Source organism: Mirounga leonina, unplaced genomic scaffold, assembly GCF_011800145.1.
Source record: "Mirounga leonina isolate KUSES-001 unplaced genomic scaffold, KU_Mleo_1.0 Mir_91, whole genome shotgun sequence".
Lineage (NCBI taxonomy): Eukaryota > Metazoa > Chordata > Mammalia > Carnivora > Phocidae > Mirounga > Mirounga leonina.
In genome coordinates this window covers 22,141,689-22,213,777 of record NW_023270839.1, presented here as the reverse complement: position 1 = coordinate 22,213,777, position 72,089 = coordinate 22,141,689, and the positions used below count along the sequence as shown (strand labels likewise).

At 39.0% G+C, this 72,089-nt stretch overlaps 1 long non-coding RNA gene across 1 annotated transcript; it reads right to left on the bottom strand.

Moving 5' to 3' along the window:
• Window positions 1–45,203: 45,203 nt before the first annotated feature.
• On the bottom strand, window positions 45,204–48,198 carry LOC118003284. Its single transcript, XR_004677301.1, has 2 exons — window positions 47,550–48,198; window positions 45,204–45,254 (listed from the first exon to the last, which is right to left on the bottom strand). It is a non-coding gene; the product is annotated as an uncharacterized LOC118003284 (long non-coding RNA).
• Between the last annotated feature and the right edge of the window lie 23,891 nt (window positions 48,199–72,089).

Here is a 72,089-nt window from a genome sequence, read left to right as displayed (position 1 = left end):
TGTATCCCTCTGAAAAGATACATCCTCTTTTAAGTCACTCTCCAGGACTTCTCAAACCTCTAGCTTGCATCAAAGTCACCTGGGGGACTTCAGAAAACACAGATTGCTGGGCTCCATCCCCACAGTTTCAGATCAGGTGGGTCTGGAGTGGGGCCCAAGAATTTGCATTTCTAACACATTCCCCAGTGATGCTGAGGCTGCTGTCTAGACACCACACTTGGAGAACCAGGAGTCTAAACCAACATCCAGCTCCTTTGAATGTAGGAGCTGAGTGAAATATCACAGTGAGCTTGCAAATTCATCAAAGAGCCTCCACAAGGCAGAATTGGGTATACCTGTTCCCCCCAGAAAGGGTCTCACTGGAGCTAGATTGTGTATGTCCTGGCTTTGGTAATGAGAATTGGAATAGGCTGTTTCTATACACTTTTCAGGCACTCACCAAGTTACCATGCCTCTCCATCTGTTGAACCAGTGGCTTGAAAAATCTTTAATATTAAGCTTTATTGCTGTTTCCAACTAGCTTTATAAAATATAAAATGGGAGATTGCAAGAGCAGCCAGGCTAGTAGCCTTAGGTTCCCCATGTGCCTCCAAGGTCAAAATGCCTAACTGCACCACCATAATTACAGTCACCCTTGAGTTCTCCTCACACATGAGGGGTTACACAGAGAGAGTCATTAAAAAATTACTTGTAAAAACACACTATGAATTCAAACTTAGCCTCCATCAGCCCATCCTAGCAATTATGCCTTTTAAAATAAATATAAAAACTCTATTTAGTCTCTGGGCAATTGTAAGGATCAGTTAAAATAGACATTAAGAAAATACTAAAAGTGTTTGTTTTCCATGCAGCAGACATTTATGTTTTGCTCTAGTCCAATTAAAGCAAAGTTTTAATGATGTTAAATGTAATCATTCAGTGGGCTGGGACCAAGACGCAATGGAGGAACAATTACAAACTGCTTTGTTGTTGAAAACCCATGTTCTAACTCACCTGGAGAACAGTCTTCGTGCTTGAACCACAGGAATCTAGACTTTCCACCCTCCCGCATCAGGAGAAGGTAATAATTCAGAGTTGAGAAATGCTGGCATGGGATGAAGTCAAGTATTTAGAAAGCCTCATATAGGCTGGGAAAAAACCAGACCTGAATATGAAGGAACATCCTACAAGCCCTTTACCTGTAGTAGCCATCCTCACTGGACAGGTCTGACATGTTGCAGATGCTTTTGCACATGTTGGTTTGAGATTTTCCAAAAGATCTTTTAGCATCTTCTCTAAAACTGTAGCTGAATCAAAGACTAATGGTTTGTTCAATATTCAAAAAAAAATTTAGCTCATAATATGTGCCAGATACTTCATAATACACATGTTAACACTTAATTCAAACATGTATTTTAAAATTTCCTCTATTCTCCTTAGATTTTAGTGCTAGAAAAGGCATTCTGGGCAAATCTAGAACAAGAGCTAGACTCCACAAAAGCTGTTACCTGGGGAAAACCAACCAGCCTCCAGCCTCGAGTTTTCTCATCTGAAGAGAGACCATCTGGTACCATAGTTCTCAAACTATAGGATGCATCAAAATTGCCTGGAGGACTTGTTTAAACACAGATTGCTGAGCTCCACCCTCAAGTTTCTGACTCAGTAGGTCTGGGATGGGGCTCAGGAATTCGCTTTTTTTTTTAAGGGGGTGGGGGACAGAGGAAGAGAGAGAATCTTAAGCAGGCTCCATGCCCAGCATGGAGCCCGATGTAGGGCTCAATCTCACAAACCTGAAATAATGACCTTAGCCAAAACCAAGAGTCAGAAGCTTCACTGAATGAACCCCACTCAGGCACCCCAGGGAATTTGCATTTTTAATAAGTTCCCAGGTGATGCTGATGGGGCTGGTCCAGGGGTCATATTTGACTAGAGTATAATGATTATTGTCTAGAAGTTTTCTCTTGCCAGTTTGTTCCTTTCCAGGTTCAAGAACAGGCTTTTTGTGGAACATTTTTTTGTTTGGTTTTTTCTGTGGTTATTGGTGTTCCTGGGTTGCCAGTGTCTTCAGCTAAAAGTCTGTTTTGTGAAACTAAAAGAAAACCCAGGGAACTCATCACTATGTCATTCCTTGGGTCCTGAGATCCTTAGCCAGTCTTTCTTTTTCCATCCTTTAGAGTCTTATGTTTGCTTTATATAAAGTGTTCAGGGCATTGTACTTACAAGGAGAAATAGAGAAAAGTGGGAGAAGTACTTCTCCACCCTTCCAGAATCAGAAGTCTCTGGACCCCATTTTGACAATCACTACCTTAGATGACCTGTCACATCCCTTCCAGCTCTACACTATGATTTTTAAAAAGCATCTCCATGAATTCATAAGACACATGGCAGGGCATACGCTGAGCAACATAGAGAAGGGATAGGGCTGGCTCTTTGGGCTTCTCTGTATCTTTTCTTTTGTTCTAATTACATGCCAATTAGCACTACCAGGTGTGAGGTCTGAGGCTCCACCAACTCCCAGCTGCCAAGGTTCACCTGCACTACCTGTCCAGATCACACCTAGTCTGTCAAACCTCTCTTGTGTGGTACATACTGGTGAGGGCTCCAGATCACATTTCTACAAGAATTTTATTTTTCCTTAACTTGGAAGACAGATTGATAGTGATTTCGTATATTTCAAATTGTCCTAGTCAAAGCTGGCATCACCTCTTTCCTGGTTTCCCACAATCGCTTCCCCACAACTCTTCTGTACACTCTTGCCCCCTTCTAACCTCCTTTCAATATGGAAGCCTGAGTGATCCTGAGCATGAGAATTAGATGCTCATGACTTGATTCAATCACTTCCTGCAGCTCCCAAAACAAAGAGTAAAATACTTGCTATGTCTGATGTGGCCCTGCATGGCCTGGGACACACCTGTCTTCTCTGCAACCTGCACTCGGTGACAATGACCTGCCTGGATTTCCTCAACTATCTTCTTTAGTTCCAGGCATCTTCCTGCCACAGGGCCTTAGCTCTTGCTGCTCATTCCCCCTGAAATGTTCTCCCTCTTCAGCCAGTTAACTCACCCTCCTTCAGATGCCAAATCAACACTTTCCCTGATCACTTAGACCTCATCACACCCAGCTGTTACTCATTTATAGCACTGTCCTTCGTAGCACCTATTGGTAAATAATCACAAAATCTCTTTTACTTTTATTGTTCTTGCACCATTTTATCACCAGGAACTACCACAATGCTTGGTAGATGAGATGTGTTTAATCAATCTCTCTTGAATGAAGTGTATTAAAAGAGGAAAAACCCCAAAATATCACAAATTAGTCATATTTGCTGCAAAAAAACCCCACATTTGTTTCATTTCAATCAATAGCGACTAGCACAGTGGCTTTTCATATATGTTGAAGAGAGAAAATTTTCATATTTATTTTCATATGTTAAAAAACTAACGTAATGCTCAATATTCAACATAGATTTTGCCATCCATAAGGGCACTGTCTGGAGACTTTGGCTAATCCCTCAATACGTGAACAACCCCCTCACATATTATTTAGTCCACAAAAGTGTGGTTCAGCAATGACAGATAAGCCTTTAACTCCTGGTGCTTCAGTAAGATAATTGTGCCACCTCCCTTGATATGAGTCGAAAATTTCTGCTGGAAAAGTAGATACAGTTGGATAAGTAATGCCAACTTTGCAAATGCCAAGAAAGGAGCCATTTAGAACTGAGCCTTGAAGGATTAAACAAATTTTGAAAGCAGGTTATTAGTAACAAAGAAAAGCATTTCAGACTGATCTGCCCTGGAGAAAATGTTTTTAACTAGTCCTGCTGCTTCCTCCAAAGATCCCATGGCTACTTTACCAATACTACTAAAATCTTGGTTTATACATTTTTTTAAGATTTTATTTATTTATTTATTTGAGGGAGAGAGAGAGAGAGAAACAGCATGAGAGGGGAGAGGGTCAGAGGGAGAAGCAGGCTCCCCGCTGAGCCGGGAGCCCGATGTGGGACTCGATCCCAGGACTCCGGGACCATGACCTGAGCCGAAGGCTGTCGCTTAACCAACTGAGCCACCCAGGCGCCCAAATCTTGGTTTATATTAACTCTCCACTCTTCTGCCCCTTGGCTGTGTGCATTAGTGGGTGTTATCCTAAGACATACCTACAAGAGAAAAAGAACTTCACAGAGCTGGAAAAGCACTGCTGTGGTCTACAAGCCTCTTTCTAATTTTTCTGGGCTGCCACAAACAGAAGCCATGAACAGGATATATAATACATTTTGTCTCCCAGTGTTCTCCCGTTGATGAAAAGGAATAGCAGAAATTCAATAGCTTGATGACAGGGCAGACACACTTTTGCTGCTTCAGAACCCAAGGTATTTCTTTGGTTGGGTCAGAACACAAATGGTTTCATGTGTTTTGTGCCACAGAGAAAGTTTTGAATGATCTGAACTCAGCAGCTACTTAGAAAGGCTCCCTGCCTAATCAGAGACACTTGCCCAGAGCAGCTCCTCCATGGATGACAAAAGGCCTCAAACCCACATGTGTGCATCTACTGTATGCTAAAACAAATCGCCTGTTTGTGACCAAGAAGAATGTAATGTGGTAAATTGCTTTAGTATGCTTCTCTGACCATAATCTGTAATTTCATCACTGAAAATCATACCTATAGAAAATTTTCTATAGAGAATATAAAATTCAGTGCAGCTTTTTGTGTTTCGCATTTATTTCTATTAAAAACTTGGCTAAGTGCACACCTTGGCATTAAATATTACTGTCTAAGTCAAATTCCATAGAAGCAGGGCCTGAGAGAGGGATTCTTGTTCAAATGATTTATGGGAAGGGTACTCTCAGGAACAGGGGCATGAGGGAATCAAGATACGGCAGGGAAACAAAGGGAAGCAAGAGAGTACTCTCAGCTGGAGAACAGCTTCAGTCTCATCCCTGGGGAAGCTCTGGGGTATGAATTGCACCACAGAGTTAGTCCACTTAGAGGAAAGAGGGCCAAACTTTGTATATACTTGCTGCAGTCATCATCCAAAGTCAGTTCTCAGAAGGGAACATCTGTCATGGTTATCAACACTCAAGTCCCTGGGAGATCTGGGTGGGGCACCATCAACACCCATTAAAGGCATTTTTATTGGTAAGTGGTCATCTATTCTATGATGGTTTCATTAACCAATTGATTTTTCCTACTTCACCTTCCTCCCTCTAGTCCAGGGGGGTTAGCAATCTTCTTGTTTGTTTTGTTATTGTTTTTTTGTTTGTAATTGTTTGTAAATTAAAAAAATTTTTTATTAACATATATTATTTGTTTCAGGGGTACAGGTCTGTGATCCATCAGTCTCACACAATTCACAGCACTCACCATAGCACATACCCTCCCCAGGGTCCATCACCCAGCCACCCCATCCCTCCCACACCACCTCCACTCCAGCAACCCTCAGTTTGTTTCCTGAGATTAAGGGTCTCTAATGGTTTGTCTACCTCTCCAGTTACATCTTGTTTCATTTTCCCCTCCCTTCCCCTATGATCCTCTGTCTTGTTTCTCAAACTCCTCATATCAGTGAGATCATATGATACTTGTCTTTCTCTGATTTACTTATTTCTCTTAGCATAATACCCTCTAGTTCCAGCCACGTCATTGCAAATGGCAAGATTTCATTTTTTTGATGACTGCATATTATTCCATTGTATATATATACCACATCTTCTTTATCCATTCATCTGTTGATGGACAGCTTGGCTCTTTCCATAGTTTGGCTATTGTAGACATTGCTGCTATAAACATTGGGGTGCACATACCGCTTCAGATCACTACATTTGTATCTTCAGGGTAAATACCCAGTAGTGCAATTGCTGGGTTGTACAGTAGCTCTATTTTCAACTTTTTGAGGAACCTCCATACTGTTTTCCAGAGTGGCTGCGCCAGCTTGCATTCCCACCAACAATGTAGGAGGGTTTTCCTTTCTCCACATCCTTGCCAACATCTGTCTTTTCCTAACTTGTTCATTTTAGCCATTCTGACTGATGTGAGTGAGGTGGTATCTCATTGAGGTTTTGATTTGGATTTCCCTGATGCCAAGCTATGTTGACCACTTTTTCATGTGTCTGTTGGACATTTGGATGTCTTCTTTGCAGAAATGTCTGTTCATGTCTTCTGCCCATTTCTTGATTAGATTCTTTGTTCTTTCAGTGTTGAGTTTGATAAGTTCTTTATAGATTTTGGATACTAGCCCTTTATCTGATATGTCATTTGCAAATATCTTCTCCCATTCTGTCGGTTGTCTTTTGGTTTTGTAGACTGTTTCCTTTGCTGTGCAAAAGCTTTTTATCTTGATTGAATCCCAGTGGTTCATTTTTGCACTTGCTTCCCTTGCCTTTGGTGATGTTTCTAGGAAGACGTTGCTGCGACTGAGGTCAATGAGGTTGCTGCCTTGTTCTCAAAGATTTTGATGGATTCCTATCTCACATTTAGGTCTTTCATCCATTTTGAGTCTATTTTTGTGTATGGTGTAAGGAAATGGTCCAGTTTCATTCTTCTGCATGTGGCTGTCCAATTTTCTCAACACCATTTGTTGAAGAGACTGTCTTTTTTCCATTAGACATTCTTTCCTGCTTTGTTGAAGATGAGTTGACCATAAAATTGAGGGTCCATTTCTGGGCTCTCTACTCTGTTCCATTGATCTATGTGTCTGTTTTTGTGCAAGTACCATACTGTCTTGATGATGACAGCTTTGTAATATAGCTTGAAGTCTGGAATTGTGATGCCACCGGCTTTGCTTTTCTTTTTCAACATTCCTGTGGCTATTCAGGGTCTTTTCTGGTTCGATACAAATTTTAGGATTATTTGTTCCATTTCTTTGAAAAAAGTGGATGGTATTTTGATGGGGATTGCATTGAATGTGTAGATTGCTCTAGGTAGCATTGACATCTTCACAATATTTGCTCTTCCAATCCATGAGCATGGAACATTTTTCCATTTCTTTGTGTCTTCCTCAATTTCTTTCATGAGTATTCTATAGTTTTCTGAGTATAGATCCTTTGCCTCTTTGGTTAAATTTATTCCTAGGTATCTTATGGTTTTGGGTGCAATTGTAAATGGGATTGACTCCTTAATTTCTCTTTCTTCTGTCTTGTTGCTGGTGCATAGAATTGCAACTGATTTCTGTGCATTGATTTTTTATCCTGCCACTTTACTGAATTCCTGTATGAGTTCTAGCAGTTTTGGGGTGGAGTCTTTTGGGTTTTCCACATAAAGTACCATATCATCTGCAAAAAGTGAGAGTTTTATTCTTTGCTGATTTGGATGCCTTTTATTTCTTTTTGTTGTCTGATTGCTGAGGTGAGGACTTCTAGTACTATGTTGAACAGCAGTGGTTATAGTGGAAATCCCTGCCGTGTTCCTGACCTTAAGTGAAAAGCTTTCAGTTTTTCCCCCTTGAGTATGATATTCGCTGTGGGTTTTTCATAGATGGCTTTTATGGTATTGAGGTATATTCTCTATCCCTATACTCTGAAGAGTTTTAATCAAGAAAGAATGCTGTACTTTGTCAAATGCTTTTTCTGCATCTGTTGAGAGGATCATATGGTTCTTGTTCTTTCTTTTATTAATGTATTGTATCACATTGATTGATTTGCAGATGTTGAACCAACCTTGCAGCCCAGGGATAAATCCCACTTGGTCATGGTGAATAATCCTTTTAATGTACTGTTGGATCCTATTGGCTAGTGTTTGGTGAGAATTTTTGCATCCATGTTCATCAGGGATATTGGGCTGTAGTTCTCCTCTTTGATGGGGTCTTTGTCTGGTTTTGGGATCAAGATAATGCTGGCCTCATAAAATGAGTTTGGAAGTTTTCCTTCCATTTCTATTCTTTGAAACAGCTTCAGAAGAATAGGTATTAATTCTTTTTTAAATGTTTGGTAGAATTCCCCTGGGAAGCCATCTGGCCCTGGGCTCTTGTTTGTTGGGAGATTTTTGATGACTGCTTCGATTTCCTTAGTGGTTATGGGTCTGTTCAGGTTTTCTATTTCTTCCTGGTTCAGTTTTGGTAGTTGATACATCTCTAGGAATGCATCCATTTCTTCCAGATCATCTAATTTGCTGGCATAGAGTTGCTCATAATATGTTCTTATAAATGTTTATATTTCTTTGGTGTTGGTTGTGATCTCTCCTCTTTCATTCATGATTTTATTTGGGTCATATTTCTTTTCTTTTTGATAAGTCTGGCCAGGAGTTTATCAATCTTATTAATTCTTCCAAAGAACCAGCTCCTAGTTTTGTTGATGTGTTCTATTGTTCTTTTGGTTTCTATCTCATTGATTTCTGCTCTGATCTTTCTTATTTCTCTTCTCCTGCTGGATTTAGGCTTTATTTGCTGTTCTTTCTCTAGCTCCTTTAGGTGTAGGGTTAGGTTGTGTATTTGAGACCTTTCTTGTTTTTAAGAAAGGCTTGTATTGCTATATACTTTCCTCTTAGGACTGCCTTTGCTGTATCCCAAAAATTTTGAACAGTTGAGATTTCATTTTCATTTGTTTCCATGAATTTTTTTAATTCTTCTTTAATTTCCTGGTTGACCCATTCATTCCTTAGTAGGATGCTTTTTAGCCTCAATGTATTTGAGTTCTTTTTGACCTTCCTCTTGTGATTGAGTTCTAGTTTCAAAGCATTGTGGTCTGAAAATATGCTGGGAATGATCCCAATCTTTTGGTACCAGTTGAGACCTCATTTGTGACCCAGGATGTGATCTCTTCTGGAGAATGTTTCATGGGCACTAAAAAAGAATATGTATTCTGCTGCTGTGGGATGAAGTGTTCTGAATATATCTGTGACATTCATCTGGTCTAGTATGTCATTTAAAGCCTTTATTTTCTTGTTGATCTTTTGTTTAGATGATCTGTCTATTTGAGTGAAGGGCGTGTTAAAGTCCCCTACTATTATTGTGTTGTTGTCAATGTGTTTCTTTGCTTTTGTTATTAACTGGCTTATATAGTTGGCTGCTCCCATGTTAGGGGCATAGATATTTACAATTGTTAGATCTTCTTGTTGGATAGATCCTTTAAGTAGGCTATAGTGTCCTTCCTCATCTCTTATTACAGTCTTTGGTTTAAAATCTAATTTGTCTGATATAAGGATTGCCACCCCAGCTTTCTTTTGATGTCCCTTAGCATGGTAAGTGGTTTACCACCCCCTCACTTTAAATCTGGAGGTGTCTTTGCATCTAAAATGAGTCTCTTGCAGACAGCATATCGATGGGTCTTGTTTTTTAATCCAATCTGATAGCCTGTGTCTTTTGATTGGGACATTTAGCCCATTCACATTCAGGGTAACTATTGAAAGATAGGAATTTAGTGCCATTGTATTGCCTGTAAGGTGACTGTTACTGTATATTGTCTGTGTTCCTTTCTGGTCTCTTACTTTTAGGCTCCCTCTTTGCTTAGAGGACCCGTTTCAATATTTCTTGTAGGGCTGGTTTCGTGTTTGCAAATGCCTTTAGTTTTTGTTTGTCCTGTAAGATTTTTATCTGTCCTTCTATTTTCAATGACAGCCTAGCTGGTTATAGTATTCTTGGCTGCATATTGTTCTCATTTAGTGCTCTGAATATATCATGCCAGTCCTTTCTGGCCTGCCAGGTCTCTGTGGATAGGTCTGCTGCCAGTCTAATGTTTCTGCCATTGTAGGTTACAGACCTCTTGTCCCAAGCGGCTTTCAGGATTTTCTCTTTGTCTCTGAGACTTGTAACTTTTACTATTAGATGTTGGGGTGTTGACCTATTTTTATTGATTTTTTTTTAAAGATTTTATTTATTTATTTGAGAGAGAGAACGAGAGACAGAGAGCTGGAGAGGGAGGAGGGTCAGAGGGAGGAGAAGCATACTCCCCGCCGAGCAGGGAGCCCGATGCAGGACTCGATCCCGGGACTCCAGGATCATGACCTGAGCTGAAGGCAGACACTTAACCATCTGAGCCACCCAGGCGCCCTATTTTTATTGATTTTGAGGGGGGTTCTCTGTGCCTCCTGGATTTTGATGCCTGTTTCCTTTCCCAAATTAGGGAAGTTCTCTGCTATAATTTGCTCCAATATACCGTCTGTCCCTCTCTCTCTTTCTTCTTCTTCTGGGATCCCAGTTATTCTAATGTTGTTTCATTTTATGGTATCACTTATCTCTTGAATTCTGCCCTCGTGATCCAGTAGTTTATCTCTTTTTCTCAGCTTCTTTATTCTCCATCATTTGGTCTTCTATATCACTGATTCTCTCTTCTGCCTCATTTATCCTAGCAGTTAGAGCCTCCATTTTTTATTGCACCTCATTAATAGCCTTTTTGATTTTGACTTGGTTAGATTTTAGTTCTTTTATTTTTCCAGAAAAGGATTCTCTAGTATCTTCTATACTTTTTTCAAGCCCAGCTAGTATCTTTATAATCGTCATTCTGAACTCTAGTTCCGACATCTTACTAATGTCTGTATTAATTAGGTCTTGGGCAATTGGTACTGCCTCTTGTTCTTTTTTTGGGGGGGGGGGTGATTTTTTCCATCTTGTCATTTTGTCCAGAGGAGAATAGATGAATGAGAGAACAAAATGCTAAAAAAAAAAAAAAATGCTAAAGGGTAACAATGACCCCAGAAAAATATACACTAAACAAATCAGAAGAGACCCAAAATGGGGCAGGGGGGCAGGGAGAAAGGGGAAAAAGAATATGATCAGGCTGGTGAATATAACAGAGCCACACACTAGATTTTGGGTGTATTTTGGTCTATTAGAAGAAATTGCCTCCCAAAATTCTAAAGAAAAAAAACTTATATATATACAAAAATAAGGGTAAATATGATGAAGGGATGGAATACGACTGTAAAGATGAAAATTAAAAAGGATTTTAAAAAAGAAATTGATGGGACGCCTGGATAGCTCAGGTCATGATCCTGGAGTCCTGGGATCGAGCCCCACATCAGGCTCCTTACTCAGCCAGGAGCCTACTTCTCCCTCTGCCTGCTGCTCTACCTGCTTGTGCACTCTGTGTGTGTGTGTGTGTCAAATAAATAAATAAAATCTTTTTAAAATAAATAAATAAATAAAGGAATTGATAAGAAGTTGGTTGAAAAAAGAATGAAAAAAAAATTAAAAAAAAAAAAGAATATGATCAGGCGGGAGACTAGGAAAATATCATATACTAGATTTAGGGTATATTTTGGTCTGTTAGAAGAAACTGTATCCCAGCATTTTGAAGAAAGAAAAACATATATATATATATATACACAAAAAATAAGGTTAAATACAATGAAGAGATATGATTGTGAAAATGAAAAATTAAAAAAGATTTTTAAAAAAGGAATTGATAAGCTGTTGGTTGAAAAAGGAAAGAAGAAAAATTCAACTAAAAAAGTAGAAAAAGAGAAAAATAAAGAAAATTTTAAAAATTAACTTTGAAAGACTAAAGAATCAGGGAAAAAAGCCATGAATTCTATGTGCTGTATTCCCCTAGTGCTGGTGTTCGGCCGTTCTCATTAATCGGTAAACTTGGTCTTGGAGGGCTGTTCTTGCTGATCTTCTGAGGAAGGGCCTGTTGCCATGGTTCCCAAATGTCTTTGCTGGAGGTGGAAGTGCCCCGCCCTTGCCGGGTTCGGGCTAAGTAATCTGCTAGGGTTTTCCCTCTTTCTCCTATATTCAGTGAGGATTGGAGACTAACATTGCTGGGAATGCAAAGCTGTGAATTTTACTTCTGGAGTCTCCTTTTATCTGTGAGGAGTTGCTTGCTTGTCAGAAAGTAGGAGTATCTTAATTTGGATTCTCTCAGAAACAGAATCTGAGACAAGGAATTGAGTATAAGTTGTTTATTTCAGAGGTTATCCAAGAAACACTTGTAGAGAAGTGGGAAATTTGACAGGAAAAAGAGGGTATCAAGCCAGCTACCACTGTGGGTCACTGGAACCTTATCCTGCTGGGAAACTCCAGGAATCAGTGTAGAACAGGCAATCCAGAGATATCCCACCCAAGTCATGGATTAAGGGCTAATTATGGGGCATTCATTCTGTGGCACTTCTAGCCTACCTTAGGTACAAGCAGTAGGTTCCAGCTACCTTAGTAGCTCCAGCAAATAGGTGCATATGCTGGCAGTTGGAAGTAAGACAGGGAATATACTACAAACATTAGTCCTAATGAGATATGGTTGGGGCATCAGTAGCATCTTTTACAAGGTATAAATCCTGAACTCATTTGACTATGAGCTCTGGAAAGAAGTAGAAAAATTCCAGGGTCCAAAAAAGGATAGAAGACACTCTTGGTGTTTCCTTTTTTTTTTTTTTTAATTCAAAGTATATGATCTGAACACTAAATGGAAAAAGGAGTCTTACAAATTACCTGGAGGAAAAGATCTTACCATTTCAAACTTAGAGATTTTATTAAAAGAGAGGAATGTTTCAGAGTTGTATGTATCTTCCTCTTCCCTTTCTTCTCCCCACCAAACATGACAATTACAGTGTAAGTCCTTTGTCAGAAGAACTATTACATTTGAGTTTTAAATTCAAGGTAAGCTAGACAATAGGTATCAATTAGCCTTGCCCTATGGAGAAACTAAAAGTCTCTCTCTCTCTTCCTAATCTTTTCTTGGTTTATATGATCTCCAAAATATGGTGCATCTTTGTGGTGGACCCTTACTGATAAAAGCAAATTGTGGTTAGATTCTAAGTTATGTGTTTGGTACTGGAAACACTGGATTGCTTGGAAAATACATGTGCATAAGGTGATTTGTACTTAGAATGTAAATATTTAGTTCAGTAGATCTGTGTCTAGACAGTTCCTTGGAACTTTGGAAATATGGAGATTTGAGACTGGGGTAATTTCTGAAGGTGCCAAAGAAACGGTGCCATTTCCTGTGGGAAATACTCCAAGTTGCAGCTGAGCAAGAGATCCAGGCACCAGACACGAGAGAGATACTACAGAGCTGAGACTGAGCTAAACAAGAATACAATGAGAGGGAAAGTATATACGTATATATATGTGTATGTGTATATGTATATATGTATATATATTCATATATAATACTTTTATATATTAATATACTATAGAGTATATATTATAGTATATAGTATATACTATAGAGTATATATTATAGTATATAGTATATACTATAGAGTATATATTATAGTATATAGCATATACTATAGAGTATATATTATAGTATATAGCATACACTATAGAGTATATATTATAGTATATAGTATATATTAGAGTATATATTATAGTATAGTATATATAGTATATAGTATAGTATATACTATATAGTATATATTATATATGTAATATGTATTATAGTATAATATATAATATATATACTATATACTATAATATATACTTATATAAACATATATGTTATTAGACCTCTAATCCTTCTAAGAACAAGAGGTTGACTTTTAAAAGCAAGATAATTTTTAGAATTAAATCAAATAAGGTTGTCAAGTAGAGTAATAGGAATTGGAGTTATCCCCCCAACTTAAATAACTAAAAACCTTGACAATATACATAAAATAACATTTTTCAGATACTGAGTGACAAAATAGCAGTACAGAAATTCCTGAGAGAAGGGAAACAAATAATATGAGCTCTACAACTTTACTGCTTTACTATTTAGAAGCAATTTTCTGGCCTTCATGCAGACGGAAAACCCAAACAGCCCAGCACTTCTTGAATTGAGAAGACAGGGGCTGGAATACAGAAAGCAGTTAGAATTTGTGGGGTAAAAGACCAAAAAGAAGAGCATTAGATTTCTACAGATGGGTCCCCTAGAGTCTTTGGCTATGTACAGAAGTGCATGTGTGACAGGAAATAATCAAAAGAAAAAAGTAGGAAGAACAATTCCTGAAGTCCATTCAAAATAGGAATAGTTATTGATCCTACCGACCAGAGTATAAAATATCACAACACCAGGTCCATCATGTAGGAGAATATAAGTGCCATAATGGAATTAAATTGATGTTAGAGTAAAGGATCATCCGGATCCACCCTAACAATTCTTGAAAGCAACATTCAAAGATTCAAATGAGTTCAAGTAATTTAACTACATATTAGAATAAAATCCAGCACTATTTAATAAAAGCAACAGCCAAAAATACACAAATGTCAAATCACAATGTCAGGCATGCAATAAAAAATTATAAAGTATGCAAAGCAGCAGAAAATTTTGACTTATGACCAGCCAAAGCAAAAACTAAAATATATATAAATCGATCAAGAAATGGCTGGGGCAATGGAGCCAGCAACAAAGGTATAGAAAAGGCTATAATGAATATATTCTATATGATCAAAATGCTAGAGAAAAATATGAGCATTATGGAGAAAGAAGTAAAAGATAATTTTAAAAGACACTAATAGGTTTAAAAGAAACAATATAGGGGTACCTGGGTGGCTCAGTCAGTTAAGCATCCAACTTTTGATTTCAGCTCAGGTCATGATCTCAGGATTGTGAGAACAAGCCTCATGTCAGGCTCTGCACTGGGTGTGGAAGCTGCTCAAGATTCTTTCCCTCTCCCTCTGCCCCTCCCCCTTCACTTGCCCCCCCTCTCCTTCTCTAAATATGTGTGTGTGTACAATAAAAACACTAATCAAAAGCAAGAAGGAATAGCTATACCAAGGCAAAGCAAATTTTAGATTGAGAAACACTGCCACAAAGAAAGAGGGATATTTTATAATGGCAAAGGGGTTGGTTCATCAAAAGTACATGAATTATTTTGCTAAGACTACTATAACAAAGTACTACAGGGACACCTGGGTGGTTCAGTCATTTAAGCGTCTGCCTTCAGCTCAGGTCATGATCCCAGGGTTTTGGGATCAAGTCCCGCATTGGGCTCCCCACTCAGCGGGGAGCCTGCTTCTCCCACTGCCTGCCGCTCCCCCTGCTTGTGCTCACGCGCTCTCTCTCTCTCTCTCTGGCAAATAAATAAATAAAATCTTAAAAAAAAAAAAAGTAGCACAGACTGGATGGCTTCAGCAACAGAAATTTATTTTCTTACAATCTGGGAGGCTAGAAGTCTAAGATCTGAATGTCAGCAGTGTTGGTTTCTTCTGAGACCTTTCTCCTTGGCTTGTAGATGACTATCTTCTCCCTGTGTCTTCACATAGTACTCGCTCTGAGTGTACCTATATCCTAATCTTCTCTTCTTATAAGGAAACCAACCATATTAGATTAGGGCCCACCTAATGAAATCATTTTAATTTAGTTACCTCTTTAAAAACCCTATCTGCAAATACAGTCACATTCTGAGGTACTGAAGAGTAGGAGGACTTCGACATATGAATTTTGGAGGGACACAAATCAGTTCACAACAGAACATAACAACCCTAAATGTATATGTACCCAACAACAGAGCTTCAAAATACATGAAACAAAAACTTATAGAACTGAAAAGAATAGACAAATCTATAATTACAGTTAGCTAATTCAACATTCCTTTCTCAGTAATTAATAGAACAAGCAGAGAGAAATGTCAATGAGGATAGAGAATGCTTGGACATCATTATCAACTAAACCAAATGGACATTTATTTCACAGGTCATCAATTGTAAAATACACATCTTTTCAACTGCACATGGGATGTGCACCAAAACAGACCATGTCCTAGACCATGAAACTAGTTTCAACAACTTTAAGAGAAGTTAAATGATGCAAAGCATGTTTTATGACAAAAAAAAAAAAAAAACTAGAAATACTAGCAGAAAGATATCTTAAAAATCTTTAATATTTTCAAATTAACTGACACACTTTTAAATAACTGCATGAGTTGAGAAGAAATCACAAAGGACATTTAAAAATATTTTGAACTGAATGAAAATGAACACAGCATCTCAAAATTTGTGTGATGGAACTTACAAGAAAATTTATAGCAATAAGCATACTTAGAAAAGAAGTAAAGTCCCAAAATAAGTTATGTATATTTCCACCCAAATAAACTAGAAAAAGAAGAGTAAATTTAACCCAGATAATAAGAAGAAAGTAAATAAGGATAAGAGCAGAAATCAATAAAACAGAAAAAAGGAAAATAATGCAGCTATTCAATGAATTTAAAAAAATTTTTAAATTGATGAACCTCTAGCCAGTCATACTAATTAAGAAAACAGAAGAGATGGCAGAAATTACCAATATCAGCAATTAAAGCAGGGTCATCACTAGAGAGCTTATAGGTTTAAAAGATAGTAAGGGAATATTTATACATTTATGTCAATACATTTGACAAATGAAAGGACATTTGTGACTTAAGAGTCATAAAGTGCCAAGGCTCACTCAAGGAGAAATAAATAACCTGAGTAGTCCTAAATCTTTTAAATAAATTTAATTCTTAGATAAAAACTATCTCAAAAGTGAAACTTCAGCCAGATAGCTTCAGTGGTGAATTCTACCAAATATTTAAAGAAGAAATAATATTAATCCTTCCCAGACTTCTTCAGGAAATAGAGGAGAAATACTTCCCAAAATTTTTTAATGAGACCAGCATTTCCCTGACGGAACACCAGATAAAGACATCACAAGAAATAAAAAACAAAGAAATAAAAATGAAAATTATAAGCATGGATGCTAATATTCTTAACAAAATAGTGGCAAATTAAATCCAATAATATATTAAAAAAAAATAATACATCATTACCAAGTAGAGTTCATCCTAGAAATGCAAGATTGGTTCCAAAAATCAATCAATATAATTTGCCAAATTAACAGATTGTAAAAAGCCATATGATCATCTTAATAGTTTTAAAAAGGCAGGGGAAAAAATTCAGCATCTACTTATGATAAAAAGCTCTCAGAAAACTAGGAATAGAAACAAATTTCCTGATAAAGAACATATATGATAAGCATATAACTAATATCCTACTCATGGTGAAAGACTGAATGCTTCCTCCTAAGATCAGAAGAGAGGCAGAGATGTCTGCTGTCACCAATTCTATTCAATGTGGTGATAGATATCCTGGCCAGAGCATTAAGACAAAAAGAAGGGGGAAAAAAAGTTTAAAAAAAGAGAAAAAGGCATACAGATTGGAAAAGAAGTAAAACTCTCATTTGGAGGTGACATGATCTATGGAGAATATCCTAAGAAACCTACAAAAAAGCTACTAAAACTACTGTATGATGAGGTTGTGGATACACGGCCAAGACGCAAAATCATATTTCTATATAATGGAAATCAACAATTGGAAATTGAAATATCATTAAAAAGTGTGAAATAGTGATAAATTTGACAAAAGACATTGAACATGTACATCAAAACTATAAAATATTGCTTAGAGAAATTAAGAAAATTTAAATAAGTGGAGTGAAATTTCTAATCCTAATGAATTGGAAGACTCAATAATGCTAAGATATTGACTCTCTCCCAAATTGACCTACAAATTCAACACAATCACCATAAAATCCCAACATGCATTTTTGTATTTTTAAAAAGATGCTTCCAAAATTTATATGGAAATACAAAAAAACCTAGGATAGCCATAATCACTTAGAAAAAGAAAAAATAAAGTTAGAATTTTCCTGATTTCAAGTACATTATAAAGCTAAAGCAATAAGAGACTAGAGTATTTATATAAAGAAATACACCCCATTACACAGAGCAGGAGCTTGGGAAGATGGCAGAGTAGGAAGACCCTGAGCTTACCCCATCCCACGTTTTCAACTAAATATCCACATCTAAGTCAACAAACCAGAGAGCATAATCCAAACACTGGCAGAAAAAAAACTATGCAACTAAATATAGAGAAGAAGCTGCATCTGAAAGGCTAGGAAGGTCAGAAAGGCAGAGAGAGGCTGCTTGCAGGAGGGAGGGAATTGCACATAGGACAGAGAAAGGGATCCTCACACCAGGGAGCTCATACGGGGAAAACTAATCCCCGTAACATTTGGCTTTAAAAACATTCAGGTGGGGGACACCTGGGTGGCTCAGTCTGCCTTCGGCTCAGGTCATGATCCCAGGGTCCTGGGTTTGAGCCCCACATGGGGTTCCTTGCTCAGTGGGAAGCCTGTTTCTCCCTCTGCCTGCTGCTCCTCCTGCTAGTGCGCCTGCGTTTTTTCTCTCTCTCTCTCTCTGACAAATAAATAAATAAAATCTTTTAAAAAAAAAAAACATTCAGAGGGGCTGAATTTCATGAGTTTTTAAAACAGGTGGGACTTGGAGCCTGGAACTTTAAAAGTCAGCTGACTCAGCACTGGGTGAGCTGGGAAAGGAAGTCATAGCTGGGTCACAGCCCTTAAAGAGACAGCAGCCTCTGCAGAGGGGCAACATAAAAACAGCAGTTTATATAACATAGGGGACAAACAGGAGGCAGATCTGTTCATGCTGATTTCTGAGTATGTTGGGGGACTTCTCTGAAAATGAGGGAGCTGGCACATGCCATTTTCCTTGCCCACCCCCAACATAAATACAGAGCCACCTGTGGGAGATGAGGTGCACAGACACTTGTAGCCGTGGCCCAGGGCTCAGGGTAAATTTTGTTAAGGCGCTTGGGTGCCCCTCTCTGCTGCTGAGAGTCTAGCCACCACTGTGCACCCCACGCAGCCACCACACAGCACCCAGCCGCCACTGTGCACCACACTCAGAAACCAGGTGCATAGCTGCCACTACACCACCCTCATCTGCCACACCACACACAGCCACATGCCCCAGCCACCATCACGTGCCAGGCCCACCATTGCTGCAGACCACACCCAGCTTTGTGCCCCCAGCACACAGCCCCCAACTGCCACAACACTTCAGAGGATCAGCATGGGCCCAGAGCAAATTTTGTTAACACTCCTGCCCACCCCCAAGTTCCCCCGCAGGCATGCCCCTCAGGGCTGGGCTGCCTGGGTCCCACTAACACCACAGAGAGCAAGCACAGCCCGCAACAGGCAGAGTCAGTACAGATGACTGCACTGAAAGGAACGGTGACTCAGACACAACAGCAGGGTGAAGCAACACACATAGGATACTCTCCCATAGTGCCAGATTCTGGTGAACAGGGAAGTCTATACTGCAGGCACTCTAGAACTTTTTCTTCATAAAGTCACTACTTTCAAGAGTAAAAGACACAGCTGACTTTCTTAACACAGAAAAGGAGACACAAAGAGGCAGACAAAATGTGGAAACAAAGAAATTTATCCCCAGTGGAAGTACAGAACAAGGCCAGAGCCAGAGATCTAAGCAAAACAGATATAAGTAACATGCCTGATGGAGTATTTAAAACAATGATCATAAGGATATTCACTGGACTTGGGAAAAGAGTGGAAGACATGAGTAAGGGCCTTAACACAGAGATAAGGAATAACATAGCAGAAATAAAGGGCTCAATAAATGAAATGAGAAACATGCTTGACAGAATAAACAGCAGGATGTAAGAAGCAGAAGAATGAATTATGACCTAGGAGAGAGTAATGGAAAGTAGTCAAGCTGAACAAAAGAGAAAAAAAGAATTAAGCAAAATGAGAATAGACTTAGGGATCTCAGAGATTCCATCAAATGTAATAACATTCATATTATAGGAGTCCGAGAAGAGGAAGAGAGAGAAAAGGGAGCAGAAAACTTATCTGAAGAAATGATAGTTGAAAACTTCCTTAATTTGGGGAAGGAAACAGATATCCAGATCCAGGAGGTACTAAGAACTCCCAGTAAAATCAATAAAAGCAGACCCACACCAAAACATACTGTAATTAAATTAGCAAAATATAGCAATAAAGAAAAAAATTTTAAAGCAGCAAGACAAAAGAAGTCAGTCACTTAAAAGGGAAAACCCATAAGGACAGCAGGAGGTTCTTCAACAGAAACTTTGCAAGCCAAAAGGGAGTCACATGATCTATTCAAATGCTGAAGGGAAAAAATCTGCGGCTGAGAATGCTCTATCCAGCAAGGCTACTACTCAGAATGGAAAGAGAGATAAAGAGATTCCCAGACAGGGGCGCCTGGGTGGCTCAGTCATTTGGGTGTCCGCCGTTGGCTGGGGTCATGATACCAGGCTCCTAGGATCAAGCCCCATGTCGGATTTCCTGCTCAGTGGGAACCTGCTTCTCCCTCTCCTCCCTGCTCGTGCTCTCTCGTTATCTCTGTAGCTATCTCACCGTCTCTCAAATAAATAAATAAAATCTTTAAATAAAGAGAGAAAGAGAGAGATTCCCAGACAAAAACTAAAGGAGTTCATGGCCACTAAACCAGCCCTGCAAGAAATATTAAAAAGGACTCTGAGTGGAAAGGAAAGACCAAAAAAATAGTACAAAGGTAGGAAAGACAAAAGCAGTAAAAATGAATATTTCTGTAAAAAAAAAAAATCAGTCAAGGAACTCACAAAAGAAAAAGGATATAAAAATATACTGACATATACCTAAAACATGGGGAGGAGAGGAAAAGAGAATGGGTTCACACTTAAAGGACTATCAACTTAATATAGGCTACTCTATGCAGAAGATGTTATATCAAACCTAATGGTAACCAGATATCAAAAACCACTAGTTAATATGCAAAGAATAAAGAATAAGAAATCCAAATATATCACTAAGGAAAATCAGCAAATCATGAAAGACAGAAAAACAAGAAAGGATCAGAGAAAATCTTCAAGAACCACCTTAAATAAGTAATAAAATGGCAATAAGTACATAACTATCAATAATTGTTTTAAATGTAAATGGAATATAAATGCTCCAATCAAAAGACATAGAGTGACAGAATGGATTAAAAAATAAGATCCATCTATATGCTGCCTATAAGAGACTCATTTTAGACCTAGGGACACATAAAAATTGAAAGTGAGGGGATAGAGAAACATCTATCATGGAAATGGATGTCAAAAGAAAGCCAGAGTAACAATTCTTATATCGGATAAAATAAACCTTAAAATAAAACCTGTAACAAGAGAACAAAGGACACAATAGAATACTAAAGGGGATAATCCAACAAGAAGACGTAAAAATTATAAATATTGGTGCACCCAACATAGGAGCACCCAAATTCATATGTTAACAAACATAAAGGAACTAATTGATAATAATAGAATAATAGTAGGGGACTTCAACACCCCACTTACATCAATGGAAACATCATGTAAACAATATCAACAAGAAAACAATGGCTTTGAATGACAACTGAAACAGATGGATTTAACAGATCTATTCAAAACATTCCATCTTAAAACAGCAGAATACATACTCTTTTCCAGTATACATGGGACATTCTCCAGAACAGATCCCATATTAGGCCACAAAACAAGCGTCAACAAATTCAAGGAGATCAAAGCCATGCCATGTATCTTTTCTGACCACAACACTATGAAACTAGATGTCAACTACAAGAAAAAAAATATGGAAAGACCACAAATTCATGGAGGATAAATAACATACTACTAGATAATGAAATAGTTAATCAGGAAGTAGAGAATAAATTAAAAAGTGCATGGAAACAAATAAAAATGAAGATACAATGGTCCAAAACCTTTGGGATGCAGCAAAAGCAGTTCTAAGAGGAAAGTTTATAGCAATACAGGCCTACCTCAAGAAACAAAAAAAAAAATCTCAAATAAATAACCTAACCTTACATCTAAGGTAGCTAGAAAAAGAACAAACAAAACCTAAAACCAGCAGAAGGAAGGAAATAATAAAGATTAGAGTGGAAATAAATGATACAGGATTAAAAAATAAAACAAAACAGATCAATGAAACCAGGAGCTGATTCTTTGAAAAAAATCAATATAATTGATAAACCCCTAGCCAGATTTCTCAAGAAAAAAAGGGACTCATGTAAATAAAATCACAAATGAGAGAGGAGAAATTACAACAAACATCACAGAAATACAATTATAAGAGAATATTTTGAAAAACTATATGCCAACAAGTTGGACAACCTGGAAGAAAGAGAGAAATTCCTAGAAACATATAAACTACCAAAACTGAAACAGGAAGAAATAAAAAATTTGCACAGACCCATAACCAGCAAAGAAATTGAATCAGCAGTCAAATAACTCCCAACAAAGTCCAGGACCAGATGGCCTCACAGGCGAATTCTACCGAACATTTAAAGAAGAGTTCATCAATCACAAGAAAAAATTTGGAAGAAATCAAACACTTGGAAGCCGAGACCACTCTGCTCAAGAATGTTTGGGTCAACCATGAAATCAAAGAAGAACATAAACAATTCATGGAAACCAATGAGAACAAAAACACATCGGTCCAAAACCTGTGGGATACTGCAAAGGCGGCCCTAAGGGGGAAATACATAGCCACCCAAGCCTCACTCAAAAAAACAGAAAAATCGGGGGGCAGAGCAAGATGGCGGAGGAGTAGGAGACCTGGATTTCGTCTCCTCTCAGGAATTCAGCTGGATAGGGATCAAACCATTCTGAACACCTACAAACTCAACAGGAGATTGAAGAAAAGAATAGCAACAATTCTCTGAACAGAAAAGCGACCACTTTCTGGAAGGTAGGACGTGCGGAGAAGTGAATCCGAGGCGATATTCGGGAGGATAGACAGTGGGGGAGGGGCCTCTGTCAGCCGCTTCTGGCAAGTGATAGAGTCGCGGAGCACAAAATCGGAACTTTTAAAAGTCTGCTCCACTGAAGAACGTCACTCCGGTGGCTAAGCTAGGGGTGGAACCCTCGCGGGACAGTGTGGTCTCAGGACCTTTGCAGTCAGAGAAAGACCGGGGGTGCCTGAGTGCAGCAGAGCTCCCAGGTATCGGAGCAGAGAAGCTGGCTGCAGAGACGGAGCCGAGGCGCGGGCTCTCAGCTCGGGGTGGCCATAAACCGTGATCCGCGGCACAGTCGGGCCCCTGCTCCTCCAGCAGGGACCCAACAAGCAGCAGATCCGGGGAGACTCACCTTCCTCCCCTGGGAGAAGCAGCGCGGGAGCGCACAGCAGAGATCTGCTGGGTTTGGAGACTCCACCCGGGGTCGGGTGCCAGAAATAGAAACGCGCGGTCACAGGCCGGGTGAGCACAGACTGTGGCCGGAGACCGGGGAGATGGGAGTGACTGACGGCTTTTCTCTGGGGGCTCACTGAGGAGCGGGGCCCCAAGTTCTCGGCTCCTCCGGGGCAGAGATTGGGAGGCCGCCATTTTCACTCTCCGCCTCCAAAGCTGTATGGAAAGCTCACAGGGAACAAAAGCTCCAGAGACCAAACCCCAGCAGATTACTTAGCCCAGACCAGGCAAGGGCGGAGCAATTCCGCCTCCGGCAAAGACATTTGGAAACCACAGCAACAGGCTCCTCCCCAGAAGATCAGCGAGAACAGCCAGCCAAGACCAAGTTTACCGATCAATGAGAACGGCAGAACTCCAGCGCTAGGGGAATACTACACATAGAATTCATGGCTTTTTTACCATGATTCTTTAGTCTTTCAAAGTTAATTTTTTTTTGTCTTTTTTTCTTTTTTTTTTTAATTTTTCTTTTTCCCTTTTTCAACCAACATCTTATCAATCCCTTTTTTAAAAAACATTTTTATTTTTCATTTTTAGAGTCATATTCTATCCCTTCATAGTAGTTACCCGTATTTTTGGCATATATATATAAGTTGTTCTCTCTTTAAAAATTTGAGATCATTTCTTCTAACAGATCAAAATATACCCTAAATCTTTAGTATATGGTTTTTTTCCTACTCCCCTGCCTGATCACATTATCTCCCTTTTTTTTTCTTTTTTCTTTTTTTAAATCCTTTTCTTTCTTTTTTCAAACAACTTCTTATCAATTCCTTTTATAAAATTTTTTATAATTTCCATCTTTACATTCACATTCCATCCCTTCATCATATCAACCTTTATTTTTGTACATATATAAGTTTTTCTTTCTTTAAAATTTTGGGAGGCACTTTCTTCTAACAGACCAAAATACACCCAAAATCTAGTGTGTGGCACTGATCTATATACCAGCCTGGTCATATTTGATCACATTCTGGTTTTTTTTGTTGTTGTTGTTTTGTTTTGTTCTGTTTTTGTTTGTTTTTATCTTTATCTTTTTCTCTTTTTTTCTTTTTCTTTTTTCTCTCTTTCCCTTTCTTTTCCCACTGCTTCAGGTCTTTTCTGATTTGTTTAGAGTATATTTTCTGGGGACGTTGTTACTCTGCTAGCAGTTTGTTCTCTCATTAATCTATTCTCCTCTGCACAAAATGACAAGACGGAAAAAATCACCTCAACAAAAAGAACAAGAGGTAGTACCAACTGCCAGGGACTTACTCAATATGGACATTAGTACGATGTCAGATCTAGAGTTCAAAATCATCACTTTAAAGATACTAGCTGGGCTTGAGAAAAGCATGGAAGTTATTAGAGAAACCCTTTCTGGAGAAGTAAAAGAACTAAAATCTAACCAAGTTGAAATCAAAAAGGCTATTAATGAGGTGCAATCAAATATGGGGGCACTAACTGCTAGGATAAGTGAGGCAGAAGAGAGAATCAGTGATATAGAAGACCAAATGATGGAAAATAAAGAAGTTGAGAAAAAGAGAGATAAACAACTACTGGATCACGAGGGCAGAATTCGAGAGATAAGTGATACCATAAGACGAAACAACATTAGAATAATTGGGATCCCAGAAGAAGAAGAAAGACAGAGAGGGGCAGAAGGTATAATGGAGCAAATTATAGCAGAGAACTTCCCTAATCTGGGGAAGGAAACAGGCATCAAAATCCAGGAAGCACAGAGAACCCCACTCAAAATCAATAAAAATAGGTCAACACCCCAACATCTAATAGTAAAACTTACGAGTCTCAAAGACAAAGAGAAAATCCTGAAAGCAGCTTGGGAGAAGAGATATGTAACCTACAAGGGTAGAAACATTAGATTGGCAACAGACCTATCCACAGAGACCTGGCAGGCCAGAAAGGACTGGCAGGATATATTCAGAGCACTAAATGAGAACAATATGCAGCTAAGAATACTATAACCAGCTAGGCTGTCACTGAAAATTGAAGGAGAGATAAAAAGCTTCCAGGACAAACAGAAACTAAAGAATTTGCAAACACAAAACCAGCCCTACAAGAAATATTGAAAGGGGTCCTCTAAGCAAAGAGAGACCCTAAAAGCAACATAGACCAGAAAGGAACACAGACAATATACAGTAAGAGTCACCTTACAGGCAATACAATGGCACTAAATTCCTATCTTTCAATAGTTACCCTGAATGTAAATGGGCTAAATGCCCCAATCAAAAGACACAGCCTATCAGATTGGATTAAAAAACAAGACCCATCGATATGCTGTCTGCAAGAGACTCATTTTACAACCAAAGACACCCCCAGATTGAAAGTGAGGGGGTGGAAAACCATTTACCATGCTAATGGACACCAAAAGAAAGCTGGGGTGGCAATCCTTATATCAGACAAATTAGATTTTAAACCAAAGACTGTAATAAGAGATGAGGAAGGACACTATATCCTACTTAAAGGGTCTATCCAACAAGAAGATCTAACAATTGTAAATATCTATGCCCCTAACATGGGAGCAGCCAATTATATAAGGCAATTAATAACAAAAGCAAAGAAACACATCGACAACAATACAATAATAGTGGGGGACTTTAACACCCCCCTCACGGAAATGGACAGATCGTCTAAGCAAAAGATCAACAAGGAAATAAAGACTTTAAATGACACACTGGACCAAATGGACTTCACAGACATATTCAGAACATTCCACCCCAAAGCAATGGAATACACATTCTTCTTTAGTGCCCATGGAACATTCTCCAGAATAGATCACATCCTAGGTCATTAATCAGGTCTCAACCGGTACCAAAAGATTGGGATCATTCCCTGCCTATTTTCAGACCACAATGCTTTGAAACTAGAACTCAATCACAAGAGGAAAGTCGGAAAGAACTCAAATACATAGAGGCTAAAGAGCATCCTACTGAAGAATGAATGGGTCAACCAGGAAATTAAAGAAGAATTTTAAAAATTCATGGAAACCAATGAAAATGAAAACACAACTGTTCAAAATCTTTGGGATGCAACAAAGGCAGTCCTAAGAGGAAAGTATATAGCAATACAAGCCTTTCTCAAGAAACAAGAAAGGTCTCAAGTACACAACCTAACCCTACACCCAAAGGAGCTGGAGAAAGAACAGCAAATAAAACCTAAAACCAGCAGGAGAAGAGAAATAATAAAGATCAGAGCAGAAATCAATGAAATAGAAACCAAAAGAACAGTAGAACAGATCAACGAAACTAGGAGCTGGTTCTTTGAAAGAATTAAAAAGATTGATAAACCCCTGGCCAGACTTATCAAAAAGAAAAGAGAAATGACCCAAATCAACAAAATCATGAATGAAAGAGGAGAGATCACAACCAACACCAAAGAAATACAAACAATTATAAGAACATATTATGAGCAACTCTATGCCAGCAAATTAGATAACCTGGAAGAAATGGATGCATTCCTAGAGATGTATCAACTACCAAAACTGAACCAGGATGAAATAGAAAACCTGAACAGACCTATAACCACTAAGGAAATTGAAGCAGTCATCAAAAATCTCCCAAAAAACAAAAGCCCAGGGCCAGATGGCTTCCCAGGGGAATTCTACCAAACATTTCAAGAAGAATTAATACCTATTCTTCTGAAACTGTTCCAAAAAATAGAAATGGAAGGAAAACTTCCAAACTCATTTTATGAGGCCAGCATTACCTTGATCCCAAAACCAAAGACCCCATCAAAAAGGAGAATTACAGACCAATATCCCTGATGAACATGGATGGAAAAATTCTCACCAAAAACTAGCCAATAGGATCCAACAGTACATTAAAAGGATTATTCACCATGACCAAGTGGGATTTATCCCTGGGCTGCAAGGTTGGTTCAACATCTGCAAATCAATCAACGTGATACAATACATTAACAAAAGAAAGAAGAAGAATCATATGATCCTCTCAATAGATGCAGAAAAAGCATTTGACAAAGTACAGCATCCTTTCTTGATCAAAACTCTTCAGAGTATAGGCATAGAGGGTACATACCTCAATATCATAAAAGCCATCTATGAAAAACCCACAGCGAATATCATTCTCAATTGGGAAAAACTGAGAGCTTTCCCCCTAAGGTCAGGAACGCGGAAGCGATGTCCACTATCACCACTGCTATTCAACATAGTATTGGAAGTCCTAGCCACAGCAATCAGACAACAAAAAGAAATAAAAGGCATCCAAATCGGCAAAGAAGAAGTCAAACTCTCACTCTTTGCAGATGATATGATAGTTTATGTGGAAAACCCCAAAGACTCCACCCCAAAACTGCTAGAACTCATACAGGAATTCAGTAAAGTGGCAGGATATAAAAGCAATGACGAACCATAAGAGACGATGGACTCTGAAAAACAAACTGAGGGTTCTAGAGGGGAGGGGGGTGGGAGGATGGGCTAGCCTGGTGGTGGGTATTGAGGAGGGCACATTCTGCATGGAGCACTGGGTGTTATGCACAAACAATGAATCATGGAACACTACATCTAAAACTAATGATGCAATGTATGGGGATAATATAAGAATAAAAAAATTAAAAAAAAAAAAAAGAAAAATCCCAAATTCACCAACTAACTCTACACCTTAAAGAACTAGAGAAAAAGTAACAAAGGATGCCTAAGCCACGGATTAGAAGAGAAATAATTAAAATTAGAGCAGAAATCAATGAATTAGAAACCAGAAACACAGTAGATCAGATCAACAAAACTAGAAGCTGGTTCTTTGAAAGAATTAGTAAGATTGATAAACCACTGACCAGACTTATCCAAAAGAAAAGAGAAAGGACCCAAATTAATAAAATTATGTATGAAAGGGGAGAGATCATGACTAACACCAAGTCAATAGAAATAATTATTAGAAATTATTATCAACAACTATATGTCAATAAATTAAGCAACCTGGAAGAAATGGAAGTCTTCCTAGAAACCTAAAAACTGCCAAGACTGAAACAGGAAGAAATTGACAACTTGAATAGACCAATAACCAGTAACGAGATTGAAGCAGTAATCAAAAACCTCCCAAAAAACAAGAGTCCAGGGCCTGATGGATTCCCTGGGGAATTTTACTAAACATTCAAAGAAGAAATAATACCTATTCTCCTGAAGATGTTTCAAAAAATAGAAACAGAAGGAACACTTCCAGACTCATCCTATGAGGCCAGCATTATCTTAATCACCAAACCAGGCAAAGACCCCATCAGAAGGGAGAATTTCAGACCGATATCCCTGATGAATATGGATTCCAAAATTCTCAACAAAATCCTAGCTAATAGGATCCAACAATAGATTAAAAGGATCATCCACCATGACTGAGTGGGATTTATCCCGGGGATGCAAGGGTGGTTCAACATTTGCAAATCAATCAATGTGATAGAACACATTATTAAGAGGAGAGAGAAGAACCATATGGTCCTCTCAATTGATGCAGTAAAAGGATTTGACAAAATACAGCATCCTTTCCCGATTAAAACTCTCCAGAGTATAGGGATAGAGGGAACATTCCTCAAGTTCATAAAATCCATCTATGAAAAATGCACAGTGAATATCATCCTCAAAGGGGAAAAGCTGAGAGCCTTTCCCTTAAGATCAGGCACACGTCAAGGATGCCCACTCTCGCCACTCTTGTTCAACATAGTCCTGGAAGTCCTAGCAACAGCAATCAGACAACAAAAAGAAATAAAAGGTATTCAAATTGGCAAGGAAGAAGTCAAACTCTCTCTTTTCGCAGATGACATGATACTTTATGTGGAAAACCCAAAAGACCCCACCCCCAAATTACTAGAACTCATACAGCAATTCAGTAATGTGCAGGATAAAATATCAATGCACAGAAATCAGTTGCTTTCTCATACACTAACAATGCAACTGTAGAAAGAGAAATTAGAGAATCGATTCCATTTACAATAGCACCAAAAACCAGAAGATACCTTGGAATAAACCTAACCAAAGAGATAAAGGATCTATACTCTAGGAACTACAGAACACTCATGAAAGAAATTGAAGAAGACACAAAAAGATGGGAAAATACTCCATGCTCATGGATCAGAAGAATAAACATTGTTAAAATGTCTATGCTACCCAGAGCAATCGATACCTTCAATGCCATCCCGATCAAAACACAGTGCTGGAACAAACAATCCTAAAATTTGTATGGAATCAGAAAAGACCCCGAGTCGCCAAGGAAATGTTGAAAAAGAAAAACAAAGCTGGGGGCATTACGTTGCCCAGTTTCAAGCTATATTACAAAGCTGTGATCACCAAGACAGCATGGTACTGGCACAAAAACAGACATATAGACCAATGGAACAGAATAGAGAGCCCAGAAATGGACCCTCAACTCTATGGTTAACTCATCTTTGACAAAGCAGGAAAGAATGTCCAATGGAAAAAAGACAGTCTCTTCAATAAATGGTGCTGGGAAAATTGGACAGCCACATGCAGAAGAATGAAACTTGACCATTCTCTAACACCATACACAAAGATAAACTCAAAATGGATGAAAGACCTCAATGTGAGGCAGGAATGCATCAAAATCCTAGAGGAGAACATAGGCAGTAACCTCTTTGACATCAGCCACAGCAACTTCTTTCAAGATGCATCTCCAAAGGCTAGTGAAACAAAAGCAAAAATGAACTTTTGGGACTTCATCAAGATAAAAAGCTTCTGCACAGCAAAGGAAACAGTCAACAAAACAAAGAGGCCACCCACAGAATGGGAGAAGATATTTGTAAATGACACTACAGACAAAGGGCTGATTTCCAAGATCTATAAAGAACTTCTCAAACTCAACACTCAAAAAACAAACAATCAAGTCAAAAAATGGACAGAAGACATGAACAGACACTTCTCCAAAGAAGACATACAAATGGCTAACAGACACATGAAAAAATGTTCATCATCATTAGCCATCAGGGAAATTCAAATCAAAACCACATTGAGATACCACCTTACACCAGTTAGAATGGTAAAAATTGACAAGGCAAGAAACAACAAATGTTGGAGAGGTTATGGAGAAAGGGGAACCCTCTTACACTGTTGGTGGGAATGCAAGTTGGTACAGCCACTTTGGAAACAGTGTGGAGGTGCCTCAAAAAGTTAAAAATAGAGCTATCCTATGACCCAGCAATTGCACAACTGGGTTTTTACCCCAAAGACACAGATGTAGTGAAAAGAAGGGCCATATGCACCCCAATGTTCATAGCAGCAATGTCCACAATAGCCAAACTGTGGAAAGAGCCAAGATGCCCTTCAACAGATGAATGGATAAAGAAGATGTGGTCAATATATACAATGGAATATTACTCAGCCATCAGAAAGGATGAATACCCAACTTTTACATCAACATGGATGGGACTGGAGGAGATTATGCTAAGTGAAATAAGTCAAGCAGAGAAAGACAATTATCATATGGTTTCACTTATTTGTGGAACATAAGGTATAGCATGGAGGACATTAGGAGAAGGAAGGGAAAGTGAAGGGGGGATATTGGAGGGGGAGTTGAAGCATGAGAGACTATGGACTCTGAGAAACAAACTGAGGGTTTTAGAGGGGAGGGGGGTGGGGGGATGGGTTAGCCCAGTCATGGGTATTAAGGATGGGTATTAAATGCATGGAGCACCAGGTGTTATATGAAAACAATGAATCATTGATCTCTACATCAAAAACTAATGATGTATTGTATGGTGACTAACATAACCTAATAAAATTAAATTAAATTTAAAAAAATTTAAAAATTTTAAAAAAGATTTAAAAAAATAAAGTTCAACCTTGATGGGTTAAAACATGGCTCACACACACACAAAAAAAAAAATAAAAAATAAAGAAGAGTTAATACCTATTGTTCTAAATTATTCCAAAACATAGAAAAGGAAGGAAAATTTCCAAATTCATTCTATGAGGTCAGCATTATCCTTATACCAAAACCAGATCGAGATACCACTAAAAAGAGAACTACAGGCCAATATCCCTGATGAACATAGATGCAAAAATTCTCAATAAATACTAGCAAACTGAATTCAACAATACATTAAAAAAGAACATTCACCACAATCAAGTGAGATTTACTTTTGGTTTGCAAGGATGGTTCAATATTCACAAATCAATGTGATATACCACATCAATATGAGAAAGGATAAGAACCACATGATCATTTCAATAGATGCAGAAAAAGCATTTGACAAAGTACAACAACCATTCATGATAAAAAAAAAAAAAACCCTCAACAAAGTAGGCTTAGAGGGAAAATACCTCAACATAATAAAGGCCATGTATGAAAAACCCACAGCTAACATCATCCTCAATGGGGAAAAACTGAGAACTTTTCCACTAAGGTCAGAAAGACGACAAGGAAGTCCACTCCCACCACTTCTATTCAATATAGTATTAGAAGTCTTAGCCAAGCAAGAAGATGGTAAAAAGAAATAAAGCACATCCAAATCGGTAAGGAAGAAGTAAAGGTTTCACTGTATACAGACATGATACTATATATATATATATATCCCTATATATATAACCCTTACCTTCAGTAAGGTCACAGGATACAAAATCAATGTACAGAAATCTGTTGCATATCTATACACCAATAATGAAGCAGCAGACAGAGAAATAAGAAAACAATCCTATTTACAACTGCACCAAAAAAAATAAGGTACCTAGGAATAAAGCTAGCCAAAGAGGTGAAAGACCTCTAAAACACTGATAAATTAAAGAGGACACAAAGAAATGGAAAAGCATTCCTTGCTCATGGATTAGAAAAATAAATATGCTTCAAACGTCTATACTACCCAATGCAACCTACACATTTAATGCAATTTCTATCAAAAAACCAATAGCATTTTTCACAAAACTAGAACAAACAATCCTAAAATTTGTATGGAACTAGAAAAGACCCCAAATAGCCAAAGCAATCTTGAAAAAGTAAAGCTGGAGGAATCACAATTCTGGACTTCAAGCTATTTTATAAAGCTATAGTCATCACAACAGTATGGTGCTGGCACAAAAATAGACACATAGATCAATGGAACAGAACAGAAAACACAGAAATAAACCTACAATATGGTCAATTATCTTCAACAAAGCAGGAAAGACTATCCAATGGGAAAAGGACAGTCTCTTCAACAAATGGTGTTGGGAAAACTGGACAGCAACATGCAAAAGAATGAAACTGGACCACTTTATTACTCCATACACAAAAATAAACTCAAATAGATTAAAAACCTAAACATGAGACCTGAAACCATAAAAATCCTAGAAAAGAACACAAACTTTGACATCAGCTTTGGCAACTTTTTTCTAGATATGTCTCCTGAGGCAAGGGAAAAAAAGCAAAAATATATATTGGGACTACACCAAAATAAAAAGCTTCTGCACAGCAAAGGAAACAACCAACAAAATTAAAAGACAACCTACGGAATGGGAGAATATATTTGCAAATGATTTATCTGATAAAGGGTTAGTGTCCAAAATATATAAAGAACTTATAAAACTCCACCTCCAAAAAACAAATAATCCAATTTAAAAATGGTCAGAAGACACAGACATTTCTGCAAAGAAGACATCCAGATGGCCAACAGATACATGAAAAGATGTTCATTATCATTACCATCAGGGAAATGCAAATCAAAACTACAATGAGACATCACTTCACACCTACTAGAATGGCTAAAATCAACAACACAAGAAACAACAGGTGTCCGCAAGGATGTAGAGAAAAAGGAACACTCTTGCACTGTTGTTGGGAATGTAAAATGGGGCAGCCACTGTGGAAAACAATACGGAGGCCCCCCAAAAGTTAAAAATAGATCTACCCTATGATCCAGCAATTGCACTACTGGGTATATAAAAAGCACAAAATCAAAGAGATACATGCACCCCTATGTTTATTGCAGCATTATTTCCAATAGCTAAGATATGGAAGCAGCCCAACTGTCCATCAATTGATGAATGGATAAAGATGCAGTGTGTGTGTGTGTGTGTGTGTGTATTCAGTCATAAAAACAATGAAATCTTGCCATTTTACAATGACATGGATGGAACTAGAGAGTATAATGTTAAGTGAAATTAAGTCAGCCAGAGAACAACAAATACCACAAGATTTCACTCATATGTGGAATTTAAGAAACAAAAGGAGCAAAGGGGAAAAGAGAGAGGGAGAAAGACAAACCAAGAAACACTCTTAATTATTGGAAACAAACTGATGGTTACCAGAGGGGAGGTGAGTGGGGGATGGGTGAAATAGGTGATGGGGATTAAGAAGTGCACTTGTGATGAGTACGGGGTGATGTACAGAAGTGTTGAATCACTATATTGTACACCTGAAACTAATAAACACTGTATGTTAAACAAAACAAAACAACAACAAAAAACACTGTATGTTAACTATTAACTAACTGGAATTAAAATAAAAATTAAAAAAAAAAAAAGAAATACACCCACACATTTTTTGCCAGTTGATTCTTCTTTTTTTTTAAGATTTTATTTATTTATTTGAGAGAGAGAGAATGAGAGACAGAGAGCACATGAGAGGGGGGAGGGCCAGAGGGAGAAGCAGACTCCCTGCCGAGCAGGGAGCCCGATGCGGGACTCGATCCCGGGACTCCAGGATCATGACCTGAGCCAAAGGCAGTCGCTCAACCAACTGAGCCACCCAGGCACCCGTGCCAGTTGATTCTTGACAAAAGTGTCAAAGCAACTCAGTGTGGGAAGGATAGACTTTTCAATAAATAGTGTTGAAATAATTGGATATTCATATGCACAAAGAAAAAGAAGCTTGACAGTTGCTTTATAAATAAAAATCAAGAGTCTTCAAGTAACATTACCTTATATTATCTTACAATATACACAAAAACATTAACAACTTATGATCAAATGGATCATAGACCTAAATGTGAAAATTAAAACTATAAAACTTCTGTAAGAAACCATAGGAAAAGAACAAGACTAAATCTTTATGTTCTTGGGTTAGTGGTGATTTCTTTTAGATAAGACACAAGAAGCACAATCTATAAAAGGAAACACTGATAAGTTTAACTTCATAAAAATTAAAAGCTTTTATTCTTCAAAAGATACTGTTAACAAAATGAAAATGAAGGCTACAGATGGGAGGAAATACTTGCCCAACATGTATCTAATAAGAGGACTTGTATCTAGAACAGAGATAGGCAAATTACAGCCACCTGTTCTTGTAAGTCGAGTTTTATTACTTGTTTGTCTTCTTTCATGCTAAAATGTTACAATTAAGTAATTGCAATCCAGACCTTATACCCCACAGACATAAAATACTTGCTAGCTGGCCCTTTAAGAAAAAATCTGCCAACACCTGATAGAGAATATTTAAAGAATTCTTAGAACAAGAAGACAGTCCAGTTTTCAAATGCACAAATGATTTGAATAGATGCTCCACCAAAGAATATATATGAAAACAAAATTGAGTTTCAGTTACACAAGATGAATAAATTCTAGCGATCTGCAGTACAAAACAGTATTGTACACTTCAAAGTTTAAGAGGGTAGATTTCATGTTAAGTGTTCTTACCAAAACAAACAAACAAAAACAAAAGGGACACAAGGAAACTCTGGGAGATGTTGGATATATTATTTCCATGATTTTGGTAATGGTATCATAGATGTTTGCATATGTCCAAACTCATCAAATTGTACACATTAAATATGTGCAGTTTTTTGTATATCAATTATACCACAATAAAGCTGTTTTAAAATGCCAAGTATCATTAGTCATTAGGAAAATGCAAATTAAAATCATAATGAAATACCCCACAACTAGAATGGCTACAGTGAAGAGGACTGACAAAACTGAGAGTACGATACAACTGGAACTCTCATTCTCCGCTAGTGGGAATACAAAATATTATAGCCACTTTGGAAAACAGTTTGGCAATTCCTTATGAAATTGAACAGACATCATTTCACCCAACAACCCCACTCTTAGATATTTAGAAGAGAGAAATAAAGAATATGTTCACACAAATATGTTATTAATAGCCAGGAACTGGAAACAACCCAAATGTCTATTGACAGGTGAACAGATAAATTGCAGTGTATCAATATGATGAAATACAGCAATAAAAAGGGAAGAATGACTGATACACAGAATAACCTGGATGAATCTCAAAAGCACCATGCTAAATGACAGAAGTATGAATTGGTTTTCACTTTCTGTAGTTTAGATCTAAATTTTAATATATTTTGACAACATCCTTCACTGTGATTGGGGGGTGTTGCTATTTCCTATGTTCATTTTATATGGAATTTTCTTTAGTTTTTATTCTATTTTTTAAATTTTATTATTGAAGTATAATTGACATATAATGTTAGGAGTTTCAAGTGCACAACATAGGGATTCAACAATTTTATACATTACACAATGCTCACCATAAGTGTAGTTACCATCTGTCAGCATACACTATTAAAATACTATTATATTTAAAATTATATATATATATATATATATATATATATATATATATATGCTGTACTTTTCATCTCTGTGACTTATTTGTTTTATAAATGGAAGTTTGTTCCTCTTAATCCCCTTCACCAATTTTGCCCATCTCCCCCTTCCATCCCCTCTGGCAACCACCAGTTTATTCTCTGTATTTATGAGTCTGTTCTGTTATTTGTTGTTGTTGTTGTTCATTCATTTGTTTTGTTTTTTAGATTCCACATATAAGTGAAATCATGTAGTATTTACCTTTCTCTGTCTGATTTATTATACTTGACATAATACACTCTAGGTCCATCCATGTTGTCCCAAATGGCAATATCTCATTCTTTTTTATGGTTGATATATATATGGTTGATATATATGTGTGTCTGTCTGTATGTATGTGTATATATATATATATATATATATATATATACACATATATATGTGTATATATATATATATACATACAGACACACACAATATTTTATCAATTAATCTGTTGATGGATACTTAGGTTGCTTCCAAATCTTGGCTATTGTAAATAATGCTGAAATAAACATAGAGGTGCATATATCTTTTCAAATTAGTGTTTTCATTTTCTGTGGGTAAATGCCCAATAGTGGAATTACTGAAAATGGTATTTATATTTTGTATTTGTTGAGGAACCTCTATACCGATTTCCAAAGTGGTTGCATCAGTTTATTCCCAACCACAGTGCATGATAGCTCCCTTTTCTTCACATTCTTGCCAACACTTGTCCAAGGGAGTACTGCCTATGTTTTCTTTTAGAAGTTTTATGGTTTTAAGCCTCATATTTAAGTCTTTAATCTGTTGTTTTTTAAGATTTTATTTATTTATTTGACAGAGAGATAGAGACAGTGAGAGAGAGAACACAAGCAGAGGGAGTGGGAGAGGGAGAAGCAGGCTTCCCATCAAGCAGGGAGCCCGATGCAGGACTCGATCCCAGGACCCTGAGATCATGACCTGAGCCAAAGGCAGAAGCTTAATGACTGAGCCACCCAGGTGCCCCATTTTTTTTTAATTATTATGTTCAATTAGCCAACATATAATCTGTTTTGACTTTATTTTTGTATATGGTGTAAGAAAGTGGTCCTATTTCATTCTTTCGCATGTAGCTATCTATTTTTCCCATTACCATTTATTAAAGAGATTGTGTTTACTGTTTTATATTCTTTCCTACTTTATTGCAGATTAATTGACCATATAAGCGGGATTTATTTCTGGGCTCTCTATCCTATTCGATTGACCTACATGTCTGTTTTTGCATCTGTACCATATTGTTTGGGTTACTACAGCTCTGTAGTATATCTTGAAATCTGGGATTGCGATACCTCCAGCTTTGTTCTGCTTTTTCAAGATTGCTTTAGCTATTCAGTGATTTGTGTGTGTGTGGTTACATACAAGTTTTAGGATTATTTGTTCTAGTTCTGTGGAAAATGTTATTGGTGTTTGGTAGATATTGCACTGAATCTGTAATTTTAAATATATTAATTCTTCCAATCCATAAGCATGGTGTTTCTTTCCAATTTTTTGTGTTGTCTTCAATTTCTTTCATCAGTGTCTTATAGTTTTCAGAGAATAGGTCTTTCGTGTCCTTGGTTAGGTTTATTCCTAGGTATTTTATTCTTTTTGGTGTGATTATACATGGGATTGTTTTCTTAATTTCTCTTTTTGCTACTTTGTTATTAGTGTATAGAAATGCAATGGATTTCTGTACATTGATTTTGTATTTTGCAACTTTATTGACTTCAATGATTAGTTCTAATAGTTTTTTAGTGGAGTCTCAGACTTTTATGGACAGTATAATGTCATCTGCAAAGAGTGAAAGTTTCACTTCTTCTTTACCAATCTGGATGACTTTTCTTTCTTTTTCTTGTCTGATTGCTGTGGCTAGGACTTCCAGTACTGTGTTGAATAAAAATGGTGAGAATGGAGGACATCCTTATCTTGTTCCTGATCTTAGAGAAAAAGCTCTCAGTTCTTCACCATTGAGTATAATGTTAGCTATAATGTTAGGCAAGTATGTTGCCTTTATATGTACTCTGTGAGAGTTTTATCATAAAATGATGTTGAATTTTGTCAAATGCTTTTTCTGCCTCTATTGAGATGACCGTATGGGTTTTTTTTAAAGACTATTTATTTGAGAGAGAGAGAGAGAACACACAAGAGAGCACAAGCAGGGGGAGCAGCAGAGGGAGAGGGAGAAGCAGGCTCCCCGTTGAGCAGGGAGACCAACGCAGGGCTCAATCCCAGGACCCTAGGATCATGACCTGAGCCAAAGGTAGACACTTAACCGACTGAGCCACCCAGGCAATGCCCTATGGTTTTTTTTTTGTTTTTTATTTTTTATTTCAATTCAATTTAGGTAACATATACTGTATTATTAGTTTCAGGGGTAGAATCTAGTGATTCATCAGTTGCATATAACACCCAGTGCTCATTACATCAAGTGCCCTCCTAAATGTCTATCACCCAGTTACCCCATCCCCCACCCACCTCCCCTCCAGCAACCCTCCGTTTGTTTCCTAGAGTAAAGAGTCTCTTATGGTTTGCCTCCCTCTTTTCATCTTATTTTATTTTTCCTTCCCTTATCTTATGTTCATCTGTTTTGTTTCTTAAATTCCACATATGAGTGAAATCATATGGCATTTGTCTTTCTCTGATTGATTTATTTCACTTAGCATAATACCCTCTAGTTTCATCCATGTCATTGCAAATAGCAAGATTTCGTTATTTTTGATGGCTGAGTAATATTCCATTATATATATACCACATCTTCTTTATCCATTCATCTGTTGATGGACGTCTGGGCTCTTTCCATAGTTTGGCTATTGTGGACATTGCTGCTATAAACATTGGGGTGCGTGTGCTCCTTCAAATCACTGTTTGTATCCTTTGGATAAATACCTAGCAGTGCAATTGCTGGGTCATAGGGTAGTTCTATTTTTAACTTTTTGAGGAACCTCCATACTATTTTCCAGAGTAGCTGCACCAGCTTGCATTCCCACCAAAGTGTAGGAGGATTCCCCTTTCTCTGCATCCTCGCCAATATCTATCATTTTCTGACTTGTTAATTTTAACCATTCTGACTGGTGTGAGGGGGTACCTCACTGTGGTTTTGATTTGTATTTCCCTGATGTCAAGTGCTTTTGTGCAGTTTTTCATGTTTCTGTTAGTCATTTGTATGTCTTCTCTGGAGAAGTATCTGTTCATGACTTCTGCCCATTTCATGACTGGATTTTCTGTTCTTCGGTGTTGAGTTTGATAAGTTCTCTACAGATTTTAGATACTAGCCCTTTATCTGATAAGTCATTTGCAAATATCTTCTCCCATTCCGTACGTTGCCTTTTAGTTTTGTTGACTGTTTCCTTTGCTGTGCAAAAGTTCTGTATCCTGATGAAGTCCCAATAGTTCATTTTTGCTCTTGTTTTCCTTGCCTTTGGAGATGTATCTAGCAAGAAGTTGCTGTGGCTGAGGTCAAAGAGGTTTCAGCCTGCATTCTCCTCTAGGATTTGGATGGATTCCTAGCTCACATTTAGGTCTTTCATCCATATTGAGTTTATTCTTGTGTATGGTGTAAGAAAGTGATCCAGTTTCATTCTTCTGCTTGTGGCTGTCCGATTTCCCCAACACCATTTGTTGAAGAGACTGTCTTTTTTCCATTGGATATTCTTAACTGTTTTGTCGAAGATTAGTTGACCATAGAGTTGAGGGTCCATTTCTGGGTTCTCTATTCTGTTCCACTGATCTACGTGTCTGTTTTTGTGCTGGTACTATACTGTCTTGATGATTATAACTTTGTAATATAGCTTGAAGTCTGGAATTGTGATGCCACCAGCTTTGCTTTTCTTTTAGAACATTCCTGTGGCTATTCAGGGTCTTTTCTTGTTCTATATAAATTTTAGGATTGTTTGTTCTAGCTCTGTGAAAAATGCTGATGGTATTTTGATAGGGATTGCCTTAAATGTGTAGATTGCTTTGGGTAGCATAGACATTTTAACAATATCTGTTCTTTCAATCTATGAGTATGGAATGTTTCCTCTGCCCTATTTGTGAACTTACTAGTTCTGGCTCTGGGTCTTCCTTCTGTACTTACACCTAGACATGCATTCTTGCCAATCTTGATTTCTGAGGCCTAGTTAGTCCTCCTGACTTAGTTTTTCTCTGGGTTCCCATAGTTTGTACTTGCTCCAGATAATGAGAACCTCCTAGATTTACTTGCCTTATCTTTCCTGGGCCCTAAACTTGAGCCTCTTGCTTCAAATCCTGTACCTGATGCCATAGTATGATAATGAATGAGTTTCCTTCTACAGAAACATAAAAGGTCAAGTTAGCCCCCTCAATAAATAGTGGATATAATCATGGTGGCTTAATGGCCTCTGGAGAAGAATGCCGAGATGCATCACTCAGATCCCCTATCAGAAATAAAAGATTTATTCCCCCAACTACTAAGACTGCTGATGAGAGATCTCTCCTATCAGCTGTCAGTTTCCTCTTGCCATGGCTGAAGGTGATGGCCCTTCCCAAGGCTGCCTGAATTCAGTGAGTGATCTTCACAAGAATATGAGAGCCTGGACCTTTGTCCCTACAGGATTCAGAACTCCCTATAGGGTTGGCAGAGGCCTTTCTTGAAACTATATTATAGCTAAACTTCTCCCTCCACCCAAGCTGGCTTTCTTCCCTTTCCTTCCTCACTCACTAACAACTCTGCTGCCCACTTATCCCAATTGAATTGTCTACTTCCTATAGAACCCAACAGGTAAAACTTCTTAAAGCCAGCTTGGACTGATCCACTGCATCACCATGATCAGAACATCATGTAATTGGGCTAGATGCCACAGTGTTAATTAATAAGACATGTAGGGCCAGAAATGAAACACAGGGCACTAGAAAAGGTTTAGAATTCCAGAATGGAAGGGGATGAATTAAAAGAGTGGGAAGGAAGGAAACGAAAGCAAGCATATTGGGGTAGCTATATCTATCCTCAAGATACAAGTTTGGGGAATAGACACTGAAGGAATACCTGAAAACCATCCTCCACATTCCACCAACACCGTACCACCTAAAAAGAGGAACATCTGAAACTTCTATAAGAAGTAAAATGTTTCTATGTATCTTTAATTTGATCATCAAGCATTATCTGCCTGAAGTGGTGCCAACTTCATCTCATGGAAGGGGAGGAATACTCAGAGAATTCAGATGATTTGTCTAAGGCCATCCAGCTACAAGCCCAAGGCCAACCCATGACAGTCTCCTCTGAAATAGAGGGACTCAAGACAACCAGTTGGCACTTACCCATTTTAACTTAGCTTTTTAAAATTAGATTTGCCCATTTCCTGAGGTTATATACACAGCTTGAGTAAAACACTCTGGAATCTCTGGCCTGCATGAAGTCACTGCAAAAATAATGGAAAGCCGGTTAGAGTCAGAGAGAAGAACTCTGATCCTCTCAGCCACCGCCTTCCAATCTTCACAGGTGTAAATACTACTCCACAAACCCCTTTAGTGAATGGAGTTAGAGGTCTATGTATTTTCATAGTTTAAAAAAAAAAAAGCTTTTCTGAAATCTTGCTTGGGGTCTCAGAGCTTCCTGCTATGCCACTGTGTGCCTGCAGTTTTGGTATATAATGTGTGGAGCTTGTTCCCTGAAGTTTCCATGAGGCCGACATTAGCTTTATTTTCCTTGTGTGGATCTAAGCATCACTGAGCAAATTAGAATCAATTCCTGGAAAACCGTATAATAGAGAGTTGTGACTTAGCTGGCAAGGGACACTTTGCTGTGAGTCTTGCTACTAAATATTTTAAAACAGAAATAGATCAAGGAACTGGAGAAAATCTCCCTCTGTCTTTGCCCTGACTCCTGATTCTTGCTCTTTTGGATCTGTGTCCAACATGCCCTTTTTGCCTGCATTTTGTGTTGTTCTGGGAGGTGGTAGACTCCCAGGATTAGTAAACAATGTATGTTTCCTTCTGTCTCTCCCCTGGACCCCATGGTTGGATTTTTTTTTTCATATGTAAGCAAAATAATCAAATCTCTAAAAATATAAATGGGAGAAAAATAGGGGATTTTCTACCCCAACCACCCCTTGGAAGACTCAGCACAGGCCCCCCTTCCCATGCATCACATGGGCTGGGTGGCCATGCCTCTCCCTTTAAACCTGATTCAGGAGAGATTTTTATAAAGCTATTTTGATACCTGAGAAGTTCTCTTAGAACAAAGCAATACTTAATTATCTTTTTCTTTCTTTTTCCCCCTTTTATTTTGGTGTCTTCTTTTTGCTTTGTTTTGTTTTTAAGTTGTCTCCACGCCCAGCACAGAGCATCACAACCCTGAAGACGCTGGGATCAAGACCTGAGCTGAGATCAAAAGTCGGATGCTCAACAGACTGAGCCACCCAGGCGCCCCTTGGTGTTTTCTTTTAATGAGAGGCATAGGAGTCATCCATGCTGGACTTTATTTTGTGGAAGAATGCTGTGGTAATAGGACTACTTTGTAGAAGGCAATAAGTGAAGAGGCTTAAACATAATTCATCAATGCTGACATTTATGTCACTGTGGGGCATTCCTCTTTTTCAAGCATTACTACCACAAAATGGAGTTGTGGATGATGGTTGGGGGTAGTCAGTCAAGAGCCATATGAATAGAAAGTGACTTCATTTAATTTTCTTTTTAAAAGAACAGAAAAAAAAATTTTACTTGGGTATTTTATAATTAAGAACAGAACAAAATACACTCCTATCCAAATGAATAATTTTAGTTAATATTTTAAAGAGAGAGTGGGGCAGGGATGGTAGTAGAGTGTTGTGTGGGGCAAATCATGTAACAGTTTAACAAGTGAGGACAGGACTGCACTGCAGTGTACTGGATAAGGGTACTAACTGGGAGCTAGACCTCTTGCCACTGGCTCCGTAAGCTAGAGCAAAATTAAGGAACATCAGATCAGGATCTAATCATTCTCACCCCTGCTCTTTATGTTATTTAAATCTCAGTTATGACCAAAGACCAAGTTGCGAATGTTAGCAGATTTGCTCTAGCTAATACTGATAAATTTTACTGAGGGCTATTTCTTCCCCTTGGGGAAGGTCATCTTTTTACCCAAGTTTACATTGTTAAGAGGGAGGCCTGAAAAACTATGAAGTAGGAACCAGATTCACTCTAACCAGTCAAATCAACTGAATCAACCTTTATAATCAAAGCAATGACCGATGTTTCTTCTAGATCCTTCCTTCCCTACATATCCACAAAAGTTAGCTTCCATAGGTCAAAACATGCAATCTTTTCACAAGACGCAATTTCCATCAGTATAAAGTACAGTTTTGAAACATGAAGTGTGTGTGTGTGTGTGTGTAAATGTGTTGATTTGCTGAGTCTGATGGGAATGGTTTGAAAAAAGATCCCAGAGTTAAGAAACCTGGGACAAAGGCAGCAAAATAAACCTTTAAAAAAATTAAAATATCCTCAGAAGGTAGGAAGGAAAAGTGTGGTTAGATCACAGATACGTGCCACCCTTTAGAGAAGGACATCTACTCAGCTATCAGGCCATGCGGAATATGGTCAACAAGACGGCTTCTCATCAGCCGCTACTTTGGGATCTGCCTCAGCTACAGATAGCTGCTCAGCCAGGTTGCTGCCCTTCCTGGGACAGCCTGTATTTAGTGACTGAGTGAGGTAGAGGGACAAAGCCCTGCTGTGTCCGTCCACCAGGTAGCTCTGATTGATGACACACATGCCCGAACTTCCCACCAGCTTCCTGGAGACAAGTACAACTACTGCCCATTGCCACACCCTTTCTTTCACAGGTGTTGACTCTTAACAAACCTCCTGCATCCCAAACTCCATCTAGATGTCTGCTTCAGGAGAACCCAATCTGTGACAGCTAGTGTCTGTTTCTGAGAAAGCTGGCAGTAAGATTGGGACTTGGAGATGGTTTGCTGGTCCTGGCTGGCACTGAGCTCCCCATCACTGGCGGAAAGTGAAGCATAATCAGCTCCTCGTACCACTGGCAGTTAAACTATGAAAACGTTTGACAGTGGTAAGTTGGGACGATGCACTGCTGAAAGCATGGTGGATACACTGGCAAGTGTGTCAGGTGTTTGAGGTCTGTAGAGGAAAGAGTAGCTCTAGGGACAATAGGATTCCATGGCTATGCCTAATTGCCTTCCACACTCCAGAAAGATAACTAATAGCTGAGCACAAGTAAAAGCATAGCTTGGCTCTCATCTCCTGCAGGAGGAAGGCAGAGGGTTTAGAAGTCAGAGTGATTCAACTTCAAAGAAAGTTAAACACTCCAACAAGCCCATCATCTTATGCTGAGATCAGGGCCTAGGTTAGGAAAACACAAGACTAATACACCACCTGGAGACTTCTGTGTAGATGCCGTTGAAGATTTTGTCTCCCCAGAACCCTCAGAACATTCTCTAGTAAGAACTACCATTTCGCCCAACCTCTGCATGCTGGAAGAGAGAGCAAAGCCCTCTCCTGTAAAAGACAGCATGTGCCCTGCTCTGGTGAGGCTCCACATCCCCTCCTGGCTCCTAGGCCTATATGTACAAAATCTAGTTATCTTTCTGGAGTATGGGACAGCAGCCCAATCCTGCTACCTCCCCTTCCTCTCAAAGGTGTTGATTCCAAACTCCTCATCGATGCCTGCTTCTGGAGAATGCTTCCTACAAAAGGAAGGGTAGCTTAAGGCAGGCCCCAAATCATTTTTAAACATCAGTGTGAAAAACTGGATGTGCAGCACAGGAGAGTATATTTTGACAAGATGTAACTCCAGGAGGACTGGTTCTGGGCAAACTGTGAAGTAGACAGAATTTATCTTTAGAGCATGTCTCCTCACCCTGTCTGCCTCTATCCCCACCCATCTGCCAAGTGTTCTCTTCCCAGATATGTAAGGTCCTCTTGTTCATCTGGATGACCCTTCCCATACTATGGTTCCCTACACACCAGTCTCTCTTGCTTTGGTCTCCCCCCATATCAAAATTTATCTGTAATATATAACACACACAGTATTAACCATGGACAATATCTTAAGGTGTTTCTCCCACAAAATGTTTAATAGCTACAGTCAGTCAGCATTCTTAAATACCTATTAGGTGCCATGAAGAATTTGGAAAGGATTTGTTTCCTGCCCAACAGCTTCCTCATTAGTTCTACTTGCCTTCAGCCTTGTCCTTTGTAAATTTATTCATCACATTGTCCCTTGAGCAGCCTTTCTAAAATATAAATTGATTATGTTGTTTGACTTCTTAGAATGCCTCCATGACTCCCATGAGGCTCAGATTGAAATAACAATAATAATAATAGCTATCCTTTACCAAGTACTTTGTATATGCCAGGCACTGTATTCAACATTCTCCATGGGTTAGCTCTGTAGCTTCTTTCCACATCCCAATGAGGCAGGTAAATTGTTGTTTCCATTTGATAGCCCTGATTCAGGTGCAAGTTCAGGATGCCAGATCCTGGCCCTCCTAACTACTACACTACACTGCTGAATCCTTTCTGTGACTTGTAGTGGCCCTGTGTATTCTATTCTTTTCTCTCCAGCCTCACCTAGTCTCTCGTTTCTCCCTAGCCTGAACTCACTGGGCTCTGCTATGCCTCCAGACCTGATGTTTTCTAGAACTGCCCCTAATGCACACAATAGCCCTGCTGCTTTCTCCTCACTTAGTCTTTATTCACCCTTCCAGTATCCATTTAGACATCACTTCCCATATGAGCTCCCCTCACCATTCTCCAAACAAGTTGGGGAGGATGGCCCTCCATGTATTTACCCTTATTGTGATACCTGTTTCCTTGTCATCCCCATTGGCCTGCATGCTCCTAGCAGGAGGGTACATCTTCCTTACTGCTATATCCTCAGCACTGGTAGCATCCCCTACACAGAGTAGATGGTCAAAAACAGTACTCATTTGATGAATGAATGAATGAATCCCAAGGGAATACATGAGATGGGAATTTTTTGGTGGGGTGGAGGTATGGAGGTGTGTGATTAATTTTATGTGTCAACTCGACGAGGCTAGGTGGTGCCCACATAGCCAGTAAAACTATTTCGGGATGTGTCTGTGAGGGTGTTTCTGGAAGAGATTAGCATTTCAATCAGTAGACTGAGTAAAGAAGATAACCTTCCCCAATGCCAATGGGCATCACCCAATCTGTTAAAGGCCTGAATAGAACAAAAATGTGGAGGAAGGGCAAACTTGCTGTCTGCTTGAGTTGGGACATCTGTCTTCTCCTGCACTTGGACACCAGTGCTTCTGGGTCTTGGGCTTTTGGACTTGGATGGAGACTTACACCCTTCCCCCGTTCCCCTCCCACAGTTCTCCAGCTTGTAGACCGCAGATCATGGGACTTCCTGGCCTCCAAAATCACATCACCCTATTCCTAGAATAAATCTCTCTCATTCTCTCTCTCTCTCTCTCACACACACACACACACATATTTAGTATATATACATGTATTTAGTATATATTTTCACTAGTAATACTTTCATATATATATGTATGTGTGTGTGTGTGTGTATGTATATATACACACACTAGTGAAAAAAAATATGAGTTTGTGTACTAAGCTCCAGGCATCTTTCCTCACAGATTCATCTATGGACTCTTTGGTGATTGGGGCTCAATTTTGGATCCAAGTCAGGTCCAGAGTCTGTTATGCCATTTTGTGTCTGACCACATGTACCACCCAGGAAGATTTGGATTGGCATGTTCCAAGCCAGAAGAAACCTGACAATTGCTTGTTGAGAGAAAATTGTTACCAACTCTCTGGATATTTGCAGACTGACAAATAAACTGTCTTCCTCAAAGAGTTTAGACAGACATAACTAAACACTGAGTACCCAGATGGCCCATCATGAATGAAAACGTGGTAAATAAGAAAAGCCCAGTGTAATCAATGTTGCTGTCTTCTAAACTACGTGGAGAAAAATCCCAATCAATATTTGGGATAGTCTGTTCTTTTAAAACTGGGGAATGCTGAGAATGAAAGACTATTCCATATACAGAAAATGATTTGAGGAAATCTTTATTCTAATTTAAAATGTTCACATTTTTGCAATTCATGAGATTTGCTCTGTAGCAAAAGAGGAAAACTATTGTATATAAAATTTAGCAGCTCTGGGCAAAATTGATTAAATGCTGGAAACATTTTTGCAGTGTTTTTTGTCTACAAAACAGCAAAGGAAAATAATAGCTAAAAGGCAGCAAAAAATAAGCAGGCCTTAAGTTGGAGGACTTATTTTTGCAAATGAATTTTTTTTAATTACAAAGATATTGCCTCAATTAATTGTTTTTAGGAATAAGGCATAATGAAAATCTAAGAACAATGCTTTCTGGAAAGTATAGATATTTATTTAAACCAACTCAGTTAAAAGATCTTTAACTTGCTATAAGTATAGCTTGCTAACTAAATATTTACCTTTTTCATGATCTCTTGTTTTTTTCCCTTAGAAAGGGAGAATGTCTCCTTTCCAAGCTCCAGTAAATCAGAATATTGGTCAGGTATTTATTGAGTGTCCATGATTTGACCCACACTGGCCCACTGGTTAGACCTTTCTCTGCTGCTTTCTCATGTATAGAGAGTGGTTTCTGCTGATTCTGAAGAAGCTAAAAGCACATTTTCTCCATGGATCTCAGGGCATCCTAGCTACGTCTGTCCTAGCCCTGACTTTCTCATGATGCCTGGAGTGTTCTACTCACTTAGGCCTCGCAGCCCCCTGCCCATGTCGTCCTCCCTCTCCAATCCAAATCTCAACATTCCAAATCTCTGTGCCCATCTAACCAGCCCCAAGTGGAAAGTCCTCAGGCACAAGGCAGAGGAACCACCCCTCCCCGTTATTTGAACACTTAAGAATTTACTCTGTGCCACGCTCTGTTTTCAGTATTGGAGAGAGACAGAAATGTGTAAGCAAATAGGAACCAAGATGAATTCAGAGATGATGAATACTAAGAAGGGAGGGTGGGCTTTACTTTTGATTGGGAAGGTGGTCTAAATGTCACATAAGCGACCACTTTGCGAAGATCTAGGAGCAGAGAACTTGGGGCACAGGGATAAGTAAGTAGGAAGGTGGCGAAATGGAAACAAAAAGGCCAGTCTGATTGGATCACACTGCTTTCTGGAAGGAGCTGGAGATGAAGTTATAGAGGTAAAGAGGAGAGAGACCACTTACCATTATTTAGTGGATAGCTGCCATCTGCCCTCTAGGTCCATTCTTCACCCTGCTTTGTGTCCTGGGGGCAACTTTCCCTCATCTTCTGCCTTATGTTTGTGTCCAGCCAATGAGGAGTCCTAGCAGGTGAGAGAAGATAGGGGCCTGTGTGTTTATTTATTTATTTTAAAGATTTTATTTATTTGACACAGAGAGAGACAGCCAGAGAGGGAACACAAGCAGGGGGAGCGGGAGAGGGAGAGGCAGGCCTCCTGCAGAGCAGGGAGCCCGATGCGGGGCTCGATCCCAGGACCCTGGGATCATGAACTGAGCCAAAGGCAGACGCTTAACGACTGAGCCACCCAGGCGCCCCGGGGCCTGTGTATTTAACTGCCAGTCTCAGCCCCACACAGCCTCTCCATTTTCACCTAACACTTAACAGGTGGCTTTCCTTTCAAGCCTGGGGTGCTAACTGTGCCCTGCTTTTACTAGCTCTGGGGATCCACACCACCTGCCACTTCATGGCAGTCTGCCCACACTTCTAAGGAGAGTTCAACAAAGTATCTACAACTTTTTCCTAATTTGAATGTGTCATCTGTTTTCCGTGGCACCCTGACTCTCATATAGTCCTATCAGCCACAGCAAAGAGTGTGGCTTTTGTCTTAAGTACAGTGGAGTTATTGGCAATTTAAATTTTTTTTATTTGAAATCAGGTTTATTGAAGTATGATTTATGTACAGTAAGAATCACCCCTCTTAGGTGTACAATTTTATGAATTATGACAAAGGTCTATAGTCATATGACCCCACCACAATCAAGATACAAAACATTTCCAACCATTTCAGCATTTTAAACAGGGGGGTTACATGATTTTTGTTTCCATTTTAAAAATCTTACTCAAACTTGAAGAAGGGTCATAAGAAGGCAAGAGTAAATGTAGAGAGGCTAGTTAAGAGGCTACTACAGTGGTTTAGGCACTGTGCTGGTCAGGGTATAATAGTGAATGATCTGCTCTTTAAAAGATTATAGTCTAGGGGCTATATATTATAGTGGGTGGCTGATCAGTCACTAAGCATCTGCCTTCGGCTTGGGTCATGATCCCAAGGTCCTGGGATCTAGCCCCGCATCTGGCTCCCTGCTCAGCGGGAAGCCTGCTTCTCCCTCTCCCACTACCCCTGCTTGTGTTCCCTCTCTGGCTGTCTCTCTGTCAAATAAATAAATAAAATCTTTAAAAATAAAAGATTATAGTCTAGCTGGACAAATCAACAAGGAAGGAGAACATTATAATTCAGTGTGATAGTTTGTGTGGTATCCTGAAGTATGGGGTGCTATGGGAATACCTGAGAAGAACATGGGGGATCAAAAATGCACAAATTCTGTCTTCCTGTGACTCCTCTGGTCTGAACAATCTCTTGGGCCTGGGAGTGCCCAGAAGAGGTCTGATTCCATCAGCACCAGTACTTGTGAGCAGAGGGAAGCAGGGTTTTTGAATTCTCAAAATCCCAATAGTTCAAGGTATGAATGCCACTCATTTGAATTATAAAGATTAATACCTCAACATCGGATAACACATATATCAGTGCCTCCTGACATTTTCCACATCACAGTCCACATAGCACACTGGAGTAAAGACCAGAGGTGGCTCACCTCCAAGTGTAGACCAACCAGGCCATCTTGGCACACAGTTTTTACCAGGCCACCTTGAGGGCTGAGGAGTGTCAAGATTTTGGCTCGCCTGTAAGCTATTAATTGAGAAGTGCTAACACAGTCTCCCTCCCAACTGGAAGGGTGTCACAGAGAGCGAAAAGAACCATGGAATTTAGAGTCACGAAATCTGAGGGTTTTTTGCTTGTTTATTTTTAATTATTATTTTTTTATTTATTTAAATTCAAGTAGCCAGCTTATAGTAGTACATCATTAGTTTCAGATGTAGTGTTCAATAATACTGATGAATTATTGAACGAAATCTGGTTTAAGTCACAACACTATCATTTCTGCCAAGGATGACCTGTCAAGGCCTCAGTAGAAGATATCTTCCAATTTTATAGACTATTAAGCACTTTGTCAAACATCAATTATTATTACACTGTAAAAACCTCAGTTATAGGGTGCATAATCTTCAGGATTGATCACAACGCTCTGCTTGATGTGTGTACCTGGGAAAAGGCTAGTTGTTGCCTGACTACCCCAGAAGAACAGCTCAGGAGAGGGCAGGGGAGAAGAGGGAAGACCTTGATGACTCCTTGTCATTAACCAGCTGCTGTCACTGCCCACCTGAATCACCTCCATTCACCTATATCAATAACACCAGCTCTAATCACCCTCTCCCGCAAGCTCCTGGAAAGCAGAGGCTAGAAAAGAAAAGTGAGACAATGTGGTTGGAAGTACCATCTGGGTTAATTTTAGGCTATTAAATAATAGACTTGAAGAGGGCTGAATGTCATTCTTTTATTACAATTTGATCCTTTGTTATATTTTTCTAAGTTTTCCGTTACCTTTAGAATTATCTGAAATGGCTTGTTAAAAGTAAACAGTGGCAACTGATGCATTGTTGAACACTACATCTGAAACTAATAATGTATTATGTGTTGGCTAATTGAATTTAAATTTTTTTAAAAAGTAAACAGCGGCTATCAAACGATTCCACTTTAACAGGCAAATAGAGATCTGTCTGGGTACTCAGGAGAGGAATGCTTCAATCCCACAAAATAATGCCAGTGGTAAACCCAGGCGGGAGGTAGAGGACGGTCCATTGATATTAAAATCACTGAGATGATGATAATAATAAACATAAAGACATAATGACAATGCTAACAACATTAACAACATCAACATTGACATTAACAGTGACAACTATAATGGTGTAAATGGTATAATGGGCCAAATAATTAAAAAACATGAAATCTAAGGTCTCATTATTATAAAGTTAATGAAATGATCAGGGCAAGCCTGCTGTGGAGGTTGGGAATCAGTTACCAGTTAAGGTTATCTGAATTTTCCAGGTTTCATTGTACATACTATGTACTAGGCATTGTGCTAAGCAGTTTATATGAATTACCTTGCTTAATTCTGACAACCAACCATAGGAGGTAGGTAGGTACTATTGATCCTACCAAATAACCAATGAGAAAACTAAAGCTCAAAGATTCAGTATGCTTTCTTAGCCAGGCTGAGGTCAGGGAAGGGGATCAATGGCATATCAGAAGACTTGCACTTTTGGGAGGCAACTTTGCCAAGCCTTGAGACTCCTTATAGAGCTATTTAGCCAGTGAAATTGGCAATTTATTGCTTCAAGGTCTTTTACGATGTTTCTGATATTATTCTCAGAAGTCTCTGAAACAGACCAGAGTGTGACATCAATTCAGTTTACTCCAAGGTCAGTCTATATACTAGGCTGATGGTTGTCAAATTTTTTCATGCATCATAATCACCTGGAAAGACCATTAGATCACAGAGGTCTATCCCCCATACCTGGCCTTAAATCAGAACCTCTGGGAGTGGGGCCTGGAGAGCTGCATTTAGACAACATCCCCAAGGAATTCTGATGTATATCTGTGTGGGAACTACTGCAGTAGGCAGTAAGGAAAACATCTCTTATTATATTTTTTCATCTCATGTTATGCTCAGATATGTTGTCAAAACTTTCTTAGAGTCAAGAATCCAGTGTATATAGTGAAACAAATAAAATTGTGTCAGCAATATATATGTACTGCACATTTGTTGCTGTCTTTATTTAATTTCTAAAAATCAGGTTTACAAAAACTCCACCGATTATTAGATACAATTTGGTGAGTTTTGGCAAATGTATATAATTGTGTAACCACCACCACAATGGCAATATGTAGTATTCTGTTATCCCCCCAAATTATTTTGTGCCTCTTTGCAGTTAATCCCTTCCTTGGCCCCTGGCAACCACTGATTGGCTTTCTGTTACTATAGGTTTGCCTTTTCTAAAAATTTCATATAAGTAGATTATATTTATTATAAAGTAGAATAATAGATTAGATATGTTTTATACCTCTTTGGGTCTTACTAAGAATACAGATTTTTTTCAGAAAATCACTCAGAGACCAAGAGACCTAGCTCTATGTGGAAGGATGAGTATGAGTGCATGCCTAGTCCATGCAGAGACCATCATGGAAGCTGTTACACACTGAGGAACAGGAGAACAAGGGTTGAAGCAGTATTGTTTCTATCTTCACAGTCTCCAGTTATGACTCCTGGGCTGAAAACAACCAGAGGTGAGGAGGTTGAAAAAAGGTCAGAAACAGCAGACAGATTTGCTCCTGCTTCCTACACCCAACTAAGCAAGATAAATAAGTACAAAATCACCAAATGAAAGACCTACGAGCCATGGAACTGTACTGCAAATTCTCATGGATCTCCTGGCTGGTGATCTGCATACCCAGAGAAAGGGAGAAGGGGCAGATTATCCCAAAATCTAAGGGATGATAGTAGCATAGATGTATGGAAATACCAAAAGGAGAAAAGAAATTTTTTTAATTTTAATATGTTATGTTAATCACCATACATTACATCAGTTTTTGATGAGGCAGAAAAGAAATTTAAAAGGCAAAAGGAAAATGAAGAACACACATATCAGGAAAAGGTATGGTGGTGAAGTCAGAAAGAGGATATTAAAAAAAACTACTACAAAAATGTAAAACATTAAAAGCAGCAAAAAAGAAAAGAGAGACATCTGAAATGTGACATGGACTCTTTGAAGCTAGGCAATAAAATGAAAAAAAGGGACAAAAGAAAAGGCTAAAGAGAAGATCAGAGGCGTGGAAGATGAAAGCAGATGACTAATACACATATAATTGATAGTTCTCAAGAAGGGAATGGAACAGATGGACCCCAAATTTTTTTCAAAAATATAATAAAAGTTGTCAGAGAAAAAAGCAAGCCCTAAATCTGCAGTAGCGAAGATCACACTGTGGCCCAAGAAAATTTGCAGGAAAACACTATCCTCACTGAAGAAGTCACTTACAAGAGGACATGAGACATCAGGTTGGCACATATGTTCTCAACAGGGATGACATCACCCCCAAGGGGAGAAAAATTGGTTCTTGGAGGGTAAGGGGGACTGAGAAAAATCTTAGATATTATAATAGCTTGTGGCCCTCCAGAAGCCATGTGGTATTAAAGGCTCTTCGGGAGAGAAAGCAATAATGAAGTTAGAACATATGATATATATATAAAATATATACGTTATATATGTATATGTAAATATAATAATAGTGAGAATAGAAACACTGGATTAATATAACATAGCTACAAAATCTTCCATGCCAGAGCAATGTTTAGAGAGGTCTGGGGAGAAATATGCATGCCCCCAATAATTTCAAACTAACCAATTATCTATCATGAACACGGTCATTAGCCATGCGTTTGCAACTATGCAAAGAGTCAGAATATAACAATCATAGGCCCTAATGGGAAAAACTGAGAGAGAATGAACGCCAGCCAGCCAAAAGAGGAACCAAAATAAAGAACCAGAAATGAGGGAGCTGTGATATTTAAGGACTTGGTGTTGAACACTGTAACCATTAGAAGTGTATTACATCTACTAGAAGTGTTGTAAACTTTAACACTGTGAAAATAAAGGAGCTAAAAAGCAAGGTAGTGATGTAGGGATGGTGTAGGATTTCCCCATATTTCATAGCAAGGAGTCAATGGACCTAACTTGAAAAAATATTAACAATCATAAAGGTAGCCACTAGAGGAACTAAAAACCAGATTATAAACCTCTCAAAATATCAATGGTAGGAGAGCAACAGAACCAAAATAAAGAAAACATAACCACATAGCAAAAGATGAAAAGCAACAGAAGCATTAGAGAAACACAAGATGACAGAATTGAAACATGTTATATATGTAATAAATATGTTGTATATGTATATTAAATACAATAAATTCTTCAAAGATTCTCAAATTGTATTTAATAAACAAAAACTATATGTCTCAATCACTCAAGAATGTTAAAAGTAAGATGAGTGATATGACAAGAGATTCTGGCTTTTCTCTCTCTCTCTCTTTTTTTTTTTTTTTGGCATTAATTTGTCATGTCTGCCAGACAGACTTGAAGGCAAAAAGCATTAAACGAGCCAAAAGAGTAGTTTATCATTATAAAAATGTTCAGTCTCAAATGAAGATATAACTACTGTTATATTTTACATTCCAATTATTGCAACATAAGAACACATAAAGCTTAAAACACAGAGAATTTAAGGAGATTGCTCCAAATGGAGAAGGATTTTAATTTATTTCTTCCAGCTGCAAACAAGTCAAATTCTCAAAATGAGTGATGGTATAAAGAATCTGGAATCTAATCCATCAGATTAACATCTTTATAATTCCAACCCTGAAAACAAGAATAGACTTGTTTTCAAATACTTTTAAAAATATTTATAAAACTTGACCATATATTAGGCACAAAAAAGTATTTAAAAACAAATGGTAATAACAGTAATGACCATGCTCTTAGGTTATAATGCAATTCAAGTAGAAATTTGTAACTTATAAAACCAACCACCTGAAATGTTATAACTCATTCTTTAACAATTCTAGTCATGATTTCCTTATTGACTCCAAAGTTGCAGAATATCTAGCAAATAATAATATTGAAAACACTACATTAATAAAACCCCATGTCGATAGCTGAAGTTATGCACTGTAAAAAAAAATGTGAAGTTCTAAACACATTACTAAATACAAATTCAACTCAGTAATTTAAAAAGAATAAAACCTAAGGCAAGCAGAAGGAACAAATTATTTAAGATAAAAAGCAGAAACTGATTATAAAACAAAAGAGAGGAAGTAAATTTAATCAATAAAACCAGAAGGTGATTCTTAGGGGGAAAAGAAATAGAGATAAATCAGCAGTTAGTCTAAACAAAAAATAAAAAGGAGAAAGCACCAACACAGATCATTAACAATGAGACTAAGGGGGGAAGAAACCTCATATGCATAAGATTTTTTAAAGAATTATGAGTACTTTGTAAAAACTCTATAAAAATAATACTGAATTCCTAGGTGAAATGGACAGTTTCTAAGTTAAAAAGTACCAAAACTGAGAGCATTCTTAATTTCTTTCATGACTATAAATTTGCTTATCTTCTTTCTCTTCTGGGGTCAAAGAACAACTACTCCCCATCTCCCCACCCCCCGACAAGAGTAGGTCAAAACGATGCAAAAATGCATTTTTGTCAAATCTTCAAGGAACGTATAATGTGATATTATTTACACTCTTTCAAAGCATAGAGAACAAATAAGAAATAAAGACCAATCTTGCTAATTAATGTCAATGTAAAAATCTCTAACTTAATATTAGCAAATAGAATCCAACAGAACATAAAAAAAAAAAAAAAAAGTTCCATGACCAAATAAAGGTTACTGAGGAGTGAAAGAATAACCCAAGAATAATTAGAGGCCACAATTTTCCGTTTGCTATTGATCACTTCTTCCCTGGACCAGTGTTGTGATTGGCCCCCTGCCTTCTAAGTTCATTCCTCCTCCCTCAATCCCCATCATTCAACCCCAGTGGATCGTCTATAGTATTGACAGGGAGAGCCTCCTAATACATGAATCTATATTTTGTTGCTTCCCTACTTGCACTCCATCAGAGATTCTCAACCCTTCAGAAGAAAGTTTAATGCCCTGACTGTGGCCTGTGAGGCAGGTTCTGCCCACCTGTCTCGCTTTATTTCCAGCCCACACACACAGTTGATTCTCTAGCCCCTGCAAAGTACTTGGAGATCCTCAACTCTTTTTACTGTCTCTCTTGCCTCTGTGCCCCACATGCTATTTCCTCTGCCCAGAAGGCTTTTCTTCCTCTCTTAGCTTCTTTCTCGGCTGATTCTGGCATCATCTCCTCCAGGAAGCCTCCCCCACAAGGCTGAGTTGGTTTACTTCTCTGCTTACTGTAACACCTTGTCCAGCCCTCAGTGGGACTCACCGCAGTACATTAGAATTGTTGGCTTGTGTGGCCGTCTCCCACTTTACCACCTTAACTTCCTTGAAGACAAAGAGTTTCCTTTTGTCTCTTGCACTGAGCATATGCCTGGCATATGGCAGACATTAAGTAAATGCTGAAGGGATGAGGACTTCCCAGTCTGGTAGAAAATCATCTCCAGATCGACCAAGTCACTGCAGGTTGTTAATGAAACCACCTAGAAATGGAATCACTTTCGGGGCCCTGCTTAAAACTACTGTATAGCAGCTTCTGACCATAAGAAATTTTTTCCAGGAGGGTCGCCCCTTGAGAAATAGATGATCACTTTAGAGGACTGTGCATTTTCACATCTTCCTATTCTTGGGAGGATTAGAAACAGAATTCCATAGTTTGAAGGTGACGGAACGCTGAGGACGAAATGACCCATCTCGAAATTCAGTGTGGAGCAAGCACACATTTAGTTTACCCCCGCTGCACAGGCAGAACACTTGTCTGCAAACACCCCTGGTTTGCCACTGCAGAGAGGAGTTTCGCACGCCCACACATCACATTATTTTACAGCCCAGATTGTATCATCAGTACAGGGAAGAAACCACAGTCCTCACCCCTATCACTCACTAGACGCAGCTTAGCTTTCTGAGCTGCTTTTCTCAGTAAGATGTCATCTGCATTTATGGGGCCTAGGTTCTTAAATTATTTCTACTTCAACCACAGTTCCAGTTGTATTTCTTTTATATAATTTATTCCCCCCTGTAATTTTATTTAAAGACTACTTTCAAACTTTTTGGCAGGAAAGCACTCTGATTTAGTACAACTCTTATTTCACAGAAGACGAACATGAGGCCAGGTAGATTAGTTGTGTTTGCGCACACAGCTAGTTATTAAAAGCCAGAGCCATAAGAAAGACCAAAATCCTAGATACAGTGTTTTTTAAGGAGAATAATACTGGTACTTATTTCGGCTTCCAGTGGTCTATTCCAGCACAAAAGACTATGTGCTCACTGTCTCATTCTCTTGATACAGCATTGACTACTATTTTATTCAATTATCTGGCTTGCGGGGGTCAGAGTTTCTAACGTATGACTCAAAGACAAGATTTCTAAAACCTCACACTAACCAGACAACACACACACACACACACACACACACTCCCATGAGGTTGCCAGACACACAGCTCATGCCACCTGGAAACTAGCTAGCAGATTTCTACTCTAATCAAATCCGTTGTCAATAAGTCACAAAACAAATTAAAATGCAGCAGAGAATGAGGGAAGTTAACTTCAGGGTCCACCAGTGTGTTCATTCCAGCACCATCTGTGCATCTGCTACATGATTAGACTCTGTGTTGGGCAGTTTTTAAATAACTGGGCAGCCCTACCAGAAAGACCATATGCTTACAAGTGAGTGAGAGTTGTCAATGCAAGAGCCATCAACGACTGCAGAAGAATCTACCCTGAGAGAAGTCTCCTTTAAGAAGTTTTGTTTTTTCTCAAACTGTGCAGTAAGACTGTAGAAGGGAGCTCTTTCTAAAGACCTTATAAATCAGAGCTACACTGGGGCCACAGCACAATTACGTGTGGCCACAAACCAAGCCTTGGTAAAGACATCATCTGTGCCTTCACACCTCAGAGAACCACTCCACTCTGCAAAGTTTCACACAGCCATGAATGAAGGGGAAGAGGGCTACTCTTCTGCTAGAGGAACTATACTGAATTTCACATACACGATTTCAGTTTTTATTACACACTTACACTGGAGGCCATGCATACTGTGTGCCAAAGAACATGGTAAATTTTTTTCTACTCTCCTCTTCCCAGAACTTATTACAATGTAATCTTCTTGCCCCATCATACCTTGCAAAAGAGGCATTTATTTTTCAATCCTCTTATGTAGAAATATTACACTCTTTTTAATCGTGTGCTGTGTTTCTTTGTCCCACCCCCCACACAGACACACCAGACACGGAGCAAATTTGTATATCCACTATGTAGTGCAGTGTTGGGCACATACTAGATACTAGTAGTTGTAAGGGAAAGGGTGAGAGGAGAGAGGGAGAGAAGGAAGTAGCAGGTGAGTCATCAGAATGAGAGCAATGTGGGAAACACAGAAAAAGGTATAGACAGATGAGTTGTGAGATTTTTACCATCAGCCCATGGGATATAGAACTTCGATCTTAATAAGAGAAAATTAAAGACTGACATCAAGACACACAGCATACCTTCAAATTTTGTTCTTTTGGTGTGTACATATTATATACCATTTTCATTTCAGAATGTAAGCTCAAAAAGATTTGTCGAAAGTGACAAAAGTCTTTATAAAGCCCACATTAAGAAACCTCTTGGGTATTGTTATATACCTGGGTAGACATTGCATTACTATTAGACTCCAGATTCTACAGCTGAAAGTGAGCAAAACTCCTAGCATTCTGCATGCACCTCCACCATTCCCTGTTAGGTAATTTTTTTCTGATCATGTTACTCATTTCACGACCCTGAGCCCAGAGCCTGATGTGAGCATGTACGATCAGGTCTAACCATCTAATGCCACTTCAAGAGGCAGCAGCCAGAGAGAAGGCTACTATGAGGGGGAAAAAAATTAAGTCTGAGATAAAAACAAAAAGATGATAGGAACAAAAGACTAGATTGGCCTTGGTCCCCCAAAACTGACAATCCCAAACTGAAATATCAATGAAGATGTACTGAAATTACACTTGAGGTTGACTCTCTATGAAAGTTTGAAACTGCTAGGTTACAAAGAGGAGATATATTAAGCATGTTTGAAAATAATACTGTTTCTCAGAAAGCACTGAGTAGCAAATATAACTTAATGAATAAAATTCTTAAGCATATACTCAGATCTTTGAGTGACGAAAGAACCTTAAATCATGTTCAGATCCCTAACACTAACCAAGGAGGAAGCTCAGGTTCAGAGATATTTCTCTTGGTCTAAAATCTTTGAGTTAGTGTCAGATTGAGATTCCTAATTCCAACTAGAATCCTCTCTTCTTTCTGCGCATCTGAAATAATTCCTAATTATGCATCATTTTCACAAAACTAGGTTAAACAATGAGGAACTATATGATCTAACTGGGCTAGAAACAGAGTAGGTTCTAGGTACCCATGGTCAGCAACCCAGTGATGTCATCAAAGACCCAGGTTCTTTCTACCTGTTCCATTCTGCCTCCCTAGGTACAACTTTCTCCTAAGTCTGATTCCCTTCCTTGTTTTAAGATAGCATTAACTGCTACTGGGGGTTGTGTGTTTGCTTGTTAATACTGGTTATGGGAGGTGGGGAAGAAATACAAATCTCTTACAATTTTGCAAATTTAGCTCTTATGTTCACTCCTGGTCCTTGAAAGCTGGAGATGGGATGGCTACTTAAATAGATCCAGAGTGCTCTTATGCACAAATAATTTAGAGTTAGGTAAAGAATTTAGCTTGACTACTACATGCCTATCCCAGTAGTAGTTCAAATTAGTATGCAAGTAATCAGAAATCCAAGCTGCCCTAGATACACCTTAAATGCTCCCCTCCCACTTCTAACCCACCATTCCTCAATATTTCCTCCATCAAACTTCCAAAGTGATATAGCAGATGGGGTGAGAAAGAAATTGGCATAAGCTAGTCTATCCATTTGTATGCAATTTCTGTTCCTGATTGGCAGGACTCCTTCTTCAATTTTTTGGGTGGGCAAAACATAGCAGGCTCCACTAAATCCAGCTTTTCGGGTCTATGTAAATCAGTGTTGCATATTAGAAAACTGATGCCTGCACAGCACCAGGAAACTAGTTAAATTAGACTTTTAGGGGTAGAACCCAGGCATAAGTATTTTTTAAACCTTCCCAGTGATTCTAATATACAGCCAGAGTTGAGAAGCACTAGTGTACTAAACACGCTGATTGCCTGAATTTCTCAGTTAATACCCTTGAGTTGTCTAGTTATGGCCTAAGACTTTGAATTCAGTTTCTTTGCAATTTTCCCAGGTGACTTAAAGCACAATCCATTTAAATAAAACATCATCTGTGGTATAATAACAACTACAATTGGAGGTAAGCATGCTGTGTCAGCTTCCTTTTAGAGAATGCTGCTCAATCAATGGATGAATGTCTGAACCAAAATATTATATAGGCATGAGGGGTTTTATATTGCTTTCTATCTATTTCCGGGTGTGGTGTATAACATACATTGGCAACATTTCATTTTTATATTGTAATGGGATCTCCATAGGCTTATATTGAAACTGGTTTTCTGCTGTAATCTCATATTTTAACAGCCTCTATAGACCTGCTCAGAAACTGACTAAAAATCGTTGTGAAGAATATTTGGCATCACAATTTATTTTTTTAAATTATACAAATGCCTCAATTCCCCCCCCAACAACCACCACGGGAGATACTGAAGTACCATTATAACTGCAATGGAAAGTAAATACTTGACATATTTGATAGTCATTTTACAAAAACAAGAAACTGTTTTTCCTCCTGAGTGCAGGGTCTTCAGTCATCCTCAGATTTTTAATAGGATTTTGATGTCCATTTCAAATGAAAGGGGAAAGTGATTTTACCACTTGTTTTCTTTGAGTAAATGTTGGCTTGAAATTAATATTATAGGGCACCTGGGTGGCTCAGATGGTTAAGCGTCTGCCTTCGGCTCAGGTCATGATCCCAGGGTCCTGGGATCGAGTCCTGCATGGGGCTCCCTGCTCAGCAGGGAGCCTGCTTCTCCCTCTGCCTCTCTCTTTCTGTCTCTCATGAATAAATAAATAAAATCTTAAAAAAAAAAAAAGAAATTAATATTATAGGCACCAGAGCTATTCAGAGCCCCTAGTGCACCCAGTTGGTGACCCTTCTTTGTCAGACTTGTCACATTCAGGCTGCTGTCTAGATCAGCCAGTGTTGGAGGTCACTGAGAGGACATGATCCCTGGTTGACCCATGAGCTGGACCTGAGCTTCAGAGGCTTCTCACCCCCTTCCCTGTTCTTGGAATCTGTGTTGTGCTTGCCTTCCCCATGCTAGAAGTTGCCCCAAGGACATAACCTTTAGACAGTTATGTGGTATTGAGATCATCTGGACAGTATACATGGCTGAACCCAGTTAGGACCTTTACACGGACTTTTGAGAGATCTACTAATCTTGTGGCTCGCTGCCCAAACAAGCCTTGTAAGCCAGTTTTCGTGCTTATTAAATCTGCCACCAGGGCGCCTGGGTGGCTCAGTCGTTAAGTGTCTGCCTTCGGCTCAGGTCATGATCCCAGGGTCCTGGGATCGAGCCCCGCATCGGGCTCCTGGGATTGAGCCCCACATCGGGCTCCCTGCTCCACGGGAAGCCTGCTTCTCCCTCTCCCACTCCCTCTGCTTGTGTTTCCTCTCTCGCTGTCTCTCTCTCTGTCAGATAAATAAAATCTTAAAAAAAAAAAAACCTGCCACCTACCTGCCTCTTTCTTCATTCTCTCTTTATCCCCTGTGTAAGGGGGCCAGTTTGGCAACCAACAATTGGTGAGCCAGCCCAGAGACTAAGAAATGCGTGGGAAAGAGGCATCCCAAGTTGGCCACTGACCTCTATGCAAGGAGGAGTGGCCCATATGTTAGATGTTTTGTGGACTGCCATGTGAGCACAAGGATGCCCTGAAAACACTGGCTGCTTGAATGCACTTGTTTAAGAAACTACACATAGTGCATTGTGGCAAAGAAGTGAAATGAATGGCTGCCCCAGTGGGTTGGCCTCTACAGTGGGCAGTTTGCCTAGACACTGATGCCCAACTAGAAGCTGAAGCTCAAGTTATAAAGTTGGGGAAAGAACTGAAGTTAGAGAAGGATGTGCAGTTGTCTACTACTCAACTGGCAGACAAGGTAGAAGAGCTGAATAATAACTTGGAGAACTTATTGTGCCATTTTGTAAAGCTAGGAGGAGGGTTTTGTAACAAAGCCTGATTAGGATGCTAAGAGGCAGAATCCCCAGGAAAGTAAGGAAAGCAAAGGGGAGAATGTTGTGATTGACAGTGAAACATGAATGCCCCATGCTGTCTGACCCCTAACACAAAGAAAAACTTTAAATAGCAATTATCTAGACTTCTGATTATAAAGAAATACACCTTAAAACTCCTAGGAGAAAAGTTGCATTCTTTCTCTGTCCTCGAAGTTGTAAATCTTATAATGTCTTTGAAATATAAACACCCAAGGAGATAACTAAAACACTACCCACAAAGACTGAAGAGAAAAAAAGGGGGAGGGAGAAGCTTTTTAAAATATAGACTACTGTAGAAGCTCCCCTGCCCAAAATCTAGTCTACAGCCTCCATGAGATTATTCATCAAGGACTAAGGTTTTGGAATAAAAGCTATGGGTCTCTGCGTCTGTCTGTATTTTTGTGTATGTCTATGGATGGGTGTTATGTATATGTGATTTGTTTTTTCTACCTCTAGAGGTAATTTACAAAACTGATCTGTAAAAGAGCTCTATTCACTTGACCTAAAGAAAAATAAGCTTTAATATCAAGGTGTACTCATGTAAAACTGAAACTTAATTTTCTTTCATCTGCTAAAAGTTCTTGGTCTGTTCTTGGTGGGATTGTGAAAGGCTTTGCCTTACTTGTTAAGTAACCTGCCTGAAAAACAAAGATTCTATATTTTATCAAAATAATTTCCTGTGCTAAATGTTGTATTTATCAGGTCTTTGATGACTGGAGAAAACTTAGTCTTCTCTATTCAAAGAGCTAAGATTTTTACAACTATATAACTTTCTGTATTTGCCTTTGAAGTCTTTGTCACTTCATTAATTGATAACTAAGTATTGTTTCACAGTGACCTATGATCCTATTTAATCAAGGGTTTTAAACATTTCAATATTTTTAACAAACTTCCCCCAAAACAAATCCTGAATGAAGTCTTGTTGACTCTGAACTAACTTTGGGATTTTCAAAAGGGTCCCTGGACCATCTCAAAAGATGTGTTCTCTCTCCTTATGAAAGCAAGATGTCGAACTAATTAGGCTTACATGGTATATTAAATTTCATGGGAAACATTGTCAAATAAGAAATAATGCTAAAATTTTGGGGGATATATTTGTATGAAATTCCTAAAAATCTGATATGTTCTGGTATAAGGTTATCAGTATAACTTTAAAATGAGTGTCACTGAGATGTTGGCAAGGATGCAGAGAAAGGGGAACCCTCCTACACTGTTGGTGGGAATGCAAGCTGGTGCAACCACTCTGGAAAACAGTATGGTGGTTCCTCAAAAAGTTAAAAATAGAGCTACCCTATGACTCAGCAACTGCACTACTAGGTATTTACCACAAAGATACAAATGTAGTGATCCGAAGGAGCACATGCACCCCAGTGTTTACAGCAGCAATGTCCACAATAGCCAAACTATGGAAAGAGCCCAGATTTCCATCAACAAATGAATGGATAAAGATGATGTGGTGTATACATATATAATGGAATATTATGCAGCCATCAAAAAATGAAATCTTGTCATTTGCAATGACGTGGATGGAACTAGAGGGTATTATGTTAAGTGAAATACGTCAATCAGAGAAAGACAATTATCATATGATCTCACTGATATGAGGAATTTGAGGAACAAGACAGAGGATCATAGGGAAATGGAGGGAAAAATGAAACAAGACAAAACCAGAGAGGGAGACAAACCATAAGAGACTCTTAATCTCAGGAAACAAACTGAGGGTTGCTAGAGTGGTGGGGGGTGAGAAGGATGGGGTGGCTGGGTGATGGACATCGGGGAGGGTATGTACTATGGTGAGCACTGCGAATTGTGTAAGAATGATGAATCACAGACCTGTACCCATGAAACAAATAATACATTATATGTTGATAAAAAAAATAAAAAATAAAAAAATAAAATGTGTGTCACTGAACTTCTCCAAAGAAGACATACAAATGGCTAACAGACACATGAAAAAATGTTCATCATCATTAGCCAGCAGGGAAATTCAAATCAAAACCACATTGAGATACCACCTTACACCAGTTAGAATGGCAAAAATTAACAAGGCAGGAAACAACAAACGTTGGAGAGGATGTAGAGAAAGGGGAACCCTCCTACACTGTTGGTGGGAGTGCAAGTTGGTACAGCCACTTTGGAAAACAGTGTGGAGGTTCCTCAAAAAGTTAAAAATAGAGCTACCCTATGACCTAGCAATTGCACTACTGGATATTTACCCCAAAGACACAGATGTAGTGAAAAGCAGGGCCATACACCCCAATGTTCATAGCAGCAATGTCCGCAATAGCCAAACTGTGGAAGGAGCTGAGATGCCCTTCAACAGATGAATAGATAAAGAAGATGTGATTTCATATATATACAATAGAATATTACTCAGCCATCAGAAAGGATGAATACCCACCATTTGCATCAACATGGATGGAACTGGAAGGGATTATGCTAAGTGAAATAAGTCAAGCAGAGAAAGACAATTATCATACGGTTTCACTCATATGTGGAACATAAGGAATAGCATGGAGGACATTAGAGGAAGGAAAGGAAAACTGAAGGGGGCGGATCAGAGGGGAGATAAACCATAAGAGACTACACTGGGAAACAATCTGAGGGTTTCAGAGGGGAAGAGGGTGGGGGGATGGGTTAGCCCGGTGATGGGTAATAAGGAGGGCACGTGTTGTAATGAGCACTGGGTATTGGATGCAAATAAGGAGTCATGGAACTCTACATCAAAAACTAATGATGTGGGGCACCTGGGTGGCTCAGTTGGTTAAGCGACTCTCATCAGATTTTTAACCATGGGTGGTTTTAAGTCTTTTGTCATTTACAGACAGTTATTGTTTTATTCTGATATTTGCAAAAGTGTTTCACCTTCAAGGTGATTCATGGAAATGACTCTGACAAGTACAGGTTTCTGGTAATTAAGAGCAATTGGCTTTCACATGAAAAGGGTAACAATGGACCTTGCATATGCTTCCCCAAGGCTACCTATGTGGCCCCACAATATGTCATGGGTTGGTAGCCTGAGACCTGTCCCTGTTCTTTTTCCCCACATCAGTAAAATGAGCCATTACACTGATAATATAATGTTAACGTGTGAAGACTTGCCTCTGCTGTTAGACACTCTATAGGATTTGCTGAAACATCTGTGAGGAGAAGTTGGGTGGTAAACCCACAAAAATTCCCACAGAAAAAAGGCCAAGGCACCCCCACAAAGTATCTGGGAGTCATTTGGTCAGGTAAGACATACATTCTCCCAGAAACTGTTACTGACAAGATGCAAGCCTATCCAACCCCTAAAAATGTGAAAGAGATGCAAGCCTATGTAGAGATTTTAGGATTGGAGGACTTTTATTCCTCACCTGGCAGAGTGCTTCCATCCCTTATACCACCTGGTTAAGAAAGGGCATGTGTGGGAATGGGGATTAGAGCAGTAAGCTGCCTTTGGAAAGACAAAAATACTAATGAGGGAAACTCAATTAAAGCTTTGGACATTTCCCAAGCAGGAATACCATTTGCGTTAGATGTGTTGTGTTTGTGACTCTGGAATATATAGGTCAGGCACTGTGGCAGAAACAACAGAAGAAGAGAGTACCCCTAGGATTTTGGTCCAAGCTCAAAGAGGGGGCAGAAACCCAAAATATCCCCTAAAGCAACAGTTCTTAGCAATGAACACAGCACTCCTCCAGGAAGATCCTTTCATACAGAAGCCAGTGCAGCAACCAGTAGGCTGCACTCAGAGCAATTTGGCTGGTGATCACTCATGATCCCTGACCATTAACCCTTTGCACTGACAGTTGGGCTATTCTAAGGGGATTAACCCTGTGGCTTATGTAATGGGAAGCCAAGAGGTGGATAATCGTGAGTATGTCCTTGTGGGATCAGGATGTGTGGAGGGAAATTCAGGTTCACCTGCAGGAGCCTAAGACACTCTTCCCTGTCTTCCATGTCCTGGCTCATAATGCACTGGTATTCCCTGGCAATCAGGAACCTGATGTCCTAGCCCAGGTATAAGCCCTAACAACTGACCCTTCAACTGATATAGCAGATTGGGTGCACAGGAAGAGTGGCCATCATTGCACCTGGGTTGTTTAGAACATGCTGGTACTGCATTAAACAAGTCACTGTAATTCAAACGCAACCCAGTGTCCTTGGCAATATGCCATCCCACCTGGGTACAAAGATGGCCCAATTGGTAAGGAATTGGCAAATTGATTATATTATCCCCCTCTATCTGAGTGAGGGTTCTACATATGCCTTGGTTTGTGTAGACACCACATCTACACTCACTCAGATTTTCCTGTCACCATACAAATCAGGTTGCCACCATTAGGGGTTTAGAGAAGCTGAGAACCATGTACAGATATCCTCATCAACTAGACAGTGATTGGGAGTCACATTTCAAAGGTCATGATGCAAGTCTGGGCAAAAGAACATGCCACTGAACAGAAAGTCCATCTCTCCTATAACCTGCACATAGCAGGGTTGGTAGAAAGGAAAAATGAAATATTAAAGCAGCAGAACAAATTACTAATGAGTAAAACCATCTCAGCTGGGTGGACTAAAGTATTGTCTCAGGCTTTAATACATTTGAATGATCAACAAGTAAGGCCTGTTACCCCATATGCCAGACTGAGAACTCCTGCTGAGACACCTAGCACCATAAAGGTATGGAAGTCGAGGGGAAATGCCATTGCCCTGACTCTCACCAGGGATCAATGTGCTATGCTGCTGAGAACACCAAGCCCCATCACACCTGGAAAAGGTGTCATCTATTGGAGTTTACAATGGGATGTTCCACCAGGATGGGTGAGTGATTTCACACCCCTGGGTAAGGAGGAACTACTCCATCTCCACGGAGATTCTATTGTCCTGCTCTAAGGTGGACCTGCTGAAATGCACTATATACCAGGAATGGAACATGCACCATTAAAAGAGGGGAGATGGTGGGGTCCTGGTCCTGGTCTGGCATATCTCGTCTCCAGTCCATCTTCTCATGCCTGACAGTGCTGTTTCCCCCAACCAACACGTATGGTATATACAACCAGGCCAGGTCAAACTCCTAAATCTGCCCACCTCCCTCTCCTCAAGGCCAGGTGAACACATTTTGTTTTCCACTGGTGTGATCATTTGGCCATCATCTTTGTTCCCTCCTTTGGCTTGTAGGATGTTACAGCACACATAGAAGCCCTTACTAAATTCACCCAGCAAGCCTTAAATAATAGCTTGTCCTTACTGAACACTGAAATGTCTCTAGTGAGAAAGGCTGTCTTCCAAATAGGATGGCCTTGGACATTATTACTGCTTCACTAAAAGTCTCCTGTGCCTTTATCCAAACAATGTTGTATGTTCATACCTGAGGAAGTCTGCCTATGTGTCATCTTTATTAAATTACATGGGGACATAAGTGAATGCTCTGAGTGCCTAGAAGACTTAATAAATCGGTGATTCAGATCATGGGGCTCTTGGTGGAAAAAGTTTTCACTGATTTGGGGAATTACTGTCTTAATTATTTTCTCTTGCATGTGCCTGTATTGTTGCTATAGCATCTGCCTCCAAGGCAGCCAGAGAGCTGCCAAATGAGCCACATCCATGCTAGCAAAACCCTTTGCTGACCACTCAGGACACATTGCAGAACAGGGGGGTGTCTGAGATTGTAAGAGCTGGTCATGAGGGGTGGAGTGTCAGAGGAGGTCATTGAGAGGCCATGCCCACTTGTTGACCTGCAAGCAGGACCCAGCCAACCAGAGGGTCCTCACTCCCTTCCCCATCCTTGGAATGTGCATTCCTTTTGTCTTCTCCACCGTAAAAGCTGCCTCAAGTACTCGGCCTTGAAATAGTAATGTGGTGTTGAGACCATCTGGAGAGTGTACATGAGCAAATCCAGTTAGGGCCTCTATATAAATTTTTAAGATTTGGCAGGTGGGTATAGAAATCTACTTGTCCTGCCACCACCCTAGACAAGCCTCGAGGTAAGTTCTCTTGCTTATTAAACCTGCTACCTACCAATACGGAGTGGTCTGCCTCTTTCTTCAGTCGCTTGCTTTCTATGTATGAGGGTAGTTTACAAACCAACAGCCTGGCCACCCTTTTTATCTATTCCACCCCTTAGGTACCCCCGAAGTGACAGGAGAACTAAACCCACCTCATAAGGGAGGTAGCCACCTGCTCCCTCAGGTCATCATCCCTTCTGGGCAATCTCTCTGGGCTGGAGTCTCACTCCTTAATCCCACAGCATCTCTGGGGCTCTGCAGAGTTTCAAAGCAAGATGCACCACTTACTAATTCTAGGTTATTTAAACAACTTCACCTCTACAAATCTCCATTTCTTAATCAGTAAAATGCAAACATTACTTCTTAGTATCTTTGGGAGGATTAAATGAGATAATGCATAGATTGTGTTCACTCGGCACAGTACATGGCCCAGATTTTAGCTCTTGTTCATACAACACCGTTGCTGACGATTGTTGCCACCACCACAGTGACTACCCCATGGACATGTCTTGTATAATTCTATGTTTTTCTTACATCTAATTTCTCTTTTCCATTGCTGTTTTAGCCCTTTACCATATCATACCTAGACTAACATTGTAAGAGTCCAGAATAGTCTTCTTTTCCTGCCTTAGCTGCTTGCCTCTCCTCTCTAGCAAGAGAAAGAACAAACAGAAACAACAACAACTAAATTCTCTTTATGAGAACTTCACAAAGAACCTCCAGTTGAAATGGAAGAACATGGATGCTGTTTCCCAAACTTACCCTCCTTTTCTTAGTACAACTCTTATCACCCCTTAAAAAACTGGAACTCTGCAGAACACACTTTGGGAAATGGTGTTTTAGAAAAATGATAGGACCAGATCACAGGAGCCTAATATGCTCTTTCTCAATGTTCCCATGCCCTAAAGAACAAAAGGCCTGCAGCCTAAGAAAAGGAGCACAGTCAAGCCTAATTCAAGTCCTCCTTCATGAACCAAGTTTCCAGGAGTCTTCACTTCTGTCACTGATCTCTAAGGAGAAGGCTTTGGGAAAGACGAGATATACAGTGTGAGGCCGCCAAGACATGCACAGCAATGACATCCTGCATCTGATGCTGCTGTTCAAGCCCTTTCAGTAACACAGGAAGGGCATGGAAATTCCCTCAGAGTCACTCTATAAAATCCTCATTCCCATTGCCTGCTCAGCATGAACCTTGCTTGTTGCTTGGGTTGGAGGTGATTCACGTAGTTGTTTCTCCAGGATGTACCAAACACTGTTCTGTTCCAATTAAGCTAATGTAATAGTCCAGGGTTCTGAAAAGAAAGCTTTGCTACTTGGTACAGGGATTGGTCCAAAAATTTATAAAAGCATGCTCTTCTGCCATTTCTCTCTCCATCAAAATACACAGCTCTGTAAACAGGAGTGAGGGATTTGTGCTCACAAAGGCAACCTTTGCCACTCCTAATTAACAGTATAAGTCTTGTACCTGTGGCAACAAAAGCTCCACTAAGTCTTAAGCACCTGTTCTCCTCATCCCAGTTCGCAATCGAAGGGTACAGTGGTCAGTGTAACTGCGGCCACTGCTTCACGGTGCAGCATGAGTAGGGAACTGAGTAATTAATGATCCAGACCAGAACACTTTTAAAAGTGAAAGAGAAAACTATTAACAGTTATACTAGGACAAGAGGCACAACACAGAATGATCCTGAGCTTGGGTTTGAGGTGATTCACGTAGTTGCTTCTCCAGGATGTGCCAAACACACAACATGTGAATCACCATACACACCACGAGTACTACGGTTCTTAGAAAATGCTATGGGAACACAACTCCCTGTCCTGTGTCCCCAGCGGTAAAGATGACGAGTCTTCTGCTACTACCAGCTGGCAGAAGAGAAGGAGCTGTTATTCCTTATTCCCATCATCCAGGGCTTTTCTGCTAATCTGATATCTAGGATGAAAATTATCTGCCACTCTAACCCTCGATGTTGTTCCTCAGGGAAAAGGGGAGCTGTGTTCTCTGGTTTGATTCCAACTTTGCTCATTTTATTTGCTCAAAGGAAGAAAGTATAGACTGTCCCTAACTTCCAATGGTTCAACTTACGATTTTTCTACTTTATGATGTGCAAAAATGATATGCATTCAGTAGAAATCATATTTCAAATTTTGAATTTTGATCTTCTCTTGAGCTAGCACTATGGCATGGGATACTCTGCAGATGTGGAGCAGTGGCAGTGAGCTCAGCTCCCTCAGCTACACAATCACATATGCTACAACCATTCTGCTTGTCACTTTTGGTACAGTAGTCAATCAATCACATGAGATAGTCAACACTTTATTATAAAATAGGCTTCCTGCTAGATGATTTTGCCCAACTGTAGGCTAATGTAAGTGTTTTGAGAACATTCAAGGTAAGTTAGGCTAAGCTACAATGTCCAGTAGGTTAGGTGCATTTAAATGCATTTTCAATTTATGATATTTTCAACTTCCAATGAGTTTTCTGGATGTAACTCCATTATAAGTTGAGGAAGATTTGTATTTCCTTTGAAATTAAATTATAAAATCAATCGACTATTTCAATTCCGAAAATAGAGCTTGACTTGTGATAAATACATAAAAAGAAAAATACTCCAGAAATAAGGGGAAAATTCTACTAGATGAATGGATAAAGATGTGGTATAGATATTCAATGGAATATTACTCAGCCATCAAAAAGAATGAAAGCTTGCCATTTGCAGCGATATGGATGGAACTAGCAGTTATTATGCAAAGCGAAATAAGTTAGTCAGAGAAAGACAGATACCATATGATTCCACTCATATATGGAATTTAAGAAACAAAACAGGTGAACATAGGGGAAGGGAATGAAAAATAAAATAAGGGAAAACAGAGAGGGAGGCAAACCATAAGAGACTTAACTATAGGGAACAAATGGAGGGTTGCTGGAAGGGAGGTGGGTGGAGGGATGGGGTAACTGGGTGATAGGCATTAAGGAGGGTACTTGAAGTAAAGAGCACTGGGTGTTTATGCAACTGATGAATCACTGAATTCTACCTCTGAAACTAATAATACAGTATATGTTAATTAAATTGAATTGAAAAACCACAACTCCTAAATACTGTTAAAATAATATTTTTTAAAAGTAAATATCGGTATATATCTAAGAGCCAAATACATGGAGGTGGTTTCATTAATTGAATTGGGAAGGGATTGTTTCAGTAATAGTTGAGAAATTCATTTTTGGAAAAAAAATTCTAAGTTCTCAGGTCATACCATAACCATAGCCAAATAACCTAAATGTATGTAAAATTTAGATTTAAATTAAAACCAAAAAAATAAAAGAAAATATATTTATATAGTTAGTTGATTTCTCAGTGATGGATTTTCTACACATTAAAACAATGGAGAAATCACAAAGGGAAAAAATAGATTTGGTTTTATAAACCTCTTAAACTTCTAGAAGTCAAAATATCATAAACAAAATTAAAAGGCAAGATCTAAGACATATTTGTAATTAATGAATGAAAGAGGATAATAGTTGTATGTTACCTATTACCATAACAATCAAAGCCTCAGAGGAATACAATGATAATATTTATTGCTCACAGCCCTAGGTCAGCTGGGCATCAGCTAGGTGGCTCTGCTTATTTTGACTGGGTTCACTCTCCTGTCTAGTAGTCAGCTACTGTCAGGGATTTACAATGGCCTCTTCTCCTTTCTACACATCTCTCATCCTCCAGCAAGGTAGCCCTGGCATATATTCATGATAATGGTAGAGATACAGGAAGTAAAGTAGAAATATGCAAAGATGTTTGGAACCCAGGCTCAAAAGCGGCACATATCTGTCTCATTTTATTGATCAAAGCAAGTTCTATAGGGTGAGAAACAGACTGCTTTTATGGGAGGAACTTTAAAGTCACAGGACAAAGGGCATAATGGATATAGAAAAAGGTGAAAATTTGGGACCATTGATGTAATCAATCTCCCACAACATCATTAATCAATCAAGAATACAATCTCAACCCAATTGATAAGTGGCAAAGTCTCAATCACAAAAAAAACCAGATATACAAATGGCAAATAAAAATACGAAATCTCATATTTAGACTAGAATAAATAAAATAAATAAATAAATAAAATGCAATTTTTAATGTTTTTGATTTATTCTAATTTGATAAGTTTAAAAAACATAATTTTTAGGGGCGCCTGGGTGGCTCAGTCGGTTAAGCATCTGCCTTCAGCTCAGGTCCTGATCCCAGGGTCCTGGAACTGAGTTCCGCATCAGGCTCCCTGCTCAGCGGGGAGCTGCTTCTCCCTCTCCCTCTGCCACTCCCCCTGCTTGTGCATGCTCTCTCTCTCTCTCACAAATGAATAAATAAAATCTTTTAAAAATAAAATTTTAAAAAAAGAAAACATACTATTATTTCTTAATCTATTTTCTAATTCGATGCTATCCAAGGAATGGAAAATTGGACACTCACGTGGCGTGGCACAAACACATATTAGTACAACTTTTCTAGAGGAATGCTGGGCATTTTGTATTAAAAGTGTTTTCTCTATTACCTCTTAGAGGAAATAAATACACCTGAAGAGGTTTGTAAAATATAGAACACACAAAAGTAGATCAATACCAGTGTATGCTATAGGCATTTATTAAAGTTTAAGAGGGAGAAATGAGGAA